The sequence below is a fragment of the Prionailurus bengalensis genome, chromosome F2, assembly GCF_016509475.1.
Source record: "Prionailurus bengalensis isolate Pbe53 chromosome F2, Fcat_Pben_1.1_paternal_pri, whole genome shotgun sequence".
Classification (NCBI taxonomy): domain Eukaryota; kingdom Metazoa; phylum Chordata; class Mammalia; order Carnivora; family Felidae; genus Prionailurus; species Prionailurus bengalensis.
The window spans coordinates 1-70,755 of record NC_057353.1 but is presented as its reverse complement, the minus strand read 5'-3'; the positions used below and the strand labels follow the sequence as shown (position 1 = coordinate 70,755).

Below are 70,755 nucleotides of genomic sequence, written 5' to 3'. Positions count from 1 at the left end.
GCAATTCTAAGCTCACAATGGGAGGAGACTAAAGATATATGGTAACCTTCTTTCGTATGTAACTCCTGATTTTCTCAATAGAATCGCTTTGCGTTTATACGTATTAAACACTAAACGGAATATAAACTGAAGCCTTACTTTTTAAATTCACATATTTAATTGTGATACATCATGCGTATTTCATTACTTTTCAAATTCCATTCTACGGAATTCCATTTCCCTACTCATTTTTTTCACATTCAAAACCTATGACATTGCTTCTTCCAAGCAAGACTTCATTCTAGGAGCTCCAGGAGTCAAACAAGTATGTTTCCTAACCTCCAGTAGCTTATAATGATTTAGGGGCTTTGAAATGAATATTTAAATAAATAGCAGATGTCTGAAACTTTAAATTTTAGAATCTGACACAAGGACTAGGAGGGGATATTTTTAAAAGCTAGAATATGAAAGATTTCTGAAATTAGAAACTTGACAACTTGGCTAAGAAGAGCCTCTGCTCATAGGGCTACTCTTCTCAGCAAAATATGTATTCTTCAGGGAGATGCACAATTTTCACTTACTCTTCATGGAGTTATTTAAAAATACAGGGGAACACCTTTGTAAGGTAAATGTTGAGAAATAATGCAAACATCTAAATTTCTACATTTTCTAATATTATTTTAGTCTAAATATAGAACAAAGGATAGAGACCAAGGAAAATCCTGTATCTCACCAGAATAAAACTTGCCCGGGGCGGGGGCCACGTACAATAGATACTTGGATCCAATAAGATTTCGTTTAGGCATGAGTATTATCAGTCATGTTACTATCACGGTAAGAATCCTTATCCTTAACCAAATGTCGCATTTCCTCCATTATGGGAAAGATTTTCCCAATATAATTTTACCGTCATTATATATTTTCCAGCCCATTCTTTTCTCAGCCTCCACCTCTAGGATTTACCAAAGTAAAACAAAACAAAACAAAACAAAAAATTCAACACGTCATGTATCTGTCAAGGGGTTTGTTCTTGCTAACTTTCCATTACACACATAAAATGATGATACAGGCTACTGTTAAATTTTAAGAGTAAATACTGGAGAAAACTAAATTCAGAGCAGGAAGTGAGTTTCACAGGTGGGTACTTTACCTTGGTACCGAAATCTAAGCCTTGGCTAGGTGATGTAGGCCATGAATCATCAGGACCAGGTTTGTCGGAAAGCCTTTAGAGCAAAAATATACAACAAAAACATGTTCATTTATTTAAACACAAAATTTCAAAAATTAAGGGAAAGCTCAGCTATCTGTTTATTCAATGAAGTTTCTTGGTATAATTAAAAGTTGGCCTCTGGTTTTTTCATTAAGTTTTATTTTCATTCCAGTAATAGGAACATCCAGTGATGTATTAGTTTAATATAGTGTTTCACCAACTCCATACTCACCCCGTGCTCATCATGACAAGGGCACTTCTTCATCCCCATCACCTCCTTCACCCCTCCCACCACTCAGCTCCTCTCTGGAAACCATCTGTTTGGTCTCGGCAATTAAGAGCCTGTTTCTTGGTTTGTCTCTCCCCTTTTGTTCCTCCTTTTGCTCACTCGTTGTTTCTTAAGTGCTACATGAGTAAAATCAGATGGTATTTGTCTTTCCCTGACTTTGCTTACCATACTACTCTCAGACTGAATCCAGGTGAGCAAATGGCAAGATTTCATTGTTTTATGGTTGAGTAATATTCCAGAGTGTGTGTGTTGTGTATGCATATACATATACACACACAAACATAAATATAGGACTTCTTCTTCGTTCACTCATTTGTCAATGGACCCTTGCGCTGGGTATTGGAAATAATGCTGCAATAAACACAGGGGTGCGTGTGTCCCATGGAATTCGTGTTTTTGTATTCTCTTGGGTAGTATCCAGTAGTGCAATTACTGGATCATAGGATACTTCTGTTTTTAAGTTTTGGAGGAACCTCCATACTGTTTTCCACAGGGGCTTCACCCATTTGCATTTCCACCATCAGTGCAAGAGGGTTCCTTTGTCTCCACATCCTCGCAGACACTTGCTTCTTGTGTCCTGGAGTTTAGCCATTCTGACAGGTGTGACGTGGTATCTCGTTGTAGTTTTGGGGAGCATCTTTTCATGTGTCTGTTGACCATCTGTATGTTGTCTTTGGAAAAATGTCTGGTCATGTCTTCTGCTCATTTTTAAACTGGGCTTTTTTGGAGGGGGGGGGATGTTGACTTGTATCAATTTTTTATACATTGTGGATACTAACCCTTTACTGGATTTGCAAAATATTTGCAAACATGTTCTCCCATCCCAGAGGTTGCCTTTTAGTTTTGACGGTTTCCTTCACTGTGCAAAAGCTTTGCAGGTTGATGTAGTCACCATAGTTTGTTCTTGCTTTGTTTCCCTTGGCTCAGGAGACAGAACTAGTAAAATGTTGCTACAGCCACAGTCAGAGAAATGACGGCCTGTGCTCTCTTTAAGGATATTTTATGGTTTCAGGTCTCACACTTACGTCTTTAATTCCTTTTGAGTTTCTTTGTGTGTATGGTAAAGAAATTGCTCCAGGTTCATTCTTTGCATGTGGCTTGTCCACTCTTCCCAACACCATTTGGTGAAGAGACGGCCTTTTCCCCACTGCATAGTCTTTCCTGTTTGTGGAAGATGAACTGACCATACAGTGGTGGATTTAGTTCTGGGTTTTCGGTTCTAGTCCATTGAGCTATGTGGCTACTTTTTACGCCAGTACCCACCATACTGTTTGGATTACTACAGCTTTGGGATAAAATTGAAATCTGAGATTGTGATACCTCCAGGTTTCCTCTTTTGCAATATTGCTTTGGCCATTCAAGGCCTTTTGTGGTTCTATACAACGTTTAGGATTGTTTGTCTAGCTCTGTGACAAATGCTGTTGGTACACTGACAGGGATTGCATTACATCTGTAGATTGCTTTGGGTAGTGTAGACACTTTCAAAATAAGTATTCTTCCCATCTATGAGCATCGGATGTCTTTCTCTTTCCGTCACCTTCAATTTCTTTCATCAGTGTTTTACGGATTCCAGAGTGCAGGTCTTTCAAAATTTGGACCCCGTTTTAAAAAAGCTTTCAGTTCTCTATTTTGCCTCCACCTCTCCTAACCTGTGAAATCTCCAGGAAAGACCCAGTCTGAGTTTCCATGACCAAGGGTGACAGGCAGGGAATTCTCTGAAATGGTTGAAAATTAAATCTATAAACGTTACCACAATGACTTCTCACCTCACATCTGTCAGAATGGCTCCATTTCAACACACAGGAAACAATAAGGGTTGCTCAGGGTGTGGAGAAAAAACAACCCTTGTGCACCAGTCATGCAATGTAAATTGGTATCGCCACAGTGAAAGCCAGAGTGGACGGGCCTCAACAAATTAAAAATACAAATACCATAGGATCCAGTAATTCCACTAGTGGGTATTTATTTACCCAAGGGAAATGGAAATACTAATTTGAAAAGATATATGCACTCCTATCATTATTGCAGCATTATTTACAATAGACAAGCTATGGAAGCAACCCAAGTGTCCACCAGTACATGAACAGACCACACACACACAAACGCATACACACACGCATACACACATACACACACACACAAACACACACAGACACACAATGGAATATTATGCAGCTATAAAACAGAATGAGATCTTGCCACGTGTAACATCATGGATATACCTTGACGTAGGAGGCTAAGTGAAATAAGTCAGTCAGAGAAAGACAAATCCTATATGATTTCACTTCTTTGTAGAATCTAAAAAGGGGAACAAATGAACAAACAGAGAAAAAGCAGAAACAGGCCCATAAATGCAGAGAATTGACTGTTGCCAGAAGAGCGGGCCAGTGGGGGGATGGACAAAATGGGTGACGGGGAGAGGGAAGTTCAGGGTTCCAATTATAGAATGAATAAATCACAAGGCTCAAAGGTACAGCATAGGGAATCTAGTCAGTGGTATCGTAATAGCATCATACATTAACAGATGGGAGCTACGCTTATGGCGAGCATCGTGGAACATCTAGAGATGTTGCATCACATATTACATTGTGTGTCAGGTAGACCTCCATTTAATAGACCAAATTTAAGGTTTCTATGTTATGAGTGGAAGTACTAACTAGAGATTAAAAGATTAAAAATTCCAAAGGCCAACTTTGTTCCTACACTGCTCTTGCCTTATTTAGGTCCATAATAACTAACAAGACCTTCCACGCCTTCAGGGAGAGACACTGTGATCAAAATGGTCCTGGTAGTTGTGCCTCTATTTCTCTATACGCTGCCTGAATATTTTCTTCCCGATGAGCTCCCACTGCTATATCACTCTTCGGCATGGTTCAGTGGCATTCTCCAACCTTTCAATCTTTAGCCTATGAAGGCACAGACTCGTACAAGAATGGGCTCAAATGACCGAGGGTAGGAGCCATGTCCTGCTCCCGGAGAACATGCTAATTGAGAGTCTCAGTCATCCACACAGTCTCCTCAACATAGGCATGTTATCACCTATCCAGATGAAGCTCCCTAACTGATTTGACAAGTCAGTCCTACCCCTGCCCAGCCCTCCAGGTACATGGGAAGGGCATCAAAGATTTAGGAAAAGAGGTGGAGTGAGGAGACAGCTTGCCTTGGGCCATACATCTCTGTTGTTCAGAATCTCCACCCCCCACCCCAATTCCTTCAGAGGATCTAAGCCATCCTCCCTCAGTTGGGGTGGAAGTAGATGATATCATAGTTCTATTTGCTGTAAACAGACTCTTCCCAGCAGCTCAAATGATTTTTAATCTCTCTCATCAGAAAATCTGAAGTATGCTCGCACCTTCAATGAACCCAACACACACAAAACCATAAACCTGGTCGGGACCCTCTTGAACACTCTAGTTGAATATGCCTTTCTAAACAACTCCACTAATCCTGGGTCCTTCATTCCTGTCTTTCACCTTTATCTCACTTGGCATAAACCCCCATATTCTGATGTCTCTTCTAAAACTCTTATTCCTATCCAACTCAGTGTTGTTCTTCTTGAAACCTGCTCTCTTCTGTTAATTTGATTCTTACTCTCCTTCATTGTGTTCATTAGACCCACTCTCCAGCTTTGTATTATTAAAACATTTCCCTGCACAATGAAGACAAAAAACAAAGAAGGAAAGGAAAGAAAGAAACCAAGAAAAGAACCCGAATTGAAATCTCATTTCTGTCACGTATCATATCCAAACAGGTCACTTCAATCTCTTTTGTGTTTCAAATTCTCCATGGAAACAACCATTGGGCAAGGAGGTTAAACAGAGGTTGAAGTACCAGAGGGTATTTTGATGAATTAATCTCTGAGGTTCCCTAAATCGTGAGATTCTAAGTGCTTTTGATTTGGCCTCTGGAAAAATGGAGAGTCCTTCGCTAGCAGAAGTGGAAAAATTAATGGAAAAAAAAATACCAAGAAAACCAGAGAAGAAAGTAAAAAGGCAAAAACACAGTACAGAAAAGTCATGGGGAAACACATCTCCAAACAAAGAAAAAGCTGCCTAGAACTAGTCAAGGGTACTAACCCAAAGGGAAACCAGACTGGGAACTTAGGCAACAGAGAATCATACAGCAAAATCCTCGAAAGAGAGGCTGAATTTAATTAACGTAACATGGTCTACAACTAGATATCCTTCCCTTACAGAAAAATCATTTGGCTCAAAAGAGGAGATATCACCACATCTAAGGTGCTGCTTGACAAGATCTTGCTTATTATGTAAAAGCCGTGACACCATGGCCATAGCTGACATCCACCCTAAAATCTCTGATGGCAAAAACAAGGGACTAGTTACCACTGCACTAATGACTTTTGTTAGCACTAGTGGTCAAATATATAAGAGCAAATGCTTGGACTAACCTGGATTCTTAAGAAAACCCTAAATTAGAGTTCCGACATCATTACCTTTGACATTCTGAATTGATCTGCACTAGGATCTGTATCTTCATCTCAGAGCTGCTGAGGAACCAGAGAATGGATGTGGAAGCTTCACGGGCTGATGGGCAAACCCCTCAGCTACCCATTAACTATGGAATCATGGGGCGAGTAATCCACCTCCCTGAACCGCATTTGCCAAAGAAATAAAACGTAGGCTACAATAACACAGCTACTTTGCATAGCTATGCGGTGACTATACAACTGAACAGATGTTACCCATAAGAAATAGTGTCTAGTCCAGGGTAGAACACTCAACAACTCCTTTTGTTCTCTGCATTCCCTTAGGAAACACATAATTTTCACTTCATTCATTTCCTTTCCTTTCCTTTCAATTTCCATTTCATTTCATTTCATTCCTTTATACTTTGAGAGTGAGTGCACACAGAAAGAGGGGAAGATATCCCATGGAGCCTGTCAGCACAAAACCCAACGTGGGGCTTGAACTCACAAACCTGAGTGGAAATCAAGAGTCACACCCTTAACCGACTGAGCTCCCCAGGTGCCCCAACAAATGTCATCTTTACAAATCCATAAAAATCCTACCTGGTTATAGAGTCTTCCTCAGCATTCTTATCTCCTCCTAGAGAAGAAAGCAAAATACATGTTAAATCAACAATCGAAAAATAGAGGAAATTACAAGTGTATGGCTTATGATTGGTTAAAAAGTATGCCTTTGGGACCACACCTGGAAACCACACTACACTGAATGGTAATTATACGATTGGTAGGGTTCAAGCACTAAGAAATCTTACTTTCTCCTCTATTAAGACCAAAAGCAAAAATAGGTTTTATTGGAATTTGACACCTACAGGTGAAGTGATGTTTACATTGACCATCACTGACCGACTCTAAGACACTGGAGGAAAATGGTATTGTTAGGAGAATGATTATCAGAGCTGACAATGTCAATCTGAAACTAGCACGATTTTTCTGGACTTACACTATTAGAGTAGTTAAAAGAGAGTATGTTTATTTTGCTGTAACATGACAGAACTTCCCCAGCCCTTCAGTAGAGACTGTTCAGTTTCAGGATGAAACACCCCCTCACAAAGTGGGCTCTATAGCTATTGTCCTTTGCAGCATGGCCACACCATAGCAAGCACACTCTCCCTGACCTTATTTCCAATGGCAAGGTAAGTAAGAAGGATTTGGCATTCCACTTTGATAAAGTTCTAATCTCTTGGGACTGTCTCCTTCCATTGCTAGAGAGTCCATCTACACCCACCGCACATCACAGAGGAGGATGATCCCAATGTGAGTGCTATGTAATGGTTCACGATGTCATTTTTCTCAACCCTCCCCATTAGGTGACACACATCTAGAGAAATCATGCTTTTTTTCATGGAAGGCATAGGTCATCAGATCCTCTACTGAAGAGCAACAAAACAAAACAAAGGGCAAAGAATGTCTTGAATGCCGACCTTCAATTACCAGGGAATTTTAACTTTCTAAACATTCAAAGATATCCATTGTATGATTCTAACTACATGACACTCTGGAAAGAGCAAGGCTATGGAGGTAAGGGTTGGGGTGAATGTAGGGATAAAGGGGTACAGCACAGAGGACGTTTAAGGCAGTGAAACTCTTTCACACGATACCACAAAGGTGGACTCACATCATTACACATTTGTGAAAACTCATAGAATCTAGAACACCAAGGATGAACACTAATGCAAATTAGAGACTTGGCCTCAAAATGAAGAGTTAGTGTCCATATAAAACGCACCACTGTTCTCAGGGTACCTGGGTGGCTCAGTTGGTTCAGCGTCCAAGTCTGGATCTGAGCTCAGGTCATGATCTCACAGTTCATGGGATCAAGTCCTGCATCAGGCTCTGTGCTGACAGCACAGGATTCTTTCTCCCCTCTCCCTCTGCCCCTTGGCTGCTCACACACATGCATGCTCTCTCGCTCAAAACTAAACCAAGGAACTGAAAAAAATATACTAGTACAAACGGACCACTGTCATGCAAAAGGTTGACAACAGGGGAGGGTAGGCATGTACGGGGATATGGTATGTGGAGACTCTCTGTACTTCCTATTATATTTTGCTGTGAACTTAAAACTTCTGTAAAGAATAAGACTTATTAAATGTATAAAACAACACCAACAACAAAACATGGTATCCATTGAAGCCTCTCTTAGCGTATATTAACGCACGATACAGTCACCTTGAAAATTAAGATAGAGATCAAAGTAACACAGTAGGGGGACTGTCTCCCATAAGAAGTATATGAAAATACATAAAGCAAAATGCAAAAATACAAAAGTTATTTGTATACTTAGGCAAGAAAACAATTGGTGAATATGATCAAATATTATAACTATAAACAGGGATTCAGCACTATAGGAATCAAACCTGCGTTTTCCTTAAAATTAAGAGATTTTACTCTAATTTTAAGTCGAAAATCATTATGCTTATCATATCTAAGAATCATAATGAGGGGCGCCTGGGTGGCGCAGTCGGTTAAGCGTCCGACTTCAGCCAGGTCACGATCTCGCAGTCTGTGAGTTCGAGCCCCACGTCAGACTCTGGGCTGATGGCTCAGAGCCTGGAGCTTGTTTCCGATTCTGTGTCTCCCTCTCTCTTTGCCCCTTGCCTGTTCATGCTCTGTCTCTCTCTGTCCCAAAAATAAAAAATAAACGTTGAAAAAAAAATTAAAAAAAAAAAAAAGAATCATAATGAAAGCTTAGCCACATAAAAAAAGATTATAATGACCTAATATTGCCCTAGTAATTTTTGTGCAAATACCGACTTCATATGGATGATGAAACTGAAACCATTACCATGGTAACCATCATATTACTTGCTAGTGCAATAAACTCTTAAGACAGCACCAAAAATTAAGTCAGGGCTATTAATTCCTATGCAGAACAGGTTTCATCCAGCGGGCCACAGAGGGCTACCCTCAGAACATCCTACTTGAATGACTGGCCCTTGGTGGTTCCCTGGGATCTTGGATTTCAGGAGGATTCCCACCATTCCCTAGCTGGTTAAGAGTCGCTCACTCTGCCTAAGTGCTGGTACAATCAATGTGCTTCAGGCCGCACACTTGATTTCCTTCTGGAAACCTGGAATTTGGGGACATGCTAAGGAGAAGATGGCTATGTGATTAGCATTTCATGAAACCTCCGGCACTGAGTATCCATAAGCCTCGTACTGGCCCACAACATTTCACTTGTGCTGTCCTAATTTCATGCTGGAGGAATTTAGCACATCCTACTAACTCCACAGAGAAAGGATTCCTGGAAGCCTGCGCTTGGTCTCCTCTGGCCTTCACCCCATGCACGATATTGCTCGGTGCAGATTGGCCTTTCCAGCCTGTCCCCATACCAAACCACAGGCACGAGTACAAGTATATGCCGAGGTCTGTGAGCTCTTCTAGTCAATAATCAAATCTGGGTGTCGTTAGGGTGCCTCCAACACAACTGAGTTATACGAAATTTCTATTATTTGGGTTGATGTCTTACACGTGGTTACAGTCAGAAGGTTATGTCACAGAATACCTTTCCTGGAAACTCTTTCTCTTGGTATTTGCCTTGAAAAGTCCTACATTCCTATATATCCATTTGAAGAATGGTTTAAAAGGAATAGATGAAATCTTGATGTCAGAAAGCGTGCAACAAGCAACAATCCTATTTTACTCAGAAAAAAAAAAGAGAATCCTGGTGGTTGCCACTATGTTCTACCATATACAAGTTCCTCTCAAATATGAAAAATCAGTTAACTTTCTCCCACACACTAGGACTTAGTTCATTTTTTCTGGCAGATAGGAATCAAGAGAAGTAACAGGGATTGTTCTAGAAAAAACAGAACTATCAGACCCAGTATAAAAACATACTACTGATTATAGTTTTTTGTTTGTTTGTTTCCTTTCCTTCATTTCTTAGAAAATTAAAAAATAGTTCACCTATTAAAGGCAGTCATTGCCAAGATAATCAAAAGTCATAATTACTGTGTCCTCATTCCCCCTGCTCTCCTCTGTTCATCTGATAAAGTCCTACTCATTCTTCATGTCCAATTTAAATGCCTGCACACAACCTGGAAACCTCGGAATCTTCTGAGAGTTCTCTCTCACCCCCTAACTTTTTAGAGTCAGGAATCACAAATTCGTATTAAGTATACTGTTTCGGTCTCTGCTTTATCTTTCCCCTGCCAGCGCCCTAGTCAAACATGAGTTCTTAACTGATGATTTTCGCAGGGAAAAAAAAGGCACCAAATATTATTCTTATTTCTTAAATGATTAAAACAAAGTTAACCAAAACAAATGAGAAAGACACAAGGCCCAGAAAGAAAAATTAATGGAATAAATTGAACCCCCTGACGTTTTCAATCTACACAGCTGAAAGTTTCATAATGGCCTAATACTAGGCTAAGGAAACAGGAGCTTCCTTTGCCTCCCAGTCTCTTTATGTGGTTTCCTATAACCTATCCTCCATATGAGGCTTCAGCAAACTACGGCCACAGGCCAAATCCTACCTGCCATCTGGTTCTGTAAACAGTGTTTTCTTGGGGCATAGTCCCATGTCTTCACTTGCATACTGCTATGGCTGCTTTCACACTACAAGGGCAGAGCTCAGAGACCACATCACCTAAAACATTCGCTGGCTCTTTAGGAAAAAGGCTTGGTGATCTGTATTTTATGCATCAACCGGAGTGTCCTAACTCAAATCTAATCCTATTAGTCTTCTGCCTCAAATCCTCCAAAATCCCTGCATCAAATACTGCTGGCTCCCTCCCTAAGAGCCATTGCACAGTCTTCATTCTTGCTAGAGAATCACAACTTTATTTGGATATTTATTGTCTCCATACACAGAGAAGGTGGCCTCACCCCGGCTTCAAAAAGAGAAAGGATTATTCTAAGCCAATCACAGAACCTGATTTACCAGGGACCCGTTGCGAATGAGTGTGTGACCTAACCTAGTCTTTAAGATGTTAGAGGAAGTCTGCTGCAAGCCTCTTCCTAGTGAAAAGAAACACCCAAAGGAAAGCAGTCCTTCCCACCCACTGGAAGTTGCCGTGCGAGAATGTGACACCTGGAGCCGTGGCTAATTAGCCACCCCGGAAAGGAGAAAGGAAAAGACCACCAGCTCCAAAACTGAACAAGAGACGACTGGCATCCTGATGACATCACTGAACCATCAAAACGTTTCTGGTTCCTGCTGTTTTAGTCACTGTTAGACGTCACCCATTACTTGCCGCTAAAAGCATTCCACCGAAGAAATTGCCCGAGGCCTATCGGGGAAGATCTACTCCTTCCTACAGCACTAAGAAACTTCCGTAAGCTTGTCTTCCCTAGGTATTCACCCCATTCCCAACCATTGTCCTAGCACACGTTTTCTACCAGCAAAACCCAGCTGCTCATAAATCCCGCTAAGGTCACTCGCACACCTTCGCCTCTGCACTGCTGTGTACCCCGCCAAGCACGTAATCGCGACAGTTTGCAAACACTGTCAAACACACAAATGTCGGCCCTTCTGCCTCTCTACCTGCCAAACTGAACGACTCACTCTGCACGCTTACCGTCGATTCTACCCAGTCCTTGAAAACTCGGATTCCTCACCGGGAGCTTACGGTACCTGGAACAAATGCCAACACAAAATAACAATGATCGCTACAAGCTCTACGAGACTCTGGCACCTAGTAAGCACTAAATAGAGTAAATAACACAAAGGACAGTGCTGAAAACAAACTCCTGGGGTGCAGAGCCTGGTTTGGGAACGTTTGTATTCTACAACAACAGGATAACACTTAGCAGCTAACAGGCACTGAAGAGTTACTTGTGAAGTGAACAAATGGACATGAATAAATTAAATTCCTCTGAAAATTCTTCTTAAAAACCACAGAAACTTTTCTGTTTCAAAAACCGCAGGGACAGCTCTCTTCTGTTATGAGCACCTTAATGATCCCAACGCTGTCTGCTCGATCTTTGGATCCATCTTTGGAAGCCCCCTCCCCCAGGATCGCGCCCCGAGCCCCCGCCCCCGCCTGCGGCACCCACCTCCTTCTTGACGGTGCGCAGCAGCCTCTGTCGAGGGTCCGCCTCTGTGGGACGAGACGAGGGGGCACACGGTCAGCCCCGCGCTGGGGACGGGGCCGGGGCCGGGGCTGCCGTCCCGCCGCCCGCTCGCCCTGCGCCCGCTTAGCTGCGGCGCCGGAGGCCATGGCCGCGCGCGCTGCGTTCCAAGCCCAGGCGGCGGCGGGGCCTGCTCTCTGGCCGCGCAGCGTCAGCCGCGTTCGGCGGGGCCGAGCGCCCGGTTACGTCAGGCCGCGCCGCGCCTCCGCCCGCGCCGCGCCTCCGGTGACCCGCCGCCGCGCTTCCGGTGGGGCGCCGCCGTCGCCGCCGCCGCGCTTCCGGTGAGGAGCCGCCGCCGCCGCCGCCGCGCTTCCGGTGAGGAGCCGCCGCCGCCGCCGCCGCGCTTCCGGTGAGGAGCCGCCGCCGCACATCCGGTGAGGAGCCACCGCCGCCGCCGCGGCCCGCTCCCGGTGAGGAGCCGCCGCCGCCGCCGCCGCGCTTCCGGTGAGGAGCCGCAGCCGCCGCACATCCGGTGAGGAGCCGCCGCGGCCCCGCTTCCGGTGACGACCCGGCGCCGCAGACGCCGCGCTTCCGGTGAGGAGCCGCCGCCGCCCGCCGCGCAGCCTGGCCCCTGGCGGGAAGGTCCTCGGGGCGTCGCACGCTCTGGGCCCCTACCACCAGCAGCCCCGCCTCCGCGGGAAGCCCCGCCTCCCACGCCCGGCGGCCCAGCTCCCACTCCCCCTCCTTTGGGCAGGGCGGAAATGCAGCGTTCAGGCCCAGAGCAGCTCCTGGCCGGGCTGCAGGGAAGTGGCCTGAGGCGGTGGAGCCTGTTACTGACACGCTCCAAGCCCCATGGTTCCCGTCTTTAAATGGATGTAATAGAGGCGCCTGGGTGGCTCAGTCGGTTGAGTGTCCGACTTCGGCTCAGGCCGTGATCTCACGGTTCGCGGGTTCGAGCCCCGCGTCGGGCTCTGTGCTGACTGCTGAGAGCCTGGAACCTGTTTCCCATTCTGTCTCCCTCTGTCTGTGCCCCGACTCCGCTTGTGCTTTGTCTGTCTCTAAAATAAACAAACATTAAAATATATGTGTATGTATCCAATGGATGTACTAGGACCACCTCTTTGGAACGATACCAGACGCAAACGAGATAGTGAATATAAAGCACTTAACAGAGACCTAGGAAAAAACACCCGCAACCATAAAAGCTGCCGTCATCATCATCATCATCAGTATTATTATTACTGAGTCCTCCAAGACACAGTGGCTCTCCACCCAGATTGGCCGGGCCTTGCGTGGCTCCCTCCCCCGCACGCAGGTCACTGGGAGAGTGGCAGAGAGGGATCCTTCCAGGACCCCAATAGGGCACTTGTCTGCCAGGACTGAGTCAGCCAAGACCCTTTGCGACCTACGCTCCTTCCACCAGGTTCCTGACCGCGTCCACCCAGACGGCACCTCGGGTTTACAAACGTTTATTGACACCTACCACAGGCCAGGTTACTGTACTGAGGATACGGGAGTGAGCAAGTTGGGCAAAAGCCTGCCCTCACAGGGCGTAGGAGGTAGACAGAAAAACAAATAAGCAGATGATGTGGGATGTTGGAAGTTTCTGGAGAAAACTGAAGTAGGCAAAGGAGACAGGTGTATTTTTGAAGTAGGGTGCTTGAGGGAGGCCCCATGAGGAGATGCCATTGAGCAAAGAGGAGAAGCGTAGATTGGGGGATTTCTGGAGGAAGAGCATTCCAGGCAAAGGGAACAGCAAGTGCAAAGGCCCTGAGGTAGCAGGGTGCCACTGGGTGGGACAACTAGCTAGGAGGCCAGTGGGGCTGGAGTGGCATGAACAAGAAGGATTGGCAGTCTTCCAAGGTCCTGTTAAGGCTTTGAAGTCCTGCCCTCGAGAGCCCCCCCGGGTTTCAGCCCTCCGGTCACTAGGACTGGGGACAGCTCAGAGCAGCCCTCTTGCTGAGGAGATTCAGAGCCCCTTGTCTCCATGTGTCAGTGTCCTAAGCCAGAGAAGAGGATTTTGACTAGCCGAGGGAAAAGAAAAGAAGCTGGAAGGATAATGGGCATTCCCCGAGTCCAAGGGGGGCCTGGAGGACTGGGCTGAAAGCAAGGTAGCCCCAGAAAGAGAGACCCTTGGGAATAGTCGCCTGGCAAGGACAGAGTGGTTAGGGTGCCACCACTCAGGGGGAAGGAGCTCCAGCTGTTGGAGGTTCCCGTTCCAAGGACGGAGCATCCTACTGGCCTGGCCTGAGACCTACGCCTGCTTCTTGCTGGGCAAGGGGAGCCTCAGCCACAATCCCACCACCCCACTATCTCCACCGAGAGTCCCCGGGGGGGCCCAGAGAATGCGACATGGTTGCTTGGTAACCAACACCCCCCCCCCATATACTAGAACCCTATATGGAGGACCTACTGTGTGCCAGCCACTGCATCAAGGGCTTTAGGGTTTGGGTTGCCTGCTTTCACCACAACACGGACATGAGCCCAAGCTTCACTTTTGGCCTGTTAATATTATCTCCTTCAATATATTACATTGTGAAAGGTGACATGAAATAGTCACTTATGTCAACAGGTTTTCCAACGGAGCCAGAGGCCAGGAAGGAGATGGGCCTTATGCACATCCTCACCGGTAGGAGAAGCACAAATGTTGGAACCGGGCCAAACACCTGCAGCTTGCTACAGTGAGAGACCCCGCTTAGTGATAGCCTTAGAAACCAGGTACGGTCACCAAGTTTACTTTCCTGCCACCAACACCAGTCTTGGTCATCAGAATTCGTAGTAAATGACTTATACAAGCATTCCCTCTTGTCTTCAAAAACCTCTTACTTTTATTCCCTGGATGGGGGTGGGGAGGGTAGAGGCACTCTTTTGGTTGCTGCCCACAGGTGTCTTTCCCAAACTGCAATTCTGAGACCCCAAATAAATAACCTTGCTTTTTATTTCAGCTCTGCCTCTTCTCTCAGTTGACAGCTTACATCCTGCATTTGCTAAGTAGGAATGCACAAATGCTTTCTTCACAGCTTCTAGGCCTCTGAATTTTGATACAATTTGAAACCTGTGGGGGTGGTGGGCGGAGGAATTCAAGCACAGCACAAAGCATCTTGATATATTGATCAACTGAATTCATCAGTTGTTAACTGCGATTCATCAACTGTTAACATTTGCTGCCTTAACTTGATGTTCTCTGCCTCCCTCTTTTTACAACAAATTGCACACATTGATTGTATACATCTTGATGAATTTTCTCCTATGCACTCCCCTGTGATACCATCACTATAACGAAGGTACTAAACATATTCATCACCTCCAGAAATGGGTGTGTGTTCTTTCGTGGCTATTTGTTTCTTTGGGTAGGAACGTGTAGCATGTGATCTCTCTCCTAGAAGCAGAGGCGTGGGAACAAGGTGTGGGAGGGAAACATGAAGGAAGCAGAGAGGGAGCACTTGATGTGATTTTATGCAAGGTGGTGTAGACGGCCATCCCTTTTATCCAGGTTTCTCCATCACTTTGCAGAGGCCTGCTAATTATTCCTCTTCTCATCCTTTCCCTCTCTGTGATCCTTTCTTCATTATCTTTGCACAGATTCTCGGCGCTTTCTTTTTGTCTTAATTAGGCTTCTTGGTGGTTTGGCCGCTTAGCTGCTATCTTGATTTCTTAAAGAACCACCTTAGTTTTTTCACCCTCCATTTTGCCAGCCTCTTCCATTAGGTTTATTTTGGTGTGTGATTGTGTTTTCTCATTTCAGGTGTAAATAAATCCATACATACATAAGTTCATGCAAGAATGTGTGTAGATCCAGTATATGTACAGACTGTATATCCAAATTGCATTTAGTCGTCTACCGCTTTTTGACTGTTTATCCCCAGTTTTCCAACTTAAATACCACCTTCTCTCCCACTGCCCTCCACTCCTTTTTTCTTTATTATTTTTTTTTTGGCCCAGAAAGAACACTGGCAGATTCCTGCATGTCATCAGGAAGGTAATGATAATCAGATCAACTCTGTGGCAGTTGGGGTTTTTTATAAGAGTTATAAGTCAGGGGCGCCTGGGTGGCTCAGTCAGTTGAGCGTCCGGCCACCAGCTCTTAGATGAACACTGGCAAGCCCATCCTCTGCCCAGTTGAATTGCCCATAATAACTGGGAGCCCGTTGCTTTGCCTGAGCCCACCTATGCAGTAAATGTTCAAGAGTTATGGGGGCGCCTGGGTGGCTCAGTCAGTTGAGCGTCCAACTTCAGCCAGGTCACGATCTCGCGGTCCGGGAGTTCGAGCCCCGCGTCGGGCTCCGGGCTGACGGCTCGGAGCCTGGAGCCTGTTTCCGATTCTGTGTCTCCCTCTCTCTCTGCCCCTCCCCCGTTCATGCTCTGTCTCTCTCTGTCCCAAAAATAAATAAACGTTGAAACAAAAAAAGAAAGAATAAAGCAAAGGAAACTTGCCTGAATTGTGGCACGACATCAAGAAGGGGAAATATTAAGATTAAGAATTATTTCTAATTTCCTACCTCAGAAGTCAAGTGCTTCTCAATTCTCGTGCTTCTTATACATTTTCACACATTTCCAAACTTGAGCTGAACAAAGGAAAGCAAACATGAAACTCATACAATGCCAATATTGAGAAGCGGTGGTTGTTTTTGACTTTGAGAGACATTGTTCTAAATGGACTATAAATTCTCTGAGTTCACACCTTTGTCAGCCACCAACAGATTTAAACCTCATACACTTTACTAGGATTACCAAGGGGTGGAAATGCTGTGAGATGGCTAATCAATAATAGTTTTGATGTGAATGTTGGTTTAGATAGAAGATGCAGGATAGGATTTATTGTAACATTATGGTCTCATTTCTGTTACATTCAGTAGCAGGAGTTTCAAAACAGAAACGTTGTTGTCCAATTTCCTGTGATTTTGCACACACTCCAGTTTGCTTCACAAATCCTTGAAAATACATATTTGCAATCACAGAGAGAAATATCTGGGGAGAAATGATGGTGTCCACGGAGTGAGCTTTTAGAGTACACTTCTCGAAACAATGATTGCTACATTTCATTCAAACATTTTCGATTTTAACAGGGCCCCTGGGTAGCTCAGTCAGTTAAGCATCCGACTTTGGCTCAGGTCATGATTTGTTGTTTTACACGTTCAAGCCCCACATCAGCTCTGTGCTGACAGCTCAGAGCCTGGAGCCTGCTTAGGATTCTGTGTTCTCCCTCTCTCTCTGCCCCTCCCCCACTCACACTCTGTCTGTCTGTCTGTCTGCCTCTCAAAAACAAGTAAACATTAAAAAAATTTTATGTTTGGGGCGCCTGGGTGGCTCAGTCAGTTGAGCATCCGACTTCGGCCCAGCTCACGATCCCGCGCCTCGTGAGTTTGAGCCGTGTGTTGGGCTCTGTGCTGACTGGCTCAGAGCCTGGAGCCTGCTTTGGATTTTGTGTCTCCCTCTCTCTCTCTGCCCCTCCCCTACTCTGTCTCTCTGTCTCCCAAAAATAAATAAACCTTAAAATTTTTTTTTAATTTTCCTTTTAAGTAATCTCTGCACCCATTTGGGGCTCATCCTCACGACTCCCAGATCAAGAGTCACACACTCCATGGATCGAGCCAGCCAGGCGAGCCCTCATTACTTTTTACAAAATCTAACTCTGAGAATATATTTATTGCATTCACACCAGTGGGGGCTGTGCCTAATTCCTTATAGATAGATAGATAGCGACCCTTTAACATTGGGTTCAAAGAGATTGGGAGGAATCCTCCTTTTTCTTAGAGAGACTTAATAGACATGGCTTAAGACAGGGTTTCTTAAACTGGGCTCTGTTGACATTTTGCGCAAGGTAAGTCTTGTGAGGAGCTGCAGGATGCCTTACAAAGTGTTTAGCTGCATCCCTGGCCTCAGCCTGCCAAATGCCAGCCGTGCCTTCCCCACTGTTGACACCTTAAATGTATCCAGAATTTGCCAGAGGTCCCCTGGGGGCCCAATTTCTCCCTGATCGGGGACCACCAGAAGCCAATATCATGTGTCCCAGAGAACTGGGAAGGTACTCTCTCCAGGTACAATAATCTAGTATGTACCTGAATTAAGTAACAGTAATATTGGACTAATGGGGCATTGAGAGGGAAACTCCAATGTAAGTCTGGAGGCCAGGATTCAAGGGGAAGTGAGGGGAGCGCTGAATTCTTTTAGTTAGTTTAAATGATTCCTATACGGTCATTAAATTAATTGGTTTCTCACATTTTAAAGGAGGTGGCCAAGGAGATAGCAAGATGGAGAATTTAGATGATTAAACCATTACTGAGTGCCTACCATCCAATCCATGCTTGGCAACACGGATGTGGTTTTGTCACACACTGACTCTGGGTCTGGAGATTCCAGGCAGAGATGTGATTCTCAGGACTCAGTCTGACAAAGTGGATTATTTCATTATGTTCCTAAAGTAGAGCCTAGGAGATCCTGAACGTACCGTCCACTCTATTGCTGTGCTGTGAATGATCTCTATCTCCACTCTCCTCTATGGTAGCAACCAGCTCTGAGCGGCTCTCGAGCCCTTGAAATGTGGTCGCGTTTCATGTGTCACAGTGGAAATCTTAACATTTTGGATGTATCGGATCAAAAATATATTACTCACATTAGCTTCACGGTTTTTGATTTTCCTTTTTCCAGTGTGTTTACTGGCAAAGCCAAAACTATGTATGTGCTTTGCATAATTTTTATCAGAGAACAGTGACCTAGAAGGTGGAGAATTGTGCCCTGTTGGAATCCTGAAAGTCACCCTTGTCCTGGGTTCATGTCTAGGCCAGGTAGTACATGCAGACAGAACGGGGGATCCTGCTAAGTCTGGGTCCTCCTTGCATCTCAGCTCAAAGCCCTGGACATTTTTTTCTTTTTTTGCGATGTAAATACATATCTTTATTACTTAATTTTATACATTTATAACATTTATATTAATTTAATACCTTCCCTATTGTTTTTCTGAGTAAAACATACATACAATGGCAGAGTCGAAAATCTTAAGATTTAGGACATATAAAATTAATAGAAGTCTGATTCTATCATTCAAAAAGAACACGATAACATTTCTGTTCACCTTTCCCATATTGACACAAGAAAATTTTACCTTAGTTTTAGTTGAAATTTTTCTTTTTATTTTCTTAATGTAAATATTATTTTAATTACTATTTTTCATTTTATGACTTTTTCTATATGTACCATCCCGGATTCTGAACTTCTAGACTAATTTGGTAGAGAAAAAAACATGTGATTAATGTAGCTGATAGTTTTTTTATTAAAAACACAGGCATGTGTGTTTCAGGGAAGAGCTAAAGGTAAACTCCTTGTCCCACACCTTTGCTAAGAAAATAAATATGCCTTCTATGTAATTACTCTACATCAAATTGTGTTTATAGTTAATGGGTCTATAACCTGACTAAATTACTTTAAGATATAATGATTACTTCTAGTATTTCATCTGGGACAAATTTTGAACTTCATTCTAGAGGTGTCCTTGGACTGAGGTTGGTAGAAATGGGTATGGATTGTGTTTTAAATAAAAAATGGGACCTCTCTCTATTCTCAAAATATTCTCTTTTTCCCTCTTCACCCTGAAATTTTGACTAGTGATTATAATTGGTGTTGGAGGGGTCAGGTCATTTCCCTTCATGTAATTTATTTTCAAAACAGAGAATGACAACGTGTGAGACCAGGATTCAGCTTTTGAAACACAAGCACTTAATCTCCAATGGTGCCCCTGTCTCTGTAGAGATGCACCTGTCCACCCAGCAGAAGTTGGACGGTGTGCACCTGCATTCCCCATGAAAGCTCTGTTGCCATGGCGATGAAATGATGTAAGATGCCCGTTTTTTCCAACTGCCAGTCTCTGAGCTGAGCAGTTCAACTCTGATAACGAGTGAGTTCTCAGATCTGTACCTAGTGTCTTCGAAGATGGGCAATCTGATTTGTTGCTGCGGTGGTATGTTCATAAAGATCTTCTTAACACTGTCTGCTACTAACTGGACAGTTAGCTGTTGCTCAAAATATTTTTTCATGGTTTAAAATCTCCTCTCTCTATCTGGTCGTACGGAGTTATGGATATGTTTTGTAGTTTTGTTTTATCTCTTGATTTTCGGTTATTCTATCAAGATAGCTCCCTTGATATTTTTTCTCCATTGAGAAAAATGGACTATATCCTGCACCCCTTTCTTGTCACCACTAGGTATTCCTAGGAGAAAACATACGGCAATGTCTATTGTAATGTAGGATCTTTTAAAACTCCAAAAGTATGTATTCAAATTACTCATTACAGAAATGTAGAGTGGATCCAGAATGGTTGATATGGAAGGTATCCATCATTGTTTTTAACATGCTTTCCCTATACTCTTTATACCAAAAAGGGGTATTGGGTTCAGTATTTGGGGAGATGTGTTCCTTCATTCACATAAAGAGTTGTCCAAAGAGACCCGAACAATATGAGAGTTTCAACCATTTGTGGCCCCCAAACACACATTTACTTTTATCCTTTGGGTGTTATCCAGAATTACACTGTGTACATTGGATCACTCTGGAGAACAATCATGAATATTTCTGGTCAAGGGTCACAGAGAGTGGGATCCAGGGGTCACCAACAGCTTTTTTTTTCTTTTTTCTTTTCTTTTGTGTTCCTTTTTCTTTTATGCCTCTGATTCTGTCAAAACTAAATTATGTTGAGGTAAAATGATAGTTTTTAGGCAAAGCAAAGCAGCTGTGTGTCATAGAACAATGGTCTGGGAACTCAGAGTCCCAGGTTTGAATCCACCTCTGGAACTTGCAAAATTGTAAGGTCTCGTTTAATATCTATACCCTCTAATGAATCTTTCTGACCACTTGTCATACACCGCACACTTTCCATGCAATAATTCATTCAATGCCATCACAAACATATGTGATGGTTTGTTACTCTTCCTACTTCTCAGGAGGAGAAACTGAGGCACAGAGATTCTTGTGTCCAGGGGCATGAACTCCTAAGAGTCAGGATGTGAACCCAGGCCTGTAGTCCCAATGCTCATGCTTTAACTACTGAGCTGCACTTCTACTTAGCCATGGGATCACTGGCTGTGCAAAGCAATTCCAGCATGTGTGTGTATGTCAGGAATCACCTGGACCAAGGAAAATCCCACATGCTATCTACTATTATGAGGTAGTCTCTGTGGTCCCATAGCCCAGGGAAACTCTCAAGCCAGATTATTATAGAACTTGCCGTAGTCACTAATATGAAAAGGATCTAGAAATCTTACATGGTTCTGGTCAGTTCAAAGATTCTGAAAGTTTGGAGGCACAAGTTAGGAAAACCTGGTCAAATTCTGCCAGTGCTGAGCTACTCCTCAGCACTTGGCCTGAGTCCAGTAAGGACTGAGGAGATCCTTTAGAGGTGTTGGATGGCATTGTCAATACGAGTGAGCCCTAGTAATGCTGAAGTTCTGTGAGCCTACCCGTGAGACAACGAAAATGAAGCCTCAAAGTACCAATTCACGATGAACCTTGTGCCATCACCCTCATCGCTGCTCCCTTGTACAGCTGAGTTAGAGAGCTGGTCAGCGCCTGCTCAGTCAGTTTCATGGTGTGGTCATTCTTCAGGACACGGCACAAATCTGATTAAGAATCGGGAACATGACGGGCTGGTGCCTTACTCAGCTGCTGGAGCATGCATCTCTTGCTCCCTGGGTGACGAGTTCAGGCCCCGTTGCATGTGGTGTGTGAAGACTCATTCAGGAAAAAAGATCCAGGGACATAATGTAGTATATTCGGTAACATTATCAGCATGAGCCCTAAAAACAGCTTGATTCCCAAGAACTACACGCTTTAGGGGCCGTGACCAATAAGAACTCAAACATTTGATTACTAGCCCGGTGTCCATCCTCCTTGTCTTGACACTCTCACCCATGCTCCAGTGGGGCCTTTGCTCCTTAATGAACTATCCCATTGCTTGCTAGTAAATGAAAGCCAATAGCTGACATGCTTAATGAATACATATCCGGGTAGCATCGCAAGGCAAGACTAGAAGAAAAATAGCACATAATTAATAATACTGTTTGGTTTTCAGTGGTGGGCTTTCCTTATGTACAATTTGTTAATCATTCATGAGCTTCATAACAAAGGATTTATGATTAAACAACACAGACTGCTGTGCCTAGATTTGAATCTAGTCTCTCAGTAAAGGGTTGGTTATAATCACCTGGGAGAGTCCTTAGGGAGAGTCATGGCGGTGGAGGGGGAGGAGCCTTCTCCAGGCCGTGGGTATGGAGGGGTCCATCTAAAAGGAGATGGGACATGGGCCCCTGCCACTGCAGGGTCTCAAGAAGGATGAGGAGTCCGTACAGATCAGATTTTGGGGAAGGAGGAGGAACTGGGAAGGGGCCCACTCAGAGCCAGTACAGCCCCTGCCCTCCACCAGCCAGGCCTTAGTCCTGGCTGCTCAGATGGCTCCACAGACCAATAGTCAGTGCCACGTTAAGTGTCCCAGCCTACACTCAATAAACCATCAAAGCACCAGCCCGATGGGCCAATTTGGCAGTTAATTCACAGTAGTTGCTCATGCTCAGCCAGGCTTAGTCAACTGAAGGAAAGCTAATTCTGGGCAGAGCCGTCACGTGACAGTTGGTTTGGAATGTCGTGGCTTCAGAGTCAGCTTGGGAGCTGAGCAGACCCCTGGCCACTGAAAGTGGCCAAGTGGCCGTTGGGGAAGGCTCCTTGTGAGAGCCCTGGTAGTGTGGAGGCCGGGTGAGGATGGCCACTGTTGGGCTTCCCCTGCTCCTTCAGAAGGGCTTCACTTGGTGGTAACTGCATTGTGCCTTGGGTCAGGGGTTGAAACCTAGAGTTGGGAGGCTGAGTTAGGATTTGCACTTTTCTCCTAGCTTAGGCACCTCCTCCAGGGCATCAACTGTCTTCCACAGAGACCTTGGGGAGGAAGATTTGATAAAGAGACTGGGGGAGCACCTGGCTCAGGGGTTCAAGGCATGATCTCAGGTGCCCTGGGAAGGTCCCAGATTTTCAGGGATCTCTGTCCCCGGGCAACATCTACATTCCTATCCTGGACCTCCCACTCTTCAGAATAGTGAATCTTGGTGAGTCACTTAATCTCTCACAGAAAATATGGGTCACAGGCCCTGCCCTCTCTGCCCCACGGGGTTGATATGGGGATCCCAGGAGGTGGTAACAGGACTTCCCCATGAGCTGTAAAGCGTCCTAGCCATGGACAGGATGAAAAGGAAGCTTCCATCCTCCTTTGTCCTGTAGCCATCCAAGTCCCCACTCTAGATTCAACCACTACCAAGTGTTTAGGTTAATGTTCCAGACATTTAGTGACTGAACACTTAAACACACTGCTTCTGAACCATCGGTCATTTTTTTTCCGAAGACTTTTCCTGCATTTAGTCACTTTCAACTTCATACCATAGCACTAGTAAGCAGCCCCTAAGAAAGTTTTCATTGTGCAGTACAGGGAACTTAGGCACAGCCCAACAGGCACCAACCCCATGCTCTCAATGACTGGATTGTTCTGATTTCTATACTGTCTCACCCAGATAAAGGTATTTGCCCAAACAGTGTCTGTTGGGGCTTTTCTTCTTTTTCTTTCGTGGTAAGGGGACTCAACCTACAAACTCACTCTTACTGATTTTCAAGCAGTTCATCACAGGCCCTATGTGGCAAGGTAGGTTTCCAGAACTGACTTCTTTTGTATAAATGAAACTTGGTGCCCCGAACACCAACATTTCCTCCCTTTCCCCTCCCTCCAGCCCCTATTCTATTCTCTGTTCCTATGCATTTGACTATTTTAGGTTCCACATGTAAGTGTCATCCTGCAGTGTTTGTCTTTCTGTGTCTGGCTTATTTCGCTTAACACCAAGTCCCCCAGGGCCATCCATGGTGTCACAACTGACAGGATTTCCTTCCTTTTGAAGGCTGAATAGTCACCCATTGTATGGACACACCACATTGTCTTTGTGCATTTGTTCATCAATGGACCTTCAGTTGTTTCGCTATATTAGCTTTTGTGAATGCAGAACACGGGAGTGTAGGTATCATTCAGAAGACCAGATTTCAATACTTTTGGATGTGTTAGCCCAAAGTGGGATTGCTAGATCAAATGGTACTTCTTTTTTAAATGTCTTGAAGCACTTCCATATTGTTTTTTCATATTGACTGCGTCAGTTTACATACTCTGTTGGGCAACTTTCAAAAGGTCATTGATTGATTGATTGATTGATTGATTGAATGATTGATTGAGGGAGCGGGGTGGAATCCCAGGCAGGGATTTGATCCCAGACACCTTGAGATCATGACCTGGGTCGAAATCAAGAGAGGGACACTTAACCAACTGATGAAATAATCAATATGGTCAGGAAGATCGGGCATTCCTGCTGGAATCAGTGTGGAAGCTACCCTTAACCCAGGTTCCCTGCAGGACAGAGGCTTGATGGTGTGGAGAAAAGACAGATTTCTGAGGGGGAAACCTGTGTCTATGTTTACAGTGAGAGAAGACAATGTATTCACAGTGCTGTTGTGTGTGTGTGTGTGTGTGTGTGTGTGTGTGTGTGTGTGTTTGAGACAGGCAAAAACTGAGGGACAGGGAAGCACACAAAGAGAATGAGACACACTCATAAGAGAGAGAGAGACAGGTGAGAGAGAGAGGAGAGATGTGTGTTGACCCAGGAGACACGTACCACTGACACTACACATTACCAATGTCTACACTCTCAAAAAACTACTCATACTGCACACGCCAAGAAATACACTTGAGCGTGGCTCCTCAGTACCATTCAGTCCATGCAGGTAACCAAAGCCTCTGTATGCTCTGGCCAATGTTCACATGAAGAAAAGTCCCTGAGTTATTCTTGAGCACCACCAACAATATACTGAGGTATATTCTGTGTCCTTCTAGGTGTCCGAAACGAGGAAACACTGCGCGCCAATCATGCAAGGAGGTATGAGGTTGCTGCTGAGGTGAGCTTGCCAGTATTTCCCTGAGAAACACAAGTGCTATGTTAGAGTCTTTCCAATCAGCTTCTGTGGTAAATATGACAATGTATATTTTCGATGATACTGTTACTATCCGTGATGGGGAGAGTGGAGAGTGGTTGCCTCTAGCCAACGGTCACCTTGGTCAGGGAGACATTGACCACTGGCAGTGCCAAACCTGGTAACAAACAGCGTCCTAGGATGATTTTCGGCAGCCGCACTTTTTCCTTCTGGGTGAACCATTTTGTAGTCTGCATCCTCAGTGTTCTTTAGAGACACATCCCCAGGAGAAACAACTTCTGACAGGCATCCTATTCATTGGCTTTTGTGGCCTTCGACTCAACCGCTGAGTCCCATCTTGTATCGTAAAGACGCAAAGGGAACTGAAGAGTGGTGCCAATAGTGTATGTCATGATCTCACCCTGATGGTGTTTTCTTTCCTGACATTCAGGTGGCCGAAGGAGCACAGGACACGGGTATGTATCCCGGAAACTGTCTCTTGCTGAGAAAAATGTTTAGATGGTGATGCAGGTGGGGCATTGTTGTTGACTTCAGTCTGGAGAGCTACCCTAATTCCAGAGGCCTGGGAGGACTGGTGCTTGTGAGTGGGGGGGAAGGACCTACGTCCCAGGTGACAAAACTATGGGATGCTTCTACAGTAGGAGAAAGATAATGAATTCCTCGAGTGTGGTGTGTTTTTGTGGACAAGAGTCCCGGGGTGGTTCTGTGTGTGTGTGTGTGTGTGTGTGTGTGTGTGTGTGTGTCAAGTGATGGTGACTGTGAATGTGTGTTGAGTGTGTTTTCTTGGGAGACACACAGACTAAGCCACACAAAATGAGACAGACACACTGCAAGAGAGACAGAGACAGAAAGATACATGTGGGTTTGCCCAGAGAACAGGTGTCACTGACACTGCACAATGATTAATGTCTACATTCTCACACACTCCTCCTACTGCACACCTCAAGGAATACTGCTGTGCACGGCTCAGCAGTAACATTTAGTCCATGCAGGTCACCGAAGCCTCAATATGCTCTGGCCCATGTTCATATCAAGGAACAGTCCCTGAGGTATACTTGAGCAGCACCAACATGGTACTGACAGGTGTTGTGGTCTTTCTAGGTGTCCCCGAGGAGGAAAGACGGCGGCCCCATCCTGTGCCCAGTCAGCAGGCTGTTGCTGAGGTGAGCTTCCTGTCTTTCCTTGAGGAACACAAGTGCTTCCGTAGAGTCTTTGCAATCAACATCTGTTGTAAATGTGACAATGTACCGTTGAGGTGATAATGTTATTTTCCCTGTGGGGAGAAACATGTTGTCAATTTCCATGGTTGTTTCTTGCCAACTGTCCCCTTGGTCAGGGGGACATTTTCCACTGGCAGTGCCAAACCTGCTAGTAAACAGCGTCCTAGGATCTTTTTCGGCAGCCGCACTTTTTCCTTCTGGGGGAACCATTTTGTAGTCTGCATCCTCGGTGTTCTTTAGAGACACATCTCCAGGCAAAACGACTTCTGACAGGCATATTATCTTTGCTTTTGTGGCCTTTGACTCAAACACTGTGTCCCATCCTGAATCCCAAAGTCACCAAGCGAACCGAAGAATGGTACACATACTGTACATCATGATCTCACCCTGATGGTGTTTTCTTTTCTAACATTCAGGTGGCCGTAGGAGCACGAGAAGAAGGTATGTGTCCTGGAAACTGTTTCTTGCTGAGGAAAATGTTTCGGGGGAGGTGTAGGTGGGGCATTCTTGCTGTCTTCCGTCTGGAGAGTACCCGGATATCAGGGTCCTGGGGGGACAGGGGCTTGAGTGTGGGGGGGGAAAGACCGACATCCCCGGTGAAATCTATGTCCATGTTTCTGTAGTATGAGAAAGACAAGGGATTCCATCTGTGCGGTGTGATTGTGTGTGCATGAGTCTTGGGGTTGTTCTGTATCTCTGTATGTCGCATGATGGTGAGTGTGTATGCGTGCGTGCGTGCGTGCGTGCGCTTTCTTGAGAGGCTCAGAGACAGAGAGACAGAGCCACACACAGGAAGAGACAGACACAGTGAAAGAGAGGGAGAGAGAGAGTAGAGAGAGAGATGTGGGTTTGCCCAGAGATATGGGCCACTGACATTCGACAATGACCGATATCTACAATGCAGAGTCCTGGGAGGACTGGTGCTCGAGGGTGGGGGCGAAAGACCGACGTCCCAGGTGACAAACTAGGTGATGTTTCTACAGTATAAGAAAGATGCTGTATATCTTTTGTGCGGAGTAATTTTGTGTGTTGAGTCTGGGGGTTGTTCTGTATGTGGGTGTATGTCGCGGGATCGTGACAGTGTATGTCTGCGTGTGTGTGTGTGTTTTCTTGAGAGACACAGAGAAAAAGCCACACAGAGAAAGAGACAGACACATTTCAAGAGAGGGAGAGCGAGAGCGAGCGACAGAGAGAGAGACAGACGTGGGCTTGCCCACGAGATATGTGCCACTGACACTGAAAACTGACCAAAGTCTACATTCTCAAAAATCTCTGCGTACCGCACACTTCCAGGAATACTGCTGAGCGTGGCTCAGCAGTAACATTCCGTCCATGCAGTTGGCAAAAGCCTCCGTACGCTCTCGCCCATGTTCCTATAAGGAACAGTCCCGGAGGTATTCTTGAGCAGCACCAAGAAGATAGTGACCTGTATTCTGTGTCCTCCTAGGTGTCGCTAAGGTGAAAAAGCGGCGGCCCCTTCCTGAAAGGAGGCAGCAGGCTGGTGCTGAGGTGAGCTTTCCTGTCTTTCCCTGAAGGAGCACAATTGCTTTCTTAGAGGCTTTCCAATCCACCTCTGTTGTACATATGACAGTCTACATTTTCGAGGATACTGTTGCTTTCCCGGATGGGGACAGTGGTGAGTGGTTGCCTCTTGCCAACGGTCACCTTGGCCAGGGGGACATTGACCACTGGCAGTGCCAAACCTGGTAACAAACAGTGTCCTAGGATCTTTTCCGTCAGCAGCCATCTGTCCTGCTTGGGTGAAGGATTTTGTAGTAGGCATCCTCAGTGGTCCTGAGAGACACATCCCCAGGAGAAACAACTTCTGACAGGCATCCTATTCATTGGCTTTTGTGGCCTTCGACTCAACCGCTGAGTCCCATCTTGTATCGTAAAGACGCAAAGGGAACTGAAGAGTGGTGCCAATAGTGTATGTCATGATCTCACCCTGATGGTGTTTTCTTTCCTAACATTCAGGTGGCCGAAGGAGCACAGGACACGGGTATGTATCCCGGAAACTGTCTCTTGCTGAGAAAAATGTTTAGCTGGTGATGCAGGTGGGGCATTGTTGTTGACTTCAGTCTGGAGAGCTACCCTAATTCCAGAGGCCTGGGAGGACTGGTGCTTGTGAGTGGGGGGGAAGGACCTACGTCCCAGGTGACAAAACTATGGGATGCTTCTACACTAGGAGAAAGATAATGAATTCCTCGAGTGGGGTGTGTTTTTGTGGGCATGAGTCCCGGGGTGGTTCTGTGTGTGTGTGTGTGTGTGTGTGTGTGTGTGTGTCTGTGTGTCACGTGATGGTGACTGTGAATGTGTGTTGAGTGTGTTTTCTTGGGAGACACACAGACTAAGCCACACAAAATGAGACAGACACACTGCAAGAGAGACAGAGACAGAAAGATACATGTGGGTTTGCCCAGAGAACAGGTGTCACTGACACTGCACAATGATTAATGTCTACATTCTCACACACTCCTCCTACTGCACACCTCAAGGAATACTGCTGTGCACGGCTCAGCAGTAACATTTAGTCCATGCAGGTCACCGAAGCCTCAATATGCTCTGGCCCATGTTCATATCAAGGAACAGTCCCTGAGGTATACTTGAGCAGCACCAACATGGTACTGACAGGTGTTGTGGTCTTTCTAGGTGTCCCCGAGGAGGAAAGACGGCGGCCCCATCCTGTGCCCAGTCAGCAGGCTGTTGCTGAGGTGAGCTTCCTGTCTTTCCTTGAGGAACACAAGTGCTTCCGTAGAGTCTTTGCAATCAACATCTGTTGTAAATGTGACAATGTACCGTTGAGGTGATAATGTTATTTTCCCTGTGGGGAGAAACATGTTGTCAATTTCCATGGTTGTTTCTTGCCAACTGTCCCCTTGGTCAGGGGGACATTTTCCACTGGCAGTGCCAAACCTGCTAGTAAACAGCGTCCTAGGATCTTTTTCGGCAGCCGCACTTTTTCCTTCTGGGGGAACCATTTTGTAGTCTGCATCCTCGGTGTTCTTTAGAGACACATCTCCAGGCAAAACGACTTCTGACAGGCATATTATCTTTGCTTTTGTGGCCTTTGACTCAAACACTGTGTCCCATCCTGAATCCCAAAGTCACCAAGCGAACCGAAGAATGGTACACATACTGTACATCATGATCTCACCCTGATGGTGTTTTCTTTTCTAACATTCAGGTGGCCGTAGGAGCACGAGAAGAAGGTATGTGTCCTGGAAACTGTTTCTTGCTGAGGAAAATGTTTCGGGGGAGGTGTAGGTGGGGCATTCTTGCTGTCTTCCGTCTGGAGAGTACCCGGATATCAGGGTCCTGGGGGGACAGGGGCTTGAGTGTGGGGGGGGAAAGACCGACATCCCCGGTGAAATCTATGTCCATGTTTCTGTAGTATGAGAAAGACAAGGGATTCCATCTGTGCGGTGTGATTGTGTGTGCATGAGTCTTGGGGTTGTTCTGTATCTCTGTATGTCGCATGATGGTGAGTGTGTATGCGTGCGTGCGTGCGTGCGTGCGCTTTCTTGAGAGGCTCAGAGACAGAGAGACAGAGCCACACACAGGAAGAGACAGACACAGTGAAAGAGAGGGAGAGAGAGAGTAGAGAGAGAGATGTGGGTTTGCCCAGAGATATGGGCCACTGACATTCGACAATGACCGATATCTACAATGCAGAGTCCTGGGAGGACTGGTGCTCGAGGGTGGGGGCGAAAGACCGACGTCCCAGGTGACAAACTAGGTGATGTTTCTACAGTATAAGAAAGATGCTGTATATCTTTTGTGCGGAGTAATTTTGTGTGTTGAGTCTGGGGGTTGTTCTGTATGTGGGTGTATGTCGCGGGATCGTGACAGTGTATGTCTGCGTGTGTGTGTGTGTTTTCTTGAGAGACACAGAGAAAAAGCCACACAGAGAAAGAGACAGACACATTTCAAGAGAGGGAGAGCGAGAGCGAGCGACAGAGAGAGAGACAGACGTGGGCTTGCCCACGAGATATGTGCCACTGACACTGAAAACTGACCAAAGTCTACATTCTCAAAAATCTCTGCGTACCGCACACTTCCAGGAATACTGCTGAGCGTGGCTCAGCAGTAACATTCCGTCCATGCAGTTGGCAAAAGCCTCCGTACGCTCTCGCCCATGTTCCTATAAGGAACAGTCCCGGAGGTATTCTTGAGCAGCACCAAGAAGATAGTGACCTGTATTCTGTGTCCTCCTAGGTGTCGCTAAGGTGAAAAAGCGGCGGCCCCTTCCTGAAAGGAGGCAGCAGGCTGGTGCTGAGGTGAGCTTTCCTGTCTTTCCCTGAAGGAGCACAATTGCTTTCTTAGAGGCTTTCCAATCCACCTCTGTTGTACATATGACAGTCTACATTTTCGAGGATACTGTTGCTTTCCCGGATGGGGACAGTGGTGAGTGGTTGCCTCTTGCCAACGGTCACCTTGGCCAGGGGGACATTGACCACTGGCAGTGCCAAACCTGGTAACAAACAGTGTCCTAGGATCTTTTCCGTCAGCAGCCATCTGTCCTGCTTGGGTGAAGAATTTTGTAGTAGGCATCCTCAGTGGTCCTGAGAGACACATCCCCAGGAGAAACAACTTCTGACAGGCATCCTATTCATTGGCTTTTGTGGCCTTCGACTCAACCGCTGAGTCCCATCTTGTATCGTAAAGACGCAAAGGGAACTGAAGAGTGGTGCCAATAGTGTATGTCATGATCTCACCCTGATGGTGTTTTCTTTCCTAACATTCAGGTGGCCGAAGGAGCACAGGACACGGGTATGTATCCCGGAAACTGTCTCTTGCTGAGAAAAATGTTTAGCTGGTGATGCAGGTGGGGCATTGTTGTTGACTTCAGTCTGGAGAGCTACCCTAATTCCAGAGGCCTGGGAGGACTGGTGCTTGTGAGTGGGGGGGAAGGACCTACGTCCCAGGTGACAAAACTATGGGATGCTTCTACACTAGGAGAAAGATAATGAATTCCTCGAGTGGGGTGTGTTTTTGTGGGCATGAGTCCCGGGGTGGTTCTGTGTGTGTGTGTGTGTGTGTGTGTGTGTGTGTGTGTGTGTGTCACGTGATGGTGACTGTGAATGTGTGTTGAGTGTGTTTTCTTGGGAGACACACAGACTAAGCCACACAAAATGAGACAGACACACTGCAAGAGAGACAGAGACAGAAAGATACATGTGGGTTTGCCCAGAGAACAGGTGTCACTGACACTGCACAATGATTAATGTCTACATTCTCACACACTCCTCCTACTGCACACCTCAAGGAATACTGCTGTGCACGGCTCAGCAGTAACATTTAGTCCATGCAGGTCACCGAAGCCTCAATATGCTCTGGCCCATGTTCATATCAAGGAACAGTCCCTGAGGTATACTTGAGCAGCACCAACATGGTACTGACAGGTGTTGTGTGTCTTTCTAGGTGTCCCCGAGGAGGAAAGACGGCGGCCCCATCCTGTGCCCAGTCAGCAGGCTGTTGCTGAGGTGAGCTTCCTGTCTTTCCTTGAGGAACACAAGTGCTTCCGTAGAGTCTTTGCAATCAACATCTGTTGTAAATGTGACAATGTACCGTTGAGGTGATAATGTTATTTTCCCTGTGGGGAGAAACATGTTGTCAATTTCCATGGTTGTTTCTTGCCAACTGTCCCCTTGGTCAGGGGGACATTTTCCACTGGCAGTGCCAAACCTGCTAGTAAACAGCGTCCTAGGATCTTTTTCGGCAGCCGCACTTTTTCCTTCTGGGGGAACCATTTTGTAGTCTGCATCCTCGGTGTTCTTTAGAGACACATCTCCAGGCAAAACGACTTCTGACAGGCATATTATTCATTTGCTTTTGTGGCCTTTGACTCAAACACTGTGTCCCATCCTGAATCCCAAAGTCACCAAGCGAACCGAAGAATGGTACACATACTGTACATCATGATCTCACCCTGATGGTGTTTTCTTTTCTAACATTCAGGTGGCCGTAGGAGCACGAGAAGAAGGTATGTGTCCTGGAAACTGTTTCTTGCTGAGGAAAATGTTTCGGGGGAGGTGTAGGTGGGGCATTCTTGCTGTCTTCCGTCTGGAGAGTACCCGGATATCAGGGTCCTGGGGGGACAGGGGCTTGAGTGTGGGGGGGGAAAGACCGACATCCCAGGTGAAATCTATGTCCATGTTTCTACAGTATGAGAAAGACAATGTATTCCATCTGTGCGGTGTGATTGTGTGTGCATGAGTCTTGGGGTTGTTCTGTATCTCTGTATGTCGCATGATGGTGAGTGTGTATGCGTGCGTGCGTGCGTGCGTGCGTGCGCTTTCTTGAGAGGCTCAGAGACAGAGAGACAGAGCCACACACAGGAAGAGACAGACACAGTGAAAGAGAGGGAGAGAGAGAGTAGAGAGAGAGATGTGGGTTTGCCCAGAGATATGGGCCACTGACATTCGACAATGACCGATATCTACAATGCAGAGTCCTGGGAGGACTGGTGCTCGAGGGTGGGGGCGAAAGACCGACGTCCCAGGTGACAAACTAGGTGATGTTTCTACAGTATAAGAAAGATGCTGTATATCTTTTGTGCGGAGTAATTTTGTGTGTTGAGTCTGGGGGTTGTTCTGTATGTGGGTGTATGTCGCGGGATCGTGACAGTGTATGTCTGCGTGTGTGTGTGTGTTTTCTTGAGAGACACAGAGAAAAAGCCACACAGAGAAAGAGACAGACACATTTCAAGAGAGGGAGAGCGAGAGCGAGCGACAGAGAGAGAGACAGATGTGGGCTTGCCCACGAGATATGTGCCACTGACACTGAAAACTGACCAAAGTCTACATTCTCAAAAATCTCTGCGTACCGCACACTTCAAGGAATACTGCTGAGCGTGGCTCAGCAGTAACATTCAGTCCATGCAGTTGGCAAAAGCCTCCGTACGCTCTGGCCCATGTTCATATAAGGAACAGTCCCGGAGGTATTCTTGAGCAGCACCAAGAAGATACTGACCTGTATTCTGTGTCCTTCTAGGTGTCCCTAAGGTGAAAAAGCTGCGGCCCCTTCCTGAAAGGAGGCAGCAGGCTGGTGCTGAGGTGAGCTTTCCTGTCTTTCCCTGAGGAACACAAGTGCTTTCTTAGAGGCTTTCCAATCATCCTCTGTTGTACATATGACAGTCTACATTTTCGAGGATACTGTTGCTTTCCCGGATGGGGACAGTGGTGAGTGGTTGCCTCTTGCCAACGGTCACCTTGGCCAGGGGGACATTGACCACTGGCAGTGCCAAACCTGGTAACAAACAGTGTCCTAGGATCTTTTTCGTCAGCAGCAATCTGTCCTGCTTGGGTGAAGAATTTTGTAGTAGGCATCCTCAGTGGTCCTGAGAGACACATCCCCAGGAGAAACAACTTCTGACAGGCATCCTATTCATTGGCTTTTGTGGCCTTCGACTCAACCGCTGTGTCCCATCTTGTATCCTAAAGTCGCAAAGGGAACTGAAGAGTGGTGCCAATAGTGTATGTCATGATCTCACCCTGATGGTGTTTTCTTTCCTAACATTCAGGTGGCCGAAGGAGCACAGGACACGGGTATGTATCCCGGAAACTGTCTCTTGCTGAGAAAAATGTTTAGCTGGTGATGCAGGTGGGGCATTGTTGTTGACTTCAGTCTGGAGAGCTACCCTGATTCCAGAGGCCTGGGAGGACTGGTGCTTGTGAGTGGGGGGGAAGGACCTACGTCCCAGGTGACAAAACTATGGGATGCTTCTACACTAGGAGAAAGATAATGAATTCCTCGAGTGGGGTGTGTTTTTGTGGGCATGAGTCCCGGGGTGGTTCTGTGTGTGTGTGTGTGTGTGTGTGTGTGTGTGTGTGTGTGTGTGTGTTTGAGAGAGACTCAGAGACAGAGACACAGAAACACACACAAAATGAGACAGACACACTGCAAGAGAGAGAGAGAGAGAAAGAGAGATGTGGGTTTGCCCAGAGAACAGGTGTCACTGACACTGCACAATGATTAATGTCTACATTCTCACACACTCCTCCTACTGCACACCTCAAGGAATACTGCTGTGCACGGCTCAGCAGTAACATTCAGTCCATGCAGGTCACCAAAGCCTCAATATGCTCTGGCCCATGTTCATATCAAGGAACAGTCCCTGAGGTATTCTTGAGCAGCACCAACATGGTACTGACAGGTGTTCTGGTCTTTCTAGGTGTCCCCGAGGAGGAAAGACGGCGGCCCCATCCTGTGCCCAGTCAGCAGGCTGTTGCTGAGGTGAGCTTGCCTGTCTTTCCTTGAGGAACACAAGTGCTTCCGTAGAGTCTTTGCAATCAACATCTGTTGTAAATGTGACAATGTACCGTTGAGGTGATAATGTTATTTTCCCTGTGGGGAGAAACATGTTGTCAATTTCCATGGTTGTTTCTTGCCAACTGTCCCCTTGGTCAGGGGGACATTTTCCACTGGCAGTGCCAAACCTGCTAGTAAACAGTGTCCTAGGATCTTTTTCGGCAGCAGCAATTTTTCCTTCTGGGGGAACCATTTTGTAGTCTGCATCCTCGGTGTTCTTGAGAGACACATCTCCAGGCAAAACGACTTCTGACAGGCATATTATTCATTTGCTTTTGTGGCCTTTGACTCAAACACTGTGTCCCATCCTGAATCCCAAAGTCACCAAGCGAACCGAAGAATGGTACACATACTGTACATCATGATCTCACCCTGATGGTGTTTTCTTTTCTAACATTCAGGTGGCCGCAGGAGCACGAGAAGAAGGTATGTATTCTGGAAACTGTTTCTTGCTGAGGAAAATGTAGGCGGTGATGTAGGTGGGGCATTCTTGTTGTCTTCAGTCTGGAGAGTCCCTGATATCTGGGTCCTGGGGGACAGGGGCTTGAGTGTGGGGGGAAAGACCGACATCCCAGGTGAAATCTATGTCCATGTTTCTACAGTATGAGAAAGATAATGGATTCCATCTGTGCGGTGTGATTGTGTGTGCATGAGTCTTGGGGTTGTTCTGTATCTCTGTATGCATGTGTGTTTGTGTGAGGAGACTCAGAGACAGAGAGACAGAGCCACACAGAAAGAGACAGACACGAGAGAGAGAGAGAGAGAGAGAGAGAGAGAGAGAGAGAGAGGGAGAGAGAGAGAGAGATGTGGGTGTCCCCAGGAGATATGTGCCACTGACACTGCACAATGACCAATGTCTACATTCTCAAAAAACTCCTCATACTGCACACTTCAAGGAATACAGCTGAGCGTGGCTCAGCAGTAACACTCAGTCCATGCAGGTAACAAAAGCCTCCATACGCTCTGGCCCATGTTCATATCAAGGAACAGTCCCTGAGTTATTCTTGAGCAGCACCAACAAGGTACTGACCTGTATTCTGTGTCCTTTTAGGTGTCCCTAAGGAGGAAAAGCTGCGTGCCCTTCCTGAAAGGAGGCAGCAGGCTGTTGCTGAGGTGAGCTTGCCTGTCTTTCCCTGAGGAACACAAGTGCTTTCTTAGTGTCTTTCCAATCATCTTCTGTTGTAAATATGACAATGTACATTTTAGATGATATTGTTACTTTCCCTGGTGGGGAGAGTGGTGAGTGGCTGCCTCTTGCCAACTGTAACCTTGGTCAGGGGGACATTTACCACTGGCAGTGCCAAACCTGGTAAGAAACAGTGTCATTGGATCTTTTTCGTCAGCAGCAATTTTTCCTACTTGGGTGAAGAATTTTGTAGTTGGCATCCTAATTGGTCTTGAGACACATCCCCAGGAAAAACAACTTCTGACAGGCATCCTATTCATTGGGTTTTGTGGCCTTTGACTCAACCACTGTGTCCCATCTTGTATCCTAAAGTCACCAAGAGAACTGAAGAGTGGTGCAAATACTGTATATCATGATCTCACCCTGATGGTGTTTTCTTTCCTAACATTCAGGTGGCCGTAGGAGCACGGGAGAAAGGTATGTATTCTGGAAACAGTTTCTTGCTGAGGAAAATTTAGATGGTGATTAGGTGGGGCATTCTTGTTGTCTTCAGTCTGGAGAGCTACCCTGATTCCAGAGTCCTGGGAGGACTTAGGCTCTAGGATGGGGGGGAAAGACCAATGTCCCAGGTGACAAACTATGTCCATGTTTCTACACTATGAGAAAGATAATGTATTCCTTGAGTGTGTGTGTGATTCTGTGTGCATGAGTCTTGGGGGTTCTGTGTGTGTGTGTGTGTGTGTGTGTTTGTGTGTGTGTGTGTGTCTGCTTCAGAGACTGAGAGACAGAGACACAGAAACACACACAGAAAGAGACAGAGAGAGAGAGAGAGAGAGAGAGAGAGAGAGAGAGATGTGGGTTTGCCCAGGAGATATGTGCCACTGACACTGCACAATGACCAATGTCTACATTCTCAAAAAACTCCTCATACTGCACACTTCAAGGAATACTGCTGAGTGTGGCTCAGCAGTAACATTCAGTCCATGCAGGTAACCAAAGCCTCCGTATGCTCTGGCCCATGTTCATATCAAGCAACAGTCCCTGAGGTATTCTTGAGCAGCACCAACAAGGTACTGACATGTGTTCTGTGTCCTTCTAGGTGTCCCTAAGGAGGAAGAGCTGCGGCCCCTTCCTGAAAGGAGGCAGCAGGCTGTTGCTGAGGTGAGCTTGCCTGTCTTTCCCTGAGGAACACAAGTGCTTTCTTAGAGTCTTTCCAATCAACTTCTGTTGTAAATATGACAATGTACATTTTAGAGGATATTGTTACTTTCCCTGATGGGGAGAATGGTGAGTGGTTGCCTCTTGCCAACTGTAACCTTGGTCAGGGGGACATTTACCACTGGCAGTGCCAAACCTGGTAAGAAACAGTGTCCTAGGATCTTTTTCATCAGCAGCAATTTTTCCTGCTTGGGTGAAGAATTTTGTAGTCGCCATCCTAAGTGGTCTTGAGAGACACATCCCCAGGAAAAACAACTTCTGACAGGCATACTATTCATTTGCTTTTGGGGACCTTTGACTCAAGCACTGTGTGCTATCTGGTTTCCTAAAGTCAAGAGGAGAACCAAAGAGCAGTGCTATGAGTTTACATCATGATCTCACCCTGATGGTGTTTCCTTTTCTCTACATTCAGGTCATCAAGAGCAATGGAATATGGTATGTATTTTGGAATCTGTCTCCTGCTGATGAAAGAATCTATATGTTCAGGAAGCTGGGGCATTCCTGATGGCATCAGTCTGGAGAGCTACCCTGAAGCCAGGGTTCTGGTAGGACAGGGGCTTGAGGGTGTGGAGAAAAGACAGATTTCCCAGGGGAAAACCTATGTCCATTTTTAGAGTGTGAGGAAGACAATATAATCACTGTGTGTTGTGTGTGTGTGTGTGTGTGTGTGTGTGTGTGTGTGTGTGTGTGTGTTTGAGAGAGGCAGAACCTGAGGGACAGAGAAAGAGACAGGGAAACTTACAAAGAGAATGAGACACACGACAGAGAGAGAGAGAGAGAGAGAGAGAGAGAGAGAGAGAGAATGCGTGTTTCCCCGGGAGATATGTGCCACTGACACTGCACAATGTCTGATGTTTACATTCTCAGCAAACTCCTCCTACTGCACACTTCAAAGAATATTGCTGAGTGAGGCTCAGCAGTCACATTCAGTCCATGCAGGTTACCAAAACCTCTGTATGGCCTGGCCCATGTTCATTTCACAGAACAGTCCCTGAGTTATTCTTGAGCAGCACCAACAATGTACTGACCTGTTTTCTGTGTCCTTTTAGGAGTCACTGTGGAGAAAAAGCTGCAGTCCGTTCCTGAAAGGAGGCAGCAGACTGTTGCTGAGGTGAGCTTGCCTGTCCTTCCCTGAGGCATACAAGTGCTTTCTTAGTGTCTTTCCAATCAACTTCTGTTGTAAATATGATGGTGTACATTTTAGATGATATTGTTACTTTCCCTGGTGGGGAGAGTGGGGAGTGCTTGCCTCTTGCCAACTGTAACCTTGGCCAGGGGGACACTGACCACTGGCAGTGCCAAACCTGGTAAGAGACAGTGTCAAAGGATCTTTTTTGTTCGCAGCAATATTCCCTCCTTGGGTGAAGAATTTTGCACTCTGCATCTTAAGTGTTCTTTAGACACATCCCCAGGGAAAACAACTTCATACAGGCATCTTATTCATTTGCTTGTGTGGCCTTTGACTCAACCACTGTGTCCCATCTTGTATCCTAAAGTCACGAAGAGAACTCAAGAGTGGTGCAAATACTGTATATCATGATCTCACCCTGATGGTGTTTTCTTTCCTAACATTCAGGTGGCCATAGGAGCTCGAGAAGAAGGTATGTATTCTGGAAACAGTTTCTTGCTGAGGAAAATGTTTACATGGTGATGTAGGTGGGGACATACTTATTGTGTTCAGTCTGGAGAGCCACCCTGATTCCAGAGACCTGGGACGACTTAGGCCAAGGTGTGGGGGGGGTGTGATGTATTCCTTGATTGCAGAGTGATGCTGTGTGCATGAGTCTTGGTGTTGTTCTGTATGTGTCTGTGTGCAGTGTGTGTGTGTGTGTGTGTGTGTGTGTGTGTGTGTGTTTACTTGAGAGCCTCACAGACAGAGACACAGAGGCACATACAGAAAGAGATAGACATATTGAAGAGAGAGAGAGAGAGAGAGAGAGAGAGAGATGTGAGTTTCCCCAGGTGATATGTGCCACTGACACTGCACAATGGCCAATGTCGACTTTCTCCAAAAGCTCCTCATAGTGCACACTTCAAGAAATACAGCTGAGTGTGGCTCAGCAGTGACATTCAGTCCATGCAGGCACCAAAGCCTCCATATGCTGTGGCGCATTTTCTTATCAAGGATCACTCCCTGCGGTATTCTTGAGCATTACCGACAACGTACTGACATGTATTCTTTACGCTTCTAGGTGTCTGTAAGGAGGAAAATGTGTGGGCCGTTCCTGTCAGGAGACACCAAGGTGTTGCTGAGGTGAACTTGCCTGTCTTTGCCTATGGAAGACACGTTGATTACTTAGTGTACCTCCAGTCATATTCGGTGCCATAGGACTATGTACATTTTACATGATAGCATTCAATTCCGTGGTAGGGAGATTGGTGAGTGGTTGTCTCTTGCCAACTGTAACTTGGTCAAGAGGACATTAACCACTGGCAATGCCAATCCTGCTAAGAAACAGTGTCATAGGATCTTTCCTGAGCATCAATTTTTCCTGCTTGGGTGAGGAATTTTGTAGTCAGCACCCTAAATGGTCTTGAGAGACACATCCCCAGGAAAAAACAACTTCAGGCAGGCATCCTATTCATTTGTTTTTGGGGACCTTTGACTCAAGCACTGTCTGCATCTGGTTTCCTAAATTCCAGAGGAGAACCAAAGACCAGTGCAATGCGTGTTCATCATGGTCTGACCCTGATGGTGTTTTCTTTTCTCTACATGCAGGTTGCCGCGGGACAAACAGGATATGGTATGTACTTTGGAATCAGTCCCCTGCTGATAAAATAATCTAGGTGGTCAGGAAGATGGGGCATTCCTGCTGGCATCAGTCTGGGGAGCTACCCTGACTCCAGGTTCCCTGCAGGACAGAGGCTTGAGGGTGTGGGGAAAAGACAGATTGCCCAGGGGAAAACCTGTGTCCATGTTTACAGTGTGAGGAAGACAATGTATTCACTGTGTGTGTGTGTGTGTGTGTGTGTGTGTGTGTGTGTGTGTGTGAGTGCATGTATGTTTGAGTCAGACAGAAACTCAGGGACAGGGAAGGAGACAGGGAAACACACCAAGAGAAAGAGACACACACATTCATTAGAGAGATGGAGAGAGACACAGAGAGAGAGGAGAGACAGCGAGAGGTGTGCCCTTCCCTAGGAGATATGTGCCACTGACACTGCACAATAATCAATGTCTACATTCTCAAAAAACTCCTCAAACTGCACACTTCAAGGAATACTGCTGAGCGTGGCTCAGCAGCAACCTTCAGTCCATGCAGGTAACAAAAGCCTCCGTACGCTCTGGCCCATGTTCTTATTACGGAACAGTCCCTGAGTTTTCTTGAGCAGCACCAACAATGTACTGACGTGTGTTCTGTGTCCTTCTAGGTGTCCCTGAGGAGGAAAAGATGTGGGCCGTTCCTGTCAGGAGGCAGCAGGATGTTGCTGAGGTGAGCTTGCCTGTCTTTCCCTGAGGAACACAAGTCATTTCTTAGTGTCTTTCCAATCAACGTCTGTTGTAAATCGGACAATGTACTTTTTAGATGATATTGTTACTTTCCGGGGTGTGGAGTGTGGAGTATGGGTGCCTCTTGCCAAATGTAACCTTGGTCAGGGGGACATTCACCACTGGCAGTGCTAAACCTGGTCATAAACAGTGTCAAAGGATCTTTTTCGTCAGCAGCAATTTTTCCTGCTTGGGTGAGGAATTTTGTAGTCAACTTCCTCAGTGGTCTTCAGAGACACGTCCCCAGGAAACAACAACTTCTGACGGGCATGCTATTCATTTGCTACTGGGGACCTCTGACTCAAGCACTGTGTGCCATCTGGTTCCTAAAGTCCAGAGGAGAGTGAAAGCCCAGTGCAATGAGATTTCATCATGATCTGACCCTGATGGTGTTTCTTTTCTCTACAATCAGGTGGCCGCGGGAGCAACGAAATATGGTATGTATTTTGGAATCAGTCCCCTGCTGATGAAATGATCTATGTGGTCAGGAAGTTGGGATATTCCTGCTGGCATCAGTCTGGAGAGCTACCCTGACTCTAGGTTCCCTGTAGGACAGAGGCGTGAGGGTGTGGAGAAAAGATAGATTTCCCAGAGGACAACCTATATCCATGTTTACAGTGTGAGGAAGACAATGTATTCACTATGTGTTGTGTTTCTGTGTGTGTGCGTGGGGGTCTGAGGGTGACAGAAACTGAAGGACAGAGAAAGAGACAGGGAAACACATAAAGAGAAAGAGACACATGCTTTCATGAGACAGAGAGAGAGGAGAGAGTGAGAGGGAGAGAGAGAGGGGGGAGACAGAGAGAGAGACAGAGAGAGAGAGACAGACAGAGAGAGATTGGGGGGGGGTGTGTATCCCCAGGGGATATGTGTCACTGACCCTGCACAATGCTCAATGTCTAGTTTCTCAACAAAACTCCTCATACTGCACACTATACGGATTATTGCTGAGCGTGGCTCAGCAGTAACATTCATTCCGTGCAGAGAGCAATGGAATATGGTATGTATTTTGGAATCTGTCTCCTGCTGATGAAAGAATCTATATGTTCAGGAAGCTGGGGCATTCCTGATGGCATCAGTCTGGAGAGCTACCCTGAAGCCAGGGTTCTGGTAGGACAGGGGCTTGAGGGTGTGGAGAAATGACAGATTTCCCAGGGGAAACCTATGTCCATTTTTAGAGTGTGAGGAAGACAATATAATCAGTGTGTGGGGTGTGTGTGTGTGTGTGTGTGTGTGTGGACGCACAAGTGTGTTTGAGAGAGGCAGAACCTGAGGGACAGAGAAAGAGACAGGGAAACTTACAAAGAGAATGAGACACACGAGAGAGAGAGAGAGAGAGAGAGAGAGAGAGAGAGAGAGGTAAGAGAGAGAGAGAGAGAATGCGTGTTTCCCCGGGAGATATGTGCCACTGACACTGCACAATGTCTGATGTTTAGTGTCTCAGCAAACTCCTCCTACTGCAGACTTCAAAGATTATTGCTGAGTGAGGCTCAGCAGTCACATGCAGTCCATGCAGGTTACCAAAACCTCTGTATGGCCTGGCCCATATTCATTTCACAGAACAGTCCCTGAGTTATTCTTGAGCAGCACCAACAATGTACTGACCTGTTTTCTGTGTCCTTTTAGGAGTCACTGTGGAGAAAAAGCTGCAGTCCGTTACAGTAAGGAGGCAAAAGACTGTTGCAGAGGTGAGCTTGCCTGTCCTTCCCTGAGGCATACAAGTGCTTTCTTAGTGTCTTTCCAATCAACTTCTGTTCTAAATATGATGGTGTACATTTTAGATGATATTGTTACTTTCCCTGGTGGGGAGAGTGGGGAGTGCTTGCCTCTTGCCAACTGTAACCTTGGCCAGGGGGACACTGACCACTGGCAGTGCCAAGCATGGTAAGAGACAGTGTCAAAGGATCTTTTTTGTTCGCAGCAATATTCCCTCCTTGGGGGAAGAATTTTGCACTCTGCATCTTAAGTGTTCTTTAGACACATCCCCAGGGAAAACAACATCATACAGGCATCTTATTCATTTGCTTGTGTGGCCTTTGACTCAACCACTGTGTCCCATCTTGTATCCTAAAGTCACGAAGAGAACTCAAGAGTGGTGCAAATACTGTATATCGTGATCTCACCCTGATGGTGTTTTCTTTCCTAACATTCAGGTGGCCATAGGAGCTCGAGAAGAAGGTACGTATTCTGGAAACAGTTTCTTGCTGAGGAAAACATTTACATGTTGATGTAGGTGGGACATACTTATTGTGTTCAATCTGGAGAGCCACCCTGATTCCAGAGACCTGGGACGTCTTAGGCCACGTGTGTGTGGGGGGTGTGACTGAAGTCCTAAGTGAAAACTATGTCCATGTTTCCACAGTATGAGAAAGATAATGTATTCCTTGATTGCAGAGTGATGCTCTGTGCATGAGTCTTGGTGTTGTTCTGTATGTGTCTGTATGCAGTGTAACTGTGAGTGTGTATGTGTGTGTGTGTGTGCGTGTGCGTGCGTGTGTTTACTTGAGAGCCTCACAGACAGAGAGACAGAGGCACATACAGAAAGAGACAGACAGGGGCGCCTGAGTGGCGCAGTCGGTTAAGCGTCCGACTTCAGCCAGGTGACGATCTCGCGGTCCCGGAGTTCGAGCCCCGCGTCAGGCTCTGGGCTGATGGCTCAGAGCCTGGAGCTTGTTTCCGATTCTGTGTCTCCCTCTCTCTCTGCCCCTCCCCTGTTCATGCTCGGATCTCTCTGTCCCAAAATAAACAAACGTTGAAAAAACAAAAAAAAATTAAAAAAAGAAAGAGACATATTGAAAAAAGAGAGAGAGAGAGAGAGAGAGAGAGAGAGATGTGAGTTTCCCCAGGTGATATGTGCCACTGACACTGCACAATGGCCAATGTCGACTTTCTCCAAAAGCTCCTCATAGTGCACACTTCAAGAAATACAGCTGAGTGTGGTCAGCAGTGACATTCAGTCCATGCAGGCACCAAAGCCTCCATATGCTGTGGCGCATTTTCTTATCAAGGATCACTCCCTGCGGTATTCTTGAGCATTACCGACAACGTACTGACATGTATTCTTTATGCCTCTAGGTGTCTGTAAGGAGGAAAATGTGTGGGCCGTTCCTGTCAGGAGACACCAAGGTGTTGCTGAGGTGAACTTGCCTGTCTTTGCCTATGGAAGACACGTTGATTACTTAGTGTACCTCCAGTCATATTCGGTGCCATAGGACTATGTACATTTTACATGATAGCATTCAATTCCGTGGTAGGGAGATTGGTGAGTGGTTGTCCCTTGCCAACTGTAACTTGGTCAAGAGGACATTAACCACTGGCAATGCCAATCCTGCTAAGAAACAGTGTCATAGGATCTTTCCTGAGCATCAATTTTTCCTGCTTGGGTGAGGAAGTTTGTAGTCGGCACCCTAAATGGTCTTCAGAGACACATCCCCAGGAAAAAACAACTTCAGGCAGGCATCCTATTCATTTGTTTTTGGGGACCTTTGACTCAAGCACTGTCTGCATCTGGTTTCCTAAATTCCAGAGGAGAACCAAAGACCAGTGCAATGCGTGTTCATCATGGTCTGACCCTGATGGTGTTTCTTTTCTCTACATGCAGGTTGCCGCGGGACAAACAGGATATGGTATGTACTTTGGAATCAGTCCCCTGCTGATAAAATAATCTAGGTGGTCAGGAAGATGGGGCATTCCTGCTGGCATCAGTCTGGAGAGCTACCCTGACTCCAGGTTCCCTGCAGGACAGAGGCTTGAGGGTGTGGGGAAAAGACAGATTGCCCAGGGGAAAACCTGTGTCCCTGTTTACAGTGTGAGGAAGACAATGTATTCACTGTGTGTGTGTGTGTGTGTGTGTGTGTGTGTGTGTGTGAGTGCATGTATGTTTGAGTCAGACAGAAACTCAGGGACAGGGAAGGAGACAGGGAAACACACCAAGAGAAAGAGACACACACATTCATTAGAGAGATGGAGAGAGACACAGAGAGAGAGGAGAGACAGCGAGAGGTGTGCCCTTCCCTAGGAGATATGTGCCACTGACACTGCACAATAATCAATGTCTACATTCTCAAAAAACTCCTCAAACTGCACACTTCAAGGAATACTGCTGAGCGTGGCTCAGCAGCAACCTTCAGTCCATGCAGGTAACAAAAGCCTCCGTACGCTCTGGCCCATGTTCATATCATGGAACAGTCCCTGAGTTTTCTTGAGCAGCACCAACAATGTACTGACGTGTGTTCTGTGTCCTTCTAGGTGTCCCTGAGGAGGAAAAGATGTGGGCCGTTCCTGTCAGGAGGCAGCAGGATGTTGCTGAGGTGAGCTTGCCTGTCTTTCCCTGAGGAACACAAGTCATTTCTTAGTGTCTTTCCAATCAACGTCTGTTGTAAATCGGACAATGTACTTTTTAGATGATATTGTTACTTTCCGGGGTGTGGAGTGTGGAGTATGGGTGCCTCTTGCCAAATGTAACCTTGGCAGGGGGACATTCACCACTGGCAGTGCTAAACCTGGTCATAAACAGTGTCAAAGGATCTTTTTCGTCAGCAGCAATTTTTCCTGCTTGGGTGAGGAATTTTGTAGTCAGCATCCTCAGTGATCTTCAGAGACACATCCCCAGGAAACAACAACTTCTGACGGGCATGCTATTCATTTGCTACTGGGGACCTTTGACTCAAGCACTGTGTGCCATCTGGTTCCTAAAGTCCAGAGGAGAGTGAAAGCCCAGTGCAATGAGAGTTCATCATGATCTGACCCTGATGGTGTTTCTTTTCTCTACAATCAGGTGGCCGCGGGAGCAACGAAATATGGTATGTATTTTGGAATCAGTCCCCTGCTGATGAAATGATCTATGTGGTCAGGAAGTTGGGATATTCCTGCTGGCATCAGTCTGGAGAGCTACCCTGACTCTAGGTTCCCTGTAGGACAGAGGCTTGAGGGTGTGGAGAAAAGATAGATTTCCCAGGGGACAACCTATATCCATGTTTGCAGTGTGAGGAAGACAATGTATTCACTATGTGTTGTGTTTCTGTGTGTGTGCGTGGGGGTCTGAGGGTGACAGAAACTGAAGGACAGAGAAAGAGACAGGGAAACACATAAAGAGAAAGAGACACATGCTTTCATGAGACAGAGAGAGAGGAGAGAGTGAGAGGGAGAGAGAGAGGGGGGAGACAGAGAGAGAGACAGAGAGAGAGAGACAGACAGAGAGAGATTGGGGGGGGGTGTGTATCCCCAGGGGATATGTGTCACTGACCCTGCACAATGCTCAATGTCTAGTTTCTCAACAAAACTCCTCATACTGCACACTATACGGATTATTGCTGAGCGTGGCTCAGCAGTAACATTCAGTCCATGCAGGCAACCAAAGCCTCCATAGGCTGTGGTGCATTTTCTTACCAAGGATCACTCCCTGTTGTATTCTTGAGCATTACCGACAGCGTACTGACATATATTCTGTATGCTTCTAGGTGTCCCTAAGGAGGAAACTATGTGGGCCGTTCCTGTCAGGAGACACCAAGGTGTTGCTGAGGTGAACTTGCCTGTCTTTGCCTATGGAAGACAAGTTGATTACTTAGTGTATCTCCAGTCATATTCGGTGCCATAGGACTATGTACATTTTACATGATTGCATTCAATTCCGTGGTAGGGAGATTGGTAAGTGGTTGTCTCTTGCCAACTGTAACTTGATCCAGAGGACATTAACCCCTGGCAATGCCAATCCTGCTAAGAAACACTGTCATAGGATCTTTCCTGAGCATCAATTTTTCCTGCTTGGGTGAGGAGTTTGTAGTTGGCACCCTGAATGGTCTTCAGAGACACATCCCCAGGAAAAACAACTTCAGATAGGCATCCTATTCATTTGTTTTTGGGGACCTTTGACTCAAGCACTGTCTGCATCTGGTTTCCTAAATTCCAGAGGAGAACCAAAGACCAGTGCAATGCATGTTCATCATGGTCTGACCCTGATGGTGTTTCTTTTCTCTACATTCAGGTTGCCGCGGGACAAACAGAATATGGTATGTACTTTGGAATCAGTCCCCTGCTGATGAAATAATCTATGTGGTCAGGAAGTTGGGATATTCCTCCTGGCATCAGTCTGGAGAGCTACCCTGACTCCAGGTTCCCTGTAGGACAGAGGCTTGAGGGTGTGGGGAAAAGACAGATTGCCCAGGGGAAAACCTGTGTCCATGTATACAGTGTGACAAAGACAATGTATTCACTGTGTGTGTGTGTGTATTGCTGAGTCAGACAGAAACTGAGAGACAGGGAAGGAGACAGGGAAACACACTAAGAGAATGAGACACACACATTCAGTAGAGAGACAGAGAGAGAGACACAGAGGGAGGAGAGACAGCGAGAGATGTGTCTTGCCCCAGGAGATATGTGCCACTGACACTGCACAATAACCAATGTCTACATTCTGAAAAAACCCCTCCTACTGCACATTTCAATGATTATTGCTGAGTGTGGCTCAGCAGTAACCTTCTGTCCATGCAGGTAAGGAAATCCGCCCTATGCTCTGCCCATGTTCCTATCAAGGATAAGTCCCTGAGCTTTCTTGAGCAGTACTAACAATGTCCTGATGTGTGTACTGTGTCCTTCTAGGTGTCCCTGTGGAGGAAAAGATGTGGGCTTTTCCTGTAAGGACGCACCAGGCTGTTGGTGAGGTGAGCTGGCCTGTCTTCCCTTGAGGAACACAATTACTTTCTTAGTGTCTTTCCAATCAACTTCTGTTGTAGATTTGACATTATACATGGTAGATGATATTGTTACTTTCCTTGGCGGGGAGAGTGGTGAGTGCTTGTCTCTTGCCAACTGTTATTGGTGAGGGGGACATTTACCAGTGGCAGTGCCAAACCTGGTGATAAATAGTGTGTTAGGATTAATTTTATCAGAAGCAATTTTCCCTGCTTGGGTGAAGAATTTTAGAGTCTCTATACTAAGTGAACTTGAGAGACACATCCCCCAGAATATATAACTTCTGACAGGCATCCTATTCGTTTGCTTTTGTGGCCTTTGACTCAACCACTGTGTTCCCTATTGGATCCTAATATCACCAAGAGCTAAAGAGTGGTGCAATCAGTGTGACTCACCTTCTTACCCTTATGCTGTTTTCTTTTCTATAGTTTCCTGTGGTCTCTGGAACCATGGAGAATGGTAGGTATTCAGGAATCAATCATTTGCTGTCTTTAGTCAGGGGAGTGCTTCTGATTTTGGGTTTCCATTGAAAGGAGGATCACAGACGTAGTCACAAAGCGATTTGTCGAAGGGTAAACCATGTTCATGTGTTTACAGGCACTCGTGTGGCATTCAGGTAGTGAGTTTCTGTGCGTGGAGACTGGGTGAGTCTCTTTGTGAACTGACAAGTGTGTGAAGTGAGCATGTATGTGCTTGTATGTGGTCTCTGTGTGAGAAGTTTATGTTCCTCTAGATTAACATGTCCCTAAAGAGCACAGTTGCTGGTGTGAACTTTGCCATTCATAAGAAAAATCCCATCACCGAGCTTCATGATGTGTGTCTGTAGGTCAAAGGATATAAATACGGACAATTTAAATATAGTTAGTATATTATACACCAAATATAGCTTGTTTAGGCTGAAAAGAGTCCTATTAATAGCCAGGAAAACATTCACAGGATTCTGAACGGGAAATATGTTTTCAGAATCCATAGGATTCTGTGAATCAAGACTTCAGTTCAAGGTAGACCTCAACTCTGAGGAGGCTGTTTCATTGCCTTCAGGGCACTTGGATCGATCCTGATTAAGGAGAAGGAGCCCTAATGGTATCTAATTGGCCTCTGAGGAAAGGAAGCTTATGGAAGTGATGAATTATGGAGGGGTTGGCACGGGCTGTGGGGATGGGGGCTGGATGGGGAGACGAGGCCCTTTAACCCCCAATTCCTAGCACTTTCTCTCACGCCTCTACTTTCTGAGGCAGACCCTGAATTTCTAGGCTGAGGTTGTCATCAGTAATAATTTCAGTCCTTGCTCCTGATCCTCCTTGTGTGGGGCACCCGCCAGTGCTGAGACTAGAGTGATCACAGAGTCCGTGCTCCATCATACTTCAGCAGTAAAGGGATAACTGCCCCAGGGTTACTGCCTTCCTGCCCCTCCTATCCTTTCTAAAAAGGAGATTCAAGGAGCCTGAGAAGGAATCCTCCCCCTCTTAGCTGGAGGGCTGGGGCAGGTGGCCCCTGGTGCAGGCATATGCCACACCCAGTTCTGGAGGGCATCTGAGAAGAGGATCCTCCAGCTTCTAGAAATCCTTTCTTTCAAGCTCTTAGTGTCCCAGGGGTGTGGAAGATAATGCCTGCTGTGTGTGGTCAAATGCAGGAATGAAACCAGCAGCCAGGCTCTAAGGATCCTTGCTCCTTCAAATACTTCAGCTTGAAAGGGTGAGAGCACGGTCCAGGGTCTTGGACTAGATGTTAAGCGGGAAATATTGAGGGGTTGCAGAGGGAAGACACGAAGGACATCCAGGCTATGTGAGGGTGGGAGGGGACACCACGGTGGCAGGATTATTTGAATCAGTGTAGCATCAGCACCTGGGCCCAGCCTTGTCCTCACCGAGGATGACATTTGGGCTCCTTCTGGGTGGGATGAGGCAGGACGAGCCGCCATGCCGGGTGAGGGTACCGTATGGACATCTTCCTAAAAGCCTGGGGAGAAGGGCGTCCTTCCTGTGCCAGCCTCTTCTCCACCTACCAGACACTTTCATTGGTGGACACTGGGGAGGAGCAGACAATGGAGTCAGGTCTCCTGTTCTCCCACCTGGGACACGCCAGCAGGGATGGAACCAGGGTCAGGCCAGACACAAGTACGTTTCCAGGCCTGATCCACCTGGCCAGGAGGGACCAGTTTTCACTTTTCACCTGCTTCTGGCCATCACCTGACAGCCAGTCCTTGTCTACACACTATTGGCCAAGGGTTGTCTGGCTGGAAACACATTCATACAAAAGGGATCTCATCCCATGTGACCAGGGCAGCTGTAGAACATTCTAGTTGCAGAGGAGGTGAGAGGGGCACAGGCTCCAGTGCACAGGGAGCTCAGCAAAGTGGTGGGGGCTGATCCCAGAGTGGAGGTGGTCCTTGCTGTGCTCTTTCCTGGCCCGAGGACATCAGTGTGAGAGTTTGTCTGAAAGGTATGGGAACTGACAGGTCCAAATACTGTCTCTGACCTTCCTTCCACTCACGGGCACAGGAGCCATAGCTCTGGATGGTCACTGCAAGGGCACCGACAGCCTCTCTGTCATTGCTCGTCCCCCAGGGGCTCAGCCCTAGGCAGCCCATGTTTGGCCCCAATAAGCGCCTGCTGTTCACAGCCTTGGGCTGGGAACTAGTTTAGGGGCAGAAAGGTCCCTCCTCAGCTCACCCAGGCCTGTTGGGCCCCACACTATGCTAGCTGTCTGCCCAGGCACTGGTCCAGATCAGAATGAGAAGGGTGGGCTCCTGAAGACAGTGAGGTACTCCCCCTCTGCCCCGCCGCTCTGATTACACCCAGCATGAGTGTGGGGGTGTCATGCTCTTCACTCTGTTTATAATGTGCCCCTGCTGGGATTCCCCTATGACCTGGGTGTTGACCTTCCATTCTAAGTGTCCCCAGGGCTTCACGCAGTGGCTGCCACATACGCATGAGCCCAGGGAGAACCTACCAAGGAATGGTCAGCTCAGGCCAGCAAGCTCCTCTGCAGAAACCTCCAGGACTGGGAGGTCACGTCTTCCTCATGTGTACATCCTAAAGCTGTGCTATCCAGGGCAGCAGCCACTTGCCACATAGCCATTAGCCGCCCTAGCCACGTTTCTGGTGCCCGGCAGACGCATGTTTACAACGCAGAACATTTCCACCCTCACAGAGGGTTCTTCTGGGCAGCTGCTCTGAGCCGGGCACAGGGTCTGCTCGTGGAACCCGCCAAACCCTATGTCTGTCTGTAACAGTTGGAATGTCAGGTTGCGCAGGTGGCACCTTCTTGCGTGGGTGAGAGCTATCGTGATCCACTGCAGCTGGGGAAGTACCAGATGAAGGGGGATCCTTTCTCTTGCTTGAAGGTTTGCAACTGTGGTCAATGCCTTGTGGAAGGGCTCTGCCTTTGCCAAGCCCAGGGAAGGTCTGAGGACCCAGAGGAAGGGCAAGTGATGCCGGCTGAGCCAGCATGGCCTCACAGGGAGTTGCAGGAATGGTGGAGCCCCTGTCTCTAATAACCTGCTTGCTCATGCTTGTGTCTCTAAAGATTGGGTGTTGGAGAGCCTGTCTGACTCTGGAACCGATGATGAATAGTCGTCAGATAGGGAACTGCACTCAGGTAGGAATCAATGGGAGAGGGTTTCTGGGAACAGCTGGCTTATACCTGCTGCTTTGTAGACTTAGAATGGGAGGTATGAAATCAGAAAGACAAAGCAAGGATGTGCGAAGCCTTGTTTTGTTCTTTTAATATAATAGTAGCGTCTTTTAATAGAATAGATGTGTTCTCCCTCTGGGCTTTAAATGTACTCTGTCTGTAACCATCTTTTTAAAGTTTTTTTTTTAAACCAAGTTGGTTAACATATAGTGTAATAATGGTTTCAGTAATAGAATTTAGTGACTTATCACTTCCATAGAACACCCAGTGGTCATCCGCACCAAGTGCCCTCCCTAATGCTCATCACCTATTTAGTACATCCCTCTACCCAACACCCTTCCAACAACCCTCAGTGTGTGAAGAGTTAATCAGTCACTTATGGACTGTCTTCATCTCTGTTTTTACCTTATTTTTCCTTCCATTCTCCTATGTTCATCTGTTTTGTTAGATTCCACACATGAGTGAAATCATATGATATTTGTCTTTCTCTGACTGACTTAATTTGCTTACCATAACACATTCTAGTTGCATCCACGTTGTTGCAAAAGGCAAGATTTCATTCTTTTGGATCATGGAATAATATTCTATTCTATGTAGATAGATAGATAGATAGATAGATATAGATATAAAAATAGGTATCTATATATAGACAGATATATATATATATATATATATATATATATATATATATATTCCTTATCCATTCATCAGTCACTGGACACCTTGGCTCCTTCCATAATTTGGCTATTATTGACAGTGCCATTATAAACACTGGGGTGCATGTGCCCCTTTGAGTCAGCACTCCCGTATCCTTTGGATAAATATCTAATCATGCAATTGCTAGGACGTAGGATAGCTCTCTTTGTAATTTTTTTGCAGACCTCCATACTATTTTCCGGAGTGGCTGCACTAGTTTGCATTCCCACCAACAGGCAAAAGTGTTCCCCCTTCTCCGCATCCTCGCCAACATCTATTGTTACCTGCGTTGTTAATTTGAGCCATGCTGACGGTGTGAGGTGGTATCTCATTCTGCTTTTGATTTGTATTGCCCTGATGATGACTGCTGTTGAGCCTCTTTTCATGTGTCTGTTAGCCGTCTGGTTGTCTTCTTGGGAAAAACGTCTGTTCATGTCTTTTGACCATTTCTTCCCTGAATTCCTTGTTTTTTGGGTGTTGAGTCTGCTAGTTCTTTACAGATGTTGGAAACTAACCCTTTATCTGATATGTCCTTTGCAAATACCTTCTCTGATTCCACCAGTTTTGTTGGTTGTTTCCGTTGCCGTGCAGAAGCTTTTTTTCATCTTGATGAGGTCCCAAGAGTTTTGTTTTTGTTTGTTTGTTTTGTTTTTGTTGTTGGCTTTTGTTTCCTTTCTCTCCTGAAACATGTCTATCAAGATGTTGCTGTGGCTGAGGTCAAGAGGTTGTTGCCTGTTTTCTCCTCTAGGATTGTGATGGTTTTCTGTCTCACATGTAGCTCTTTCATCCATTTTGAGTTCATTTTTGTGTATAGTAGGTAAGCGGTCCCATTGCATTCTTCTGCATGTCACTATCCTGTTTTCCCAATACCATTTGCTGAAGAGACTGTCTTTTTCCATTGGATATTCTTTCCTCTTTTGTCAAAGATGACTTGGCTATACACTTGTGAGTCCATTTCTGGGTTCTCTATTCTGTTCCATTCATGTATGTCTCTGTGTTCGTGCCAGTACCATACTCTCTTAGTGATTATAGCTTTGTAACATAGCTTGAGGTCTGGAATTGTGATGCTTCCATGTTTGGTTTTCTTTTTCAACATCACTTGAACTATTCGGGGTCTTCTCTGGTTCCATACATATTTTAGAATTGTTTGTTCTAGCTCTGTGGAGAATGCTAATGTTACTTGATAGGGACTGCATTGAGGCTGTAGATTGCTTTGGGGAGTATCAACGTTTGAACAGTATTTTTTCTTCCAATCCATGAGCGTGGAATGCCATTCCAATTCTTTGTGTCTTCTTCAATTTCTTCATCAGCTCTCAATACTTTTTAGCGTACAGATCTTTTACCTCCTTGGATACGTTTCTTCCTATGTATCTTATGGTTTGGGATGCAATTGTTAATGGGACAGATTCCTTAATTTCTCTTCCTTCTGCTTCATTATTGGTGTATAGAATGCAATTGATTTCTGTACATTGGTTTCATATCCTGTGACTTTGCTGAATTCATGTAACGGTTCTAGCAGTTGTTTGGTGGAGTCTTTTCTTTTTTAAAGATGAAATTCATTGTCAAATTGGTTTCCATACAACACCCAGTGCTCATCCCGAAAGGTGCCCTCCTCAAAGCCCATCACCCACTTTCCCCTCCCTCCCACCCTCCATCAACTCTCAGTTTATCCTCAGTTTTAAAGGGTCTCTTATGGTTTGACTCCCTCCCTCTCTAACTTTTTTTTCCTTCCCCTCCCCCATAGTCTTCTGTTAAGTTTCTCAGGATCCACATAAGAGTAAAACATATGGTATCTGTCTTTCTCTGGATAACTTATTTCACTTAGCGTAACACTCTCCAGTTCCATCCACGTTGCTACAAAAGGTCATATTTCATTCTTTCTCATTGCCAAGTAGTATTCCACTGTGTATATAAACCACAGTTTCTTTATCCATTCACCAGTTGATGGACATTTAGGCTCTTTCCATAATTTGGCTATTGTTGAAAGTGCTGCTAGAAACATCGGGGTACAAGTGCCCCTATGCATCAGCACTCCTGTATCCCTTGGGTAATTCCTAGCAGTGTTCTTCCTGGGTCATAGGGTAGATCTATCTTTACGTTTTTGAGGAACCTCCACACTGTTTTCCAGAGTGGCTGCACCAGTGTGCATTCCCACCAACAGTGCAAGAGGATTCCCATTTCCCCGCATCCTGTCCAGCATTCTATAGAGGTCTCTGGATGTGTTCACTTTAGCCACTCTGACTGTCGTGAGGTGGTATCTCAGTGTGGTTTTGATTTGTATTTCCCTGATGAGGAGTGGTGGCATTGAGTATCTTTTCATGTGCCTGTTGGCCATCTGGATGTCTTCTTTGGAAAAGTGTCTATTCACGTCTTCTGCCCACTTCTTCGCTGGAGAATGTGTTTGTTGGGTGTGGAGTTTGGGGAGTTCTGTATGGATTTTGGAAACTAGCCCTTTGTCTGATATGTCATTTGCAAATATCTTTTCCTATTCCATCGGTTGCCTTTTAGTTTTGTTGACTGTTTCCTTTGCAGTGTAGAAGCTTTTCATCTTGATGAGGCCCCAATAGTTCATTTGTGCTTTTAATTCCCTTGCCTTTGGAGATGTGTCAAGGAAGAAATTGCTGCAGCTGACTTCAGAGCGGTTTTTTCCTGCTTACTCCTCTAGGGTGTTGACGGTTTCCTGTCTCACATTCAGGTCCTTTATCCATTCTGAGTTTATTTTTGTGAATGGTGTAAGACAGTTCTCTAGTTTCATTCTTCTGCATGTCGCTGTCCAGTTCTCCCAGCACCATTTGTTAAAGAGACTGTCTTTTTTCCATTGGATATTCTTTCCTGCTTTGTCAAAGATGAGTTGGCCATACATTTGTGGGTCCAATTCTGGAGTCTCTATCCTATTCCATCGGTCTATGTGTCTGTTTTCGTGCCAATACCATACTGTCTTGATGATTACAGTTTTGTAGTAGAGGCTAAAGTCTGGGATTGTGATGCCTCCCGCTTCGGTGTTCTTCTTCAATATTACTTTGGCTATTCGGGGTCTTTTGTGGTTCCATACAAATTTTAGGATTGCTTGTTCTAGCTTGGAGAAGAATGCTGGTGCAATTTTGATTGGAATTGCTTTGAATATGTAGATTGCTTTGGGTAGTATTGACATTTTAACAACTTTATTCTTCCAATCCATCAGCATGGAATGTTTTTCCATTTCTTTGTATCGTCTTCAATTTCCTTCATAAGCATTCTATAGTTTTCAGCATACAGATCTTTGACATCTTTGGTTAGGTTAATTCCTAGGAATTGTATGATTCTTGGTGCCATTGTGAAAGAAATCAGTCACTTTATTTGTCTTTCTGTTGCTTCATTATTAGTGTATAACAATGCAACTGATTTCTGTACATTAATTTTCTATCCTGCGACTTGGCTGAATTCATGTGTCAGTTCTAGCAGGCTTTTGGTGGAGTCTGTTGGGTTTTCCATGTAGAATATCATGTCATCTGCAAAAAGTGAAAGCTTGACTTCATCTTTGCCAATTTGGATGCCATTGATTTCCTTTTGTTGTCTGATTGCTGATGCTAGCACTTCCAACACTATGTTAAACGACAGTGGTGAGAGTGGACATCCCTGTGGTGTTCCCGATCTCAGGGGGAAAGCTCTCAGTTTTTCCCCATCGAGGATGATATTAGCTGTCAGCTTTTCATAAATAGCTTTTAGGATGTTTAAGTATGTTCCTTCTGTCCCAACTTTCTCAAGGTTTTTCTTTATTAAGAAAGCATGCTGGTTTTGTCAAATGCTTTTTCTGCGTCGATTGACAGGACCATATGGTTCGTATCTTTTCTTTTATTAATGTGATGTATCCCATTGATTCATTTGCAAATGTTGAACCAGCCCTGCAGCCCAGGAACGAATCCCACTTGATCATGGTGAATAATTCTTTTTGTACGCTGTTGAATTCGATTTGCTAGTATCCTGTTGAGAATTTTTGCATCCATATGCATCAGGGATATTGGCCTGTAGTTCTCTTTGTTTGCTGCGTCTCTGTCTGGTTTGGGAATCAAAGTGATGCTGGCTTCATAGAATGAGTCTGGAAGCTTTCCTTCCCCTTTCTATATTTTGGGACAGCTTGAGAAGGATAGATATTATCTCTGCTTTAAATGGCTGATAGAATTCCCCAAGGGAAGCCATCTGGTCCTGGACTCTTATTTGTTGGGAGATTTTTGATAACTGATCCAATTTCTTCGCTGGTTATGGGTCTGTTCAAGTTTTCTATTTCTTCCTGTTTGAGTTTTGGAAGTGTGTGGGTGCTGAGGAATTTGTCCATTTCTTCCGGGTTGTCCCGTTTGTTGGCCTATAATTTTTCATAGTATTCCCTGATAATTGCTTGTATTTCAGAAGGATTGGTTGCTGATCGCTTAGATTCCACCCACATCTGCCTAATTTACCCCAATAACCACCAGAAGCCTAGCAGAACAGACTCTCCGGAGCCAAGCATAGACGAGAGGCCCACGGAAGAGGGTAGGAAGGGTGGAGAGGCGGTGCGCGCTACACGTATTGGCGGGAGGGAGCCAGAGCGGTGGAGGGGCAGCCAGCACACCCGGCAAGGAGGAGCCCCTGAGTCTGGCTTGCAAAAGCGGAGGGGCCGGATGGAGTGTGTTCTGACAGCCAGTGGGACTTAACATCTGGAATGTTATAAGTCAATTGCTATGCTCGGAGAGCGGGAGGGAGAGTTGTTGAGCCCCGGACAACAGAGCTCAGCTTGGCGGGGAACAAAGGCGCCCGAAGCGCCATCTCCCTCGCCCACCCCCCAGCCAAAATCCCAAAGGGAGCCAGTTCCCGTCACGGAACTTGCTTGCACCCGCAAACACCCAATGCTGTGCTTATGCGGATCCATCCCTCCGACAGGTCTGCCTCCCTCCCGTTGCCACTAGGCCCCTCCAAAGCGGACCACCGAAGGCAAAGCGAGCTGAGCCTGCACCTCCCGCCCCTGTGCACCTTGCAGACCCACCCCGGCTAATACGCCAGATCCCATCGAAGCAGCACCACAAGCCTGGCAGTGTGCAAGTAGCCCAGACAGAGGCCACACCACTCCACAGTGAGTCCTGCTCCTGGGAGAGGGGGAGATAAGGTACAGGCCAGTCTGACTGTGGCCTCAGCGGTGGGCTGGGGGCAGACATCAGGTCTGACTGCGGCCCCGCCCACCAACTCAAGTTACTCCAGACAGCACAGAGGAAGAGCCCTGCAGTTCCGCGCCACTCCAGGGACTATCCAAAATGACGAAACGGAGGAATTCTCCTCAAAAGAAACTCCAGGAAGTAGCGACAGCTTACGAACTGATCAAACACGATGTAAGCAATAGAGCAGAAAATGAATTCAAAATAATAGCCATAAAATTAATTGCTGGGCTTGACAAAAGTATAGAGGCCAGCAGAGAATCTATTACTACAGAGATCAAGGGACTAAGAAACAGTCAGGAGGAGCTAAAAAATGCTATAAGTGAGCTGCAAAATAAAACAGAGGTGACTACAGCTCGGATTGAAGAGGCAGAGGAGAGAATAGGTGAATTAGAAGATAAAATTATGGAAAAAGAAGAAGCTGAGAAAAAGAGAGACAAAGAAACATGGCCACTTTGAAATGGTCTTACCGCTCTGCTTCTTTGAAGAATTCTTACTTCTTTCATAATTCTTCCTGAGAAGGACACGAAGTTGGGGTCAAATTTCAAATCCCAAAGTTGGAGTTCCTTTTGTGCACTCTTATTTCTGAAAGTTAAAATTTCCACAAATCAATCCAAATGAAATAAGCAGAGGCAATGATCCACTTATAAAATTCTCCTCTAGGGGCGCCTGGGTGGCGCAGTCGGTTAAGCGTCCGACTTCAGCCAGGTCACGATCTCGCGGTCCGGGAGTTCGAGCCCCGCGTCGGGCTCTGGGCTGATGGCTCGGAGCCTGGAGCCTGTTTCTGATTCTGTGTCTCCCTCTCTCTCTGCCCCTCCCCAGTTCATGCTCTGTCTCTCTCTGTCCCAAAAATAAATAAAAAACGTTGAAAACAAAATTTAAAAAAATAATAATAAAATAAAATAAAATAAAATTCTCCTCTAATCTAACGATGTCTTCTATCGTCCTCTGTGCTGACATGGTACCCTGAAATCATGATGTCTTCGCTCTGACATTTGCCTAGGGTCTTAGGATCTTTCTATATCATTCTCCCCCTCCAGACTTCCCCTAACTTTGCACTGACAGAAAAAAACAGAGTTGTTTCCTCCAAGATATCGTTTTCGTCCCAACTGTCACATTTTAGTTGGAGCATCTGAGATGCCAGGGGTTCTACGCAGTCTCCGCTTCAGGACACACACACACACACACACACACACAGAAAAATAACACTTACTTTTGTACAATATTCATGAATCTTCGTAACTCATGCTGCCTTTTTTTCTGGATCCAACCTTGTATGCATAGCCATGTCTCTCTTCACTCTGTAGTCTTTATGCATTTCATCTGTTAGACCTTTACAAAAAAAAAAGTTTAGAAAAGATATAGCTAAAGAAGCAAGAATAGTGTAAACTCTCTCGTGTAAACGAGAGAAGCCTTGACCACTGCACCTGCAAGAGGAAGAACGAGCAGAGAGAAGGCAGCTCTGGGCCATATGGAGTATTATGAAAAGCCGGTACTTCTACATCCTAACACCTGGGGCTCAAAAGGGGTGGACTTCTCTGAAGACTGCATAAATCTGTAGTACCTGTCAGGTAGCATAGCTCAGGAACCAGCATTATAGGCTCATGGGGCGTGTCCTGTTGGCTCTTTTTCCATTTGCCTTTGCTGACCAAAAGTGGCTGAGTTAGGTCAGTGACCACTAGACCCTGTTGCTGCTCAACAGAAACAAGAAAGAACACTGATGTACTATCAGTGAAGCCTCAGCAAAGTCACATAAATATGTACAGAAGTGCATTTTGGGGTCACCAACAGAGGCCTGGGGGTGTGCTGGTGATACGGTTTCCTCAAGTTTAAGAACGCATTAAAGATACTCTTAATATTCTCTTAGATAGACGTCCCGCAGATGGCCTCTTTTTTTCGGTCAACACACGTAGCCAAGGAAAGCGGGATTCTCACAGACATTATATTGGGGGTCATTGTACGATCCTTTCACTACATATAAGTAAACGTATGACAGACTCTTAGGATCTGTATTTCTCACTACAGCACTGTCTTAAAGATTCCTCAAACATACTTGAGAACTTTCAAGAGGATTCCCAGACGAAGGGGTGGGCAACAAACCCAGTCAACTTTTTAGAGTTGCAATTCCACATCTATTCCCAACATGCCTCCCGCATCATTTCTCCTAAACTCTCAGTCCCTGCTTCCAGGAGGAAGAGATATTTGCCAAGACTTCCTACTCCTGGGCTGCAATTTCCGTGCCACAAACTGCCTTTACTCTCCAACACACAGCAATGGTTCTTCATAGATCCTTCCATGCCGATCAGCAAGGTCCTCATCAGTAGGAATTTAGCCACATGAATTCTGGTATTATTTGCCTGCTAAACATCCCGAGAACTTCAAAGGAGTTCCTACCCGCGACAAAACTTCACATCCAGTGTTCATGGCTCTTTTTCTCTTAAGCTGAACTATTAGTTTTAATTCGTATGATCTCATTGCAGACTATACGTGGGGTTTTTTTCACCCTTAGAGTAGTCTTTACTTATTTGAAAGACAGCTGGGATTCACCCCCATTTTCCTGGTTCTAGAGTCTTCAGGCCCAAGCTTGTGCAGGTGTCTACATGTGTGTAGAATCATGGCATCCTTTTAGGGCCTCATCTATCAAAACCTTTGGACGAGCTATTCTTCCTGTCAAAAACTTTGGGAAACACGCTTATTTCCCATAGCTGCCATGCAACATCCTAGAAGGATCTCCTCCTCCAACATCAACTTCTGCATCTAAACAGGAGTTCTGTGGTCCTTCTTTGCAGCATTATGAAATCTTTTTTAAAGGCCAGGATGGTACTTTCCTTCTAAGGGCTCATCGATCGATTCCAGGATTTTTCTAGAGATCATGACAACAGGGCAACTAAATTGCCATCTGTCATTAGACTGAGTTCCCACCAGGGCATCCCAAGACGACCCAAATCGTTTCAAATATTTCAGCCCATCTGTTTTTTTTTTTTTTTTCTCAATTAAACCTGCTGAAACCACAGTCTTAGGTTTCTTTTACATCCAAGGCTCCTGCCTATCAACTCGTGCCAAGAAGGTAGTTTGTCTTCATGTGATAAATCGTCTAATTATCCCCAAACCCACTGCTCTGTGATGCCAGCATGTGTGAATTTACTACAACCTATATATATTTGAACTTCTATGTGCTAGTCATGGTATCAGACAGAAGAGGTATTTACAAGGAGCAAAACCAACATTGTCATGCCCTGGTAGAACTCTGTCTACAGAGAGGGGAGAGATTCATAAAATAACCACTCAAATACAGAATTCCGAATTGGGATAGACGCTATGAAATGCAAGAGCACAACAGAACAGGGGGACCCCACAGAGGCCTGAGGTTGCAGGTTGGTGTGGGGGTGGGGCGGATGTACTCTGGATACCCAGCACGGTTCTTCTCATTTCTCTTGACATTTGAGGTCAATTTGGAGAATGAACAAGCAAATATCAGCCTGGTATCTCCATCTACCACCTCCATCAGAGCCTAAGTCAACCCCAAAGTCCCTAATCTTCTCACACCGACTCCCCCATTGTAGTAAATAACTCTGGGCATCCACTCACTTCGTACCTCTCCCACCCTAATCCTGGTCACCATTATCATTGACCTAAAGTGACTTAGCCACCTCCTCACTGATGTCTCTGCCTCCCTTTTTACCCACATACAGCCCGTTCCTTGTAATTAGACACATATCTGTAAAATAAAACGTATCACTTCATCCATCTGTATAACATCTGACAATATCTCATTTGTCTCAGTGGACAGAACTTTATACAACGTGGCCCCCACTTCATCCTCTGATTTCATACCCTACAACCCAAGGATGTCCTCCCCGCAACCATGTGCACTTCTTCACAGAATAATCTAGCCTTGTTTGGGATCTGGATACATCTCGCCCATCTGGAAAGTGGGGTCTTTTCTCTTCTCCCTCATTTGCACACAGCTTGCTCCTTTCAGACCTTCACATACCAGCTTCTCAGAGCTTTCCATGACCACCTACTCTGAACCACCAGACACCGTCCATAATACCTCTCAGTGTTCATTATCTGGATATATCCCTCATAACCCTTAGAACAGTCTTGTCTGCTGTATCTCTTCCTGCTGTAAGGATGCAAGTTCCTTAAGACCAGACAACTCAGTAGTCTTACCAATGTATACCCAAGATGTGTAATGGGCACTCATTAAGTGCTTTTTTGGACTGAATGAACAAGAACTAAGTATGAAGCACAAGTGAGGATAATGTAATAGCACCATCCCCTTGAAGGGATGCCAGAAGGCTGTGTAGCCTTAGTGGTTCCAAGTAGCCATGGTTTGGATTCCAGTATAAAAATACAAGCTGTTTTTTTTAAAAAATATTTATAAGTTCTTTCCATTTGCTACAGATATCTGTAATTCCTTTCTCTCATCTGCCAAAGCTAGAAAACTAATCTCGTCAACTAGCGTATCTTTGTGCACCAAGCTAAGTTTACTTAGGTTTTTCTGAACAGAGATTGAGGAATCCATGAGTTCTGCGATTCCACACACAGCTGACATGTTTCCAGGTGGTAATTAGTCATTTGTTTCTTCTTTTCAAACCAAATTCTATAGGGCTCAAACTTCTATATAAGGAAAGTGTTCACATATGAAGTCTTGCCATATTTTCTACCCAATGTTCCATCAACATGTTTCAAACTACCATAGCCTCCTCTTAGGCCCACGGGAGAGGCCATATTGGAGCCATTCTAATCATGTGACATTACCCTATATATGAGGCACTCGAATGCATGGATAATAGATCTGTCAAGTTACAATACCACAAAGGAGAAATTTTATAATAGATTATATATATGTTATAGGTTAATAGATGACGTTATATTATTAGAATCTAACATACAGGACTCTATATTGCACATGTATTTTTATGAGACGTATATTTGACTACATAATAAGAACAAAATGAGATTTAAATACATTGAAAGACAGGAGATTTCCTACCTCCTTCTGGTAGTCTACAAAGGTGATTTCCTCACCACCTGATTTCTTAAACGTACTTCTGGGAGTCTCCTCCCAATTAATAGTATCCACTCGATAGGTTCTATTGTTATACCTGTGGAATGGTCACAACACCTAGTATTATTCCCAACATATTTATGGCATGGGATCATGTAAGAAGTGAGAAGCTTTAAATCCTACAAGAAATTTCAGGATATATCCACTTTAGTAAATTCATATGACATATAATTCACCTATGTAAGGCTACAATCCAATGGTTTCAGTATATTCACAGAGTTGTAAATCCTATACATTTGCCTACCCACCCTATTTCACATGAATTGAATGATACAGTATGTGACCTTTCCTGACAGCCTTCTTCCACTTCGTGTACTACTTTTCAAGGTTTATCTATGCTGTAGCATGATTGGTATTTCATTCCTTTTTGTTGCCAAATGACACACTATTTTATGGATATACATTTTTATTTTTCCATTTGTCAGCTGATGAACATTTGAGTTGTTAACACCTTTGAGCTATTATGAAAAATGAGATTATGGACATTCATGTATCAATTCTGGTAGGCATTGGTGTTCATTTCTCTTGGGTATAAAACTAGGAATAAATTGCTGACTCATATGGTGACACTATATTTAGCATATTGAGAAGGGCCATCCTGTTTTCCAAAGAGACCACACCATTTTTACTTCTACCAGCAGTATTTGACGGGTGGTTCCAACTTTTTCACATCCTTGCTAACACTTAATCTCTGCCTTTTCAAATTTAGCCATCATACTATGAAGGGGTATTTCACTGTGGTTTGACTTTGCATTTCCCTGATGGCCAATAATATTGAGTATCTTTTCATGTGATTATTGGCCATTTGTATATTTTCTTTGGAAGCCTGTCTATTCAGATCCTTTGCCCATTTTTTGAAAGTTGGGTTAAAGAAATAAGTGAAAGTTAGGTTCTCTTTTCATTATTGACTTGTAAACATTTCTTACATATGGAGAAGCAAGTTGTTCCGGAGATATGTGATTTCAAACGTTCTCTCATTCTGTTCCTTTTTTTTTTCTTTCTTTTTCTTAACTTTAAATTTTTTGTAACGTTTATTTATTGTTGAGACAGAGAGAGACAGAGCATGAACAGGGGAGGGGCAGAGAGAGAGGGAGACACAGAATCGGAAACAGGCTCCAGGCTCCGAGCCATCTGCCCAGAGCCCGACGCGGGGCTCGAACTCCCGGACCGCGAGATCGTGACCTGGCTGAAGTCGGACGCTTAACCGACTGCGCCACCCAGGCGCCCCTTCTTTCTTTTTCTTAACTTTAAATTTTTTGTAACGTTTATTTATTGTTGAGACAGAGAGAGACAGAGCATGAACAGGGGAGGGGCAGAGAGAGAGGAAGACACAGAATCTGAAGCAGGCTCCAGGCTCCGACGCGGACTGCGACATCGTGACCTGAGTTGAAGTCGGACGCTTAACCGACTGAGCCACCCAGGCGCCCCCCCCCCTTTTTTTTTTTTTACTTCAAAGAAAGAAAGTTTTCAATTTGGTGAAGTCCAATTTATGTTTTCCTTCTGTCATCCCTTCTCTGTTGGCATTTTATTTTATAAGGTTTTCTCTAAGCCAAAGTCAAGAAAATTTACTCCTAGATTTCCTTCTAGGAATTTTATAGAGTTTTAACGCTTACCTTTAGGTCTATTTTTAGTTAATTTGGGGGATAAATTGGAGTTAATTTTGTATCTTCTGTGAGGAATGGCCAGGTGGATATCCAGTGGTCCCAGCAATATTTGAGGAAACGAGTATTCCTTCCCCAAGAAAGCGGTCTTGAAACTCTTGCTGAAAAAAAAAATCAATGGACTATAAATGTGAGGGTTAACTCCAGAATTCCCAATTCTATTCCATTGATTTTTAGGTCTATCGTCATACCAGTATCCCACTGTCCTGATTCCGAGAGCTTTGTCGTAAATTTTGAAATTGGGAAGCAAGAATAAAGTCGAGGACTCCTAAGATGATGCTGGCCAAGCAGCTTTACATCCACGCTCTTCAGCTTAAAATGTCTGGTCTAGAAGAAGATTAAAAGTAAAACACTTCCGTCAAGTGGACATTTGCGAATGGATGATAATTAAGCCCTGATTTTTAAAAATAGTTAGACACAAAGCAAGAGAAATGAAATTTGGAAGGAGCATATTCTGTTACATGTGAGAGCAGGTTCAGAGCAGGTGACTGGATCAACCTCAGGAATCACAAGAGCAGCAAAATCTACAACTGAATCTTATCTCTCTCTCATGCTGTAGAGCCAGATGAGGAAAGCGTGGATGGATTCTCACCATTCCCATGCTATTTCTGCCTCTGACCTTTATGTTTATTGATTCGAAAACTGTAGGACCATCTCTTATGGGGGGAAAAGGTTCTCAAAGAGATTGGATAGGTTTGTAAAAAGCAGACTCACAGGACACCTGTGTGGCGCAGTTGGTCAAGTGTCCGACTTCAGCTCAGGTCATGATCTCATGGTTCGTGGGTTCGAGCCCCACATCAGACTCTGTGCTGACAGTGCAGAGCCTGGAGCCTGCTTCAGATTCTGTGTCTCCCTCTCTGTCTCTGTCTCTGTCTCTCTCTCTGCCCCTCCCCCACACTCTCTCTGCTTCTCTCAAAAAAAATAATAAACATTAAAAAAGTTAATGAACACAGATGTAAAAACAATTGATCCAACTAATTCTTTAAAATTTCCATAGCATCTTTCCTTTGGGATTTGTTATCAACATGCATTATTAGATCAAGCAGTTTGCATTCGGAGCAGTTTGTGGTTCACATCAGCACAGAGGGTAATGCTGGTTTCATACTCAAGAATAGAAGCACTATATCCAGGCCAGATTACCAGCCTGCAAACAGAAGACATTAGATGTAAGGGTCAAAGTCCAAGCTCTGAACAAGGAAGCAAGCGTCCCAGGGTTGGAACTTGGGGTCTAAAATTGGTGCTTAGGAGTCAAGCAGTTTCAATTTCTTATTTCTAGTAAGAACTGATCTTTTGAAGGACCTTTCCAATAGAGATTTACCTGATGGGCTAGTTATAACTCTTACACTCTCTTTGTTAAACCATATTGTTACCACCCACAGGCTCACACACCTATAGCCACACACATGCGTATGTATGTATGTATGTGAGAATATATAGGATATAGGTGTATAAAGTATAAACATATACACAATATATATACATACATACATACATACATACATGTAGCTATAATTACTATGATTGAAAGTATTTAAGAGAAATTTATTATCCAAATTTGAGAAGATTTAGACTTCTTATGAGGTTTATATAACTACCGAATACCTCAAGGTTTATGCTTATCATTCTAGGACTGTAAGAGTGAATCTTTTCACTTCGTTTCAAATTTACATGAAATTCTAACTGAATCGTTCATGGCCAGTGGGTACCACTGAAAAGACCATCACTTATAAATCCTACTGCTTCAAATGAGAGTCACTTTCTCAAATGCTTCTATGGTCAGGTCTGTAGAATGTGAGGCTTTCCACTGTGTACTTACGATTGAGGAACTCCGTGGCCTCATTCTCGTTGTAATAGTTGCGACCAACTTGCTTCAAATCCATCATCTTCAAAATTCTAGAAATTGGAAGAATGGATTTCGTGGCAACCGCAGTGAATATTATTAAGATTTACTAACAAACACGGAGATACACTGGGGCGAAGAAATCGATCAGTGACTTTGTTTTACAAACGATTAACAGGAAGTGCCTGATACAACAAGGAAATGACATTGTAAGGTAGATATTAAGGCCCCTTGAACCTCCATTTTTCCCTCCTTTACATAATCTACAACAAAGGGTCATGGGAAGGTCATCAGAAGGTCCTTCATCCCCAGAAATGAACTGAAACCTCTTTTGCAGACTACGTGCCTCTAATTTTCGTTTTCACTATTTGTGCATCACCGTAAGTGTAGACCACCAAACAAATGTAGGGGTGCCTGCGCCAGACTTTGGCTCAGGGCATGATCTTGCACTGAGGGCTCAAGCCCCGCACTGGGCTCTGTGCTGACAGCTCGGAGCCTGGATCCTGCTTCAGATTTTGTGTCTCCCTCTCTCTGCCCCTCCCCTGCTTGTGCTCTTTCTCTCTCTCTTACAAAAATAAAAAAAACATTAAGAAAAGAAAACAAATGCACATTTACTCCAGGAGAAAGAGGCATCGCTGTGCACAGTTGACATCTGCCCCTCCCTCGACAGGGAGCAGGCATGGGATGTGGGGGTAGGCAGGAAGAACAATGTCAACAATAAGCCACAGAACTCAAGCACATCTAGGTGAGGTTCCAGTGCCGATGCATCTCAAAGATCGCTTGCCCTCCCAGAACATGAGGAGACCTCGAGAACACAAATTCTAGGACCAAACAGCTATGTACAGTGCCACTGACACACTAACATACAACCAAATCTCAAGCAAATGAAATCTCACAAACACACTTGCTAGAGAGAGTGTTGTAATAACGTAAGCAGTCCAGTGAGGTGGGTTTGAGTCACTGAAGAATTCAGTGATGACCTTCACAATCTTGTTGCCCCACCGGCTGACCAGTTCTGTTTTCTGAGGTAAAGAAACAACAAAAAGGTCTAGTGCTCCTTCCAAGGAGAGGACGCTCATTACTGGACCACAAATCAACAGGTCACTTGGGTGTCTGGCAGGAGCAATCTTAACCCCCAGAGACACAGGCAGGTAGAATATACGATTTAGGAGACCCAAATGAGGGTCCGAGTTGAATATTTACAATGATTTTTTTTTTAACTTAAGCTCCTGTAAATTATGCACTTGCTAACTAAATACAGGAGTTTATTGAAGTGGGGTGTCTGGGTGGCTCAGTCGGTGAAATGTCTGACTTCAGCTCCGATCATGATCTCACATTTTATGGGCTCTAGCCCTATATCGGGCTTTGTGCTGACAGCTCAGAGCCTGGCGCCAGCTTCAGATTCTGTGTCTCCCTCTCTCTCTGCCCCTCCCCGGCTCACACTCTGCCTCTCTCTCTCTCTCTCTCTCTCTCTCTCTCTCTCTCTCAAAAATAAACGTTTAAAAAATAGTTTTTAAAGTTTATTGAAGAGGGTCGGCTGGGTGGCTCAGTCAGTTAAGCCTCTGACTCTTGATTTCAGCTCAGGTTATGATCTCACGGTTCAGGGGTTTGAGCCCCACTTCAGGCTCTGTGCTGTGTCAAACCTGCTTAAGATTCTTTCTCTCTGCCCCTCCCCCAATTGCTCACTCTCAAAAATATTAAATTAAGGAAAAGAAATGGACTATTAAGTCCTTCCAGTTCTGTGTGTGTATGCGTGTGTGTGTGTGTGAAGATTTGGAACAAGAAATAAAAACTTTTTCAATACTTCGTTAGCATTTGAGCCCTATTTGCCATTGGAAAGGTAAAAAATATATATTTTGTTCTTAAATTCATTTTAACCACAAAAATGAGGCATGAGGGAACATCAGTGATAGCCAAACACGGCATGTGGGTTTTGTTACAAATCCTATGGGCAAGAGATCGAGAGGTGTCCATGAACCATTGTATGAAAAAGGTATATTTGCTATAATACAGGGAGAATGTGAGAGAAAGAAAGAACAAAGGTCAAGAAAATGTCCACTAACAGGAGTGCCTGCATGGCTCAGTTGGTTAAGTGCCCAACTCTTGACTTCAGCACAGGTCATGATCTTGTGGTTTGTGGGTTCAAGCCCTGTGGCCCTGCACAATCAGTGCAGAGCCTGCTTGGGATTCTCTCGCCCTTGCTCTCTGCTCCTCCCCTACATGTGCTTTCTCTCTCTCAAAATAAGTCAATAAACTTAAAGAAAATGTCCAATCACATTACTTACCCTGCTTTTGTAGTTTATGAGGCAGTAATAAAGAGTTCCCATCTAATGTGGGACACTCTCCAATTACATGTTTATGCTGGCAGAGCAAATCTGTACGAACTTTTCCATCTTCAACCTCTGGCATGTAATCAATGTTGTACTTATACGTGAGGAGTTGAGGGCGAGAGGTCACTCGGAAATGGTTGGTGAATAGCTTCACCACTCTACCTTGCATTCCTGCAAAAACCGAGGCACATGTCAATAATGAAACAAGTTGACCAATCGCTCCCAAAACAATGGAGACACCACAATCTTGAGAGCTTAAGTTAGGTCAAACCAAGACATGAACAAGTAACGTACACTTATACACACCTGATGCCCAGACTATGTACCGGCCTTTTAGAGGACTCCTCACACAAACATACATTTAGAGTTAAAACAGGAGATTAAAATATTAAATTAACAGTAACAAGAGATCAAAAGAAAACCTCTTGTAACACAAAGCTTCCAAAAGGGGAGGGCGAGTGGGGAGCCACTGTTTGTAATAGTGTTTAGCATTCAAAAAAAAAAAAGGCTCAGCACAACCAAAGAACTGGGTCATTTGATTTTAGTTGCTATAAAAGGAAAAGAAAACTGGCAAGTACATCCAGGTCCCTAAAATAGGTCTCTATTTCTGCAAAGGTGGAGGTTATTACAACATGAGAGGGTGGGAAGGTACCTCTACTCACAGTGATGGGGTGAAGCTCTAAGATTCTCAAACACAAAGGAACCTCAGAACAAGATCAACACGAACAATTCCCTAACGCTAGGTTGTTAAAGGCCACCACACCTGTTGTGGAGTCTTTCACATGTTCCAAGTACTGTCGGGTATTCACCACCTGGTCTTGAAAAATGGCTCCAAGAACCCTTTTCCCCTTCAGCGACAGTGCCTGCAATCCAGCCCCCCGCTGAAGTTCCTCTGCACAGAAACAAATGCAAAAACCATGAATTTTATAGGATAAAAAACAAATGGAAACGTAAACAAAGGACAATGTTAAGTACAACTTAAGTTGAGGTGGTTGGAGGTAGAAAAGAGGGTTGTCAAAGGATCCAAACAACAGTAGTTCGGTAATGGATCACCAGAGAAGGTGAATGTTACCCAGAAGCCTTTCTCAACAAGACCCCATTCCGTGTCAGCGGCTACCCGAGCACCACATTCATTGCTGCTATGGCGTTTGCCTCCTTTCATCCGGTATTTGTTCAGAGGGCAAGCTTCTTCTAATCAGAAACTTTGTCCTTTCTCTACCTTCTTTATAGGCTAATCACCTGGTACCAGAGTGCCCTCTAGTGGGCATCAGAAAATGCTGACTAAATAAACAGTCCTTTCAAAAAAAAATGCATGAGAGGTGTTTGAGTGGCCTCAGTGGATGAAGCTGAGGACTCTTGGTTGCAGCTCAGGTCATTATTTCACAGTTCCTGAATTCGAGCCCTGCATCAGAGCTCTGTGCTGACAGCATGGAGTCTGCTTGGGATTCTCTCTCTGCCCCTCCCCTGCTCTTGCTCTCTCGGTCTCTCTACATCAACAAACTGAAAAAAAAATTATCAAAAGCCAGTTTCATGATTTTTTTTTTAAAACAACTGATCGATTTTTTTTAACAGCAACTGGGAAAGGCTCTCATGTTATTTTTATCACACTGTAATATTCATCTAATTGAACTATTTTACAAGGTGACTATTTGAGCACAGTGCAAGGCAACCTTTCACAGATTATGAAAGAAACCTCCGTAAATGGGTAATACAGTCCATGCCTTGGGTTGCACAAACTGGTTTTCTTCAAAATGTTACTTCTGGAAGCTATTATCCCTAGCTTATGATGCTCTTAAACAAACACAGTCTGAATTTCCATAATAGAAAATCATTTCATTTTACACATAAGTTTTTAAATGATTTTTATCAAACTCTCAACTAATTCCTGACACACCCAGCAATCAAATTTATCATATTCAAACTTCAGTGAAAGAAAACACCAAGCATCATTCACTAGTACTTGTTACATACAGTGTACTTACATAAAATATTAATAACCCCTGAGATGTGACATAGATGATAAAAATAGGTGTCTTAATATTGTATATTCATGTTTATCACGTCGTCTTACGGGGTCTGGATTTTGTCTCAGTTTATTATAAAAGTATCTACAACAGAGGATACCAAAAGCAGAGGAAACAGGAGCAAAATAGACAAGTGGGAATTCAACCTAAAAACTTTCTGTACAGCAAATGAATCAATCGACAGAATGAAAGGCAACTTACGGAATGGGAGAAAGTATTTGCAAACCATGTATAAGGGGTTAATTAAAAAAATATAAGGAACTCCTGTTACTCAATAGCCAAAAAACCTAATAACCCATTTTTTGTTAATGGGGAAAGGACCTGAATCGGCATCTCTCCAAAGAGGACATGTAAATGGCAAACAGACATATGAATGTAGAACCAAGCAAAGTACAGAAAACTGGGTATTACCAGAAGGTGGGATGTGAGGGGGCTGGTTGAATTCATGGGGGACAAAGCAGACCCTCAGGGAGAAGTTGCCGCTGAATCAAAGACCGGAAAGAGGAGACTGAGTTACAAGGTTATACGGGCGACAGGTAGAGGAAAGAGCAAATCTTCTAATGTAGAAACGTGCAAGAAAGAACAAGGTGGCCGATGTGACTGCTGCAAGGTGAGCACGAGGTAGAGAAGCTTAGGTCAGAAAGGTAGTGGGAGAGAGGCCATTTTTTTCAATGTTTATTTCTGAGAGAGAGAGAGAGGGAGGGAGGGAGAGAGAACAAGCAGGGGAGGGGGAGAGGGAGAGGGAGAGGGAGAGGGAGAGGGAGAGGGAGAGGGAGAGGGAGAGGGGAGGGAGAGAGAGAGGGGGAGAGGAGAGGGAGAGGGGGAGGGAGAGGGAGAGAGAGAGAGAGAGAGAGGAAGACAGAGGATCCAAAGATCCAAAGATCCAAAGCGGGCTCTGCACGGTCACACTTGGGGCTCAAACCTACAAACCGTGAGATCGTGATGACTTGAGCTGAAGTCAGGGCTTAATGGAATGAGCCACCGGTGCACCCCAGGAGGGAAGCCATCTCAAAGAATGCGCCTCTGACTGGGAAAATGGGAACCTTTACAGGATGTCGGGCAGAGGAACTGCATGGACCGATTTATATGGTTCTGTGTGCTGGGAAACAGGCAGAAGGAAACCCAGGGTGGAAGCAAGACTAGTTTGGAGACCACTTGCCAGGTGCAGCAAGGGATGCTGGTGGCTTGGGCCAGAGGGTAGGAACAGAGGTGGTGACACATTGTCAGATGCCAGATACCTTTTGGAAAATTGGGAGACAACAGTGTTTCCTGGATGCTGGTGTGCAGGAAAAGTTTGGGC

The 70,755-nt window shown here is 45.3% G+C and overlaps 2 protein-coding genes and 2 long non-coding RNA genes across 11 annotated transcripts in view; 2 read left to right on the top strand and 2 right to left on the bottom strand.

Annotated features, from left to right (window-relative positions):
* Positions 1-12,268, bottom strand: part of LOC122495377 (small G protein signaling modulator 1-like) — a 49,598-nt gene extending 37,330 nt beyond the window's left edge. For 2 of the 3 annotated variants that reach the window (XM_043601028.1, XM_043601029.1), the window contains exons 1-4: positions 11,965-12,268; positions 11,487-11,542; positions 6,508-6,544; positions 1,130-1,202 (exon numbers count right to left, since the gene is read on the bottom strand). In XM_043601028.1, the coding sequence (XP_043456963.1) occupies positions 1,130-1,202; positions 6,508-6,544; positions 11,487-11,542; positions 11,965-12,128 (330 nt within the window). In that variant the 5' untranslated portion in view covers positions 12,129-12,268. The remainder of the gene's footprint in view (positions 1-1,129; positions 1,203-6,507; positions 6,545-11,486; positions 11,543-11,964) is intronic. The other variant, XM_043601027.1, reaches the window with a different exon arrangement.
* Positions 12,269-16,346: 4,078 nt separating this feature from the next.
* On the bottom strand, positions 16,347-68,827 carry LOC122495375. Of its 6 annotated transcripts, XR_006300421.1 has the most exons (9): positions 68,195-68,824; positions 67,387-67,602; positions 65,078-65,230; positions 63,453-63,588; positions 63,214-63,362; positions 61,526-61,637; positions 57,740-57,858; positions 56,997-57,111; positions 16,347-16,544 (listed from the first exon to the last, which is right to left on the bottom strand). It is a non-coding gene; the product is annotated as an uncharacterized LOC122495375 (long non-coding RNA). The 6 variants fall into 6 exon arrangements; XR_006300423.1 differs by lacking the exon at positions 16,347-16,544 and having other exon boundaries at positions 56,877-57,111; positions 65,078-65,154; positions 68,195-68,827; XR_006300419.1 differs by lacking the exon at positions 16,347-16,544 and having other exon boundaries at positions 56,877-57,111; positions 68,195-68,825.
* On the top strand, positions 19,621-56,406 carry LOC122495374. The gene is made up of 30 exons (XM_043601026.1): positions 19,621-19,933; positions 24,878-24,939; positions 25,406-25,430; positions 26,077-26,138; positions 26,612-26,636; positions 27,643-27,704; positions 28,173-28,197; positions 28,848-28,909; positions 29,383-29,407; positions 30,414-30,475; positions 30,944-30,968; positions 31,620-31,681; positions 32,157-32,181; positions 39,045-39,106; positions 39,572-39,596; positions 40,225-40,286; positions 40,755-40,779; positions 41,969-42,030; positions 42,496-42,520; positions 43,418-43,479; positions 43,944-43,968; positions 44,591-44,652; positions 45,120-45,144; positions 45,802-45,863; positions 46,326-46,350; positions 46,940-47,001; positions 47,461-47,491; positions 50,561-50,632; positions 55,748-55,870; positions 56,284-56,406. The coding sequence occupies exons 1-28, from the start codon at positions 19,906-19,908 to the stop codon at positions 50,605-50,607; spliced, it is 1,212 nt and encodes a 403-aa protein (XP_043456961.1). The 5' UTR covers positions 19,621-19,905; the 3' UTR covers positions 50,608-50,632; positions 55,748-55,870; positions 56,284-56,406.
* LOC122495376 lies at positions 33,079-36,111 on the top strand. Its single transcript, XR_006300425.1, has 4 exons — positions 33,079-33,253; positions 33,721-33,745; positions 34,372-34,433; positions 36,087-36,111. It is a non-coding gene; the product is annotated as an uncharacterized LOC122495376 (long non-coding RNA).
* Positions 68,828-70,755: the final 1,928 nt, after the last annotated feature.

Excerpts from the sequence above, each read along its gene's own strand:
- LOC122495374 (XM_043601026.1), top strand. The coding sequence starts at position 19,906 with ATGGGCAATCTGATTTGTTGCTGCGGTG. Across the intron at positions 28,910-29,382 it reads GTCAGCAGGCTGTTGCTGAG|GTGGCCGTAGGAGCACGAGA; the intron begins GTGAGCTTCCTG and ends TCTAACATTCAG. Across the intron at positions 39,597-40,224 it reads CGCGGGACAAACAGGATATG|GTGTCCCTGAGGAGGAAAAG; the intron begins GTATGTACTTTG and ends GTGTCCTTCTAG.